This window comes from Colletes gigas, unplaced genomic scaffold (genome assembly GCF_013123115.1).
Source record: "Colletes gigas isolate AHSC1104 unplaced genomic scaffold, ASM1312311v1 Colletes_gigas_Sc00022, whole genome shotgun sequence".
NCBI classification, from domain to species: Eukaryota; Metazoa; Arthropoda; class Insecta; order Hymenoptera; family Colletidae; genus Colletes; species Colletes gigas.
The window spans coordinates 37060-109148 of NW_025106651.1; the positions used below are offsets into that span (position 1 = coordinate 37060).

At 35.5% G+C, this 72089-nt stretch overlaps 2 protein-coding genes and 1 non-coding gene across 3 annotated transcripts; 2 read left to right on the forward strand and 1 right to left on the reverse strand.

The window, feature by feature from the left end:
* Positions 1-4218: 4218 nt before the first annotated feature.
* Positions 4219-4411, forward strand: LOC122401213. The gene has a single exon (XR_006259428.1). It is a non-coding gene; the product is annotated as a U2 spliceosomal RNA (small nuclear RNA).
* A 10836-nt stretch (positions 4412-15247) lies between these two features.
* Positions 15248-55882, reverse strand: LOC122401173 (muscarinic acetylcholine receptor gar-2). Its single transcript, XM_043403137.1, has 5 exons — positions 55784-55882; positions 39935-40115; positions 19861-20063; positions 19143-19337; positions 15248-17490 (listed from the first exon to the last, which is right to left on the reverse strand). The coding sequence occupies exons 2-5, from the start codon at positions 40030-40032 to the stop codon at positions 15248-15250; spliced, it is 2739 nt and encodes a 912-aa protein (XP_043259072.1). The 5' UTR covers positions 40033-40115; positions 55784-55882.
* Positions 55883-61002: 5120 nt separating this feature from the next.
* Positions 61003-66191, forward strand: LOC122401135 (glycerate kinase-like). Its single transcript, XM_043403091.1, has 4 exons — positions 61003-61263; positions 62048-62609; positions 64755-65626; positions 65835-66191. Exons 1-4 carry the CDS (start codon positions 61003-61005, stop codon positions 66189-66191), a joined length of 2052 nt encoding a protein of 683 aa, XP_043259026.1.
* The last annotated feature ends 5898 nt before the right edge of the window (positions 66192-72089 follow it).

A 72089-nucleotide genomic window follows, 5' to 3' on the forward strand; every position in this document is an offset into this window, starting at 1 on the left:
TAGTTAGTTTATTTCATACATGTATGTTTGTAGCTACAACTGAAGACGCCAGCATCTGATCCAGCATTTTTTAGCAACGCGATTTGCATTAGCGTTGCGAGATATAAATATAATGTTTTCATTAAAGATAGAGTTGCGAAAAATATACAATAATCGCGTTTCTTCTAGAGTTGCGAATTGCTATTTTTCGCGTTTTCTTTCCAGAGTAATGTTGCGAATTTCATACACGATTGCTTTTACTGTTATTTAGAATAGCGTTGCGAATGCACCGATCGGTTTGCTCTTAGCGTTGCGAATGACTATTTTTCGAGTTTGCTTTTCAGGGTAGTGTTGCGAATAATCACTATTCGCGGTTGCTTTCATTGTTATAAATCGTGTTTGGAATTTTTCTATTATAAATTAGCGTTGCGATCTTGATTTATCGCGCTTTTTATTAACTAGTGTTGCGATTCAATGCCCAAAATTTGACGCTGGCATCTGCTCCAAGATCATCACGATGAAGCTAGGGATTCTACAACGCCTCGAATGGCTCAACTTTATTATTAAAATTAGTGTTGCGTATTATTTAATATTGGTGCATGCGATTTAATTAATAAAACAACCCCGTGTGGTTCATTTTACAAATAATAAGCACCCCACGCGACTTTTGTATTTTATAAATTGGCGTTGCGAAAGAAACAATGGTCCACTCACGGGTTGTTTGAATTTATGAGTGGACGTTTATCCTAACCATGTGAAATATATCTTTTCTTTTATATATTTGTCAATCGAAATACTGTTTGGAAGAACTGCTGTATATAAACGAAGTGTTTCATTTTTCGTAACGTGTACAAATTATGAATACATTTTTATCACAGATTTGTTATGCATTTCAAAATGCTATATTATGATTAAATTGATTGTAGATCGAATTCAGGATTCCAATATATAAATATATATCAGTAATTATTCATTGTTAAAGTTGTTAATTTTTATGGGATGTATTGGCGTTTCATCACAATATTCATTTATAAATAGCGGATTTTTTTTATAAATATTCGGAATTGTTTGCATAGATCAAAGTTTCTTCGCGATGATTGTTTCAATACATAGTAAATTAAATAGTTGCATCAAACGGGTATGGCAAAAAGGCAATTTGATATTTCATATTGAGAGTTAATTTCCACGTAGAACCGATATCTGTGTTTATTATTGCTTTTTTGTATAACATAGTTTTCAATGCGGTAAAATATAATTATTTCAACATATACATCTCAATTCACGTATTTAGTATAAAGAAAATTCTTTGATTGTTAGATTTCTTTTATAATATACCCGGCCGCACGCGAAATCTGCTGTAAGAGCGATTAGCGACGCGGCGCCGCCTCGTGGTCATCGTCGAAGTTGCCCGCGTGCGGTCGGTCACGGAGTCGGTAGAGGGCGGGTTGCCGGGGTCGCGGCGCCGATAAGTGACTTTCGTCACACGGTATTTATCTTAACACTGTCTAATTTTGACGGTACATAATTATTTTTTTCTGTGTCCACTAATACATTTTCATTTCAGCTACTAATCCTTTGAACAAGTTCTTTTTACAGAATATAGTATAAGCACAGCAGAATGGAATTGGAAATAGTCTATGGATTCGAACTTGATCATTCTTAGGAAAATATCTATTTCATACAATTCTATTTATTGTCTGATTTTATGTTTCAGGAAAACATCGTGGGATTAACAAAGACAAGAAACCGAAAATATCTTTTCATATTTCTTTGTTTTATGTGAGTTATATTTATTGTATATGAGTGTTTGTTTCAGGGAAACATCGTGGGACTAATGAAGATACCAAGAAGAAAATATCTTCTCATATTTCTTCATATTTCCACAGATTGCGTTAGAATATAAGTATAAATAAAGTTAAGTTAAATTGTTATATTATTAGTAGCCACTACAAGCACCTAAACTATAAAATAAAAAAGCGAAAATTACTGCACCTTAGTATATACTACCGAAACAAACGTACGTTTAAGTGGGACCAATTAATATTAAGTTGATTCATGCAGTCGCACGTTTCTACGTCGTTTTTCAGTGGTTTATTAGGCACTATCATACATACAATACACAAATACATATTGATATTTATGTATCATTTATGTATCTATTTCGTTCATACAAAACATGTGTCTTATTAGAAACTATCATACATACAATACACAAATACATATTGATATTTATGTATCATTTATGTATCCATTTTGTTCATGAAAAACATGTGGTGGCTCATCTCACATGTATCAACATTTTGTTTGGTTTTTTGCCTCTTTATTAGGCAATTCTTTTAATTTGTTGTTAGTTTCTGTCACATATTTATTTCGTTCCTAGGAAACATGTGGTGGATAATCTCACATGCATCAACATTTTGTTAGATTTTTTGCCTCATTATTAGGCACTTCGTTTAAAAACCATTAGTTTGTTGTTAGTTTCTATCAACGATCGACTTTCGATCGCTTCTCTCTTAGCAGAAAGTATCCGTAGATGTTAGGTTTCCTCACCAAAGGAGGGTGGTTGGGGTGAGGCTGGGGCGGGTCTCCATTCGCAGCAACCTCCACGCGGTGAGACCTGGAGATTATTATTTAGTATGTAATTAATTTCATCGCTTGTTACTGTATAATATAGTTATTTAATAATTAATTGCATAGTAAATAATATGAGCTAATGGCTGCGATCTTCCTCGTGTAGTTTGGTATAAACATAGTTTCTTCATCAGAACCAAAACAAAGAATCAATACTTCGATCGTTTATCAAATCGTAACTCTTGTCACATTTAGTTTGAATTCTTCTAGTTGAATATAAAGTTCGGTGAGAAATTTTTTTCTCAAAACTGAGGAGTATTTCGGGGGTATGTCTGTTCACCAAAAATAATTGTAATTGACCCTTGCAACTGGAAATAATTTTTCCGCACATGCGTATCTATAAAACATCATAACTTTTAAACGGATTGGGCGAATTTAATGTCTCAAACGGCAAACAAAGCGTGTTTTGGTCAAGAATATGTATACATTCCAAAAATACTCGAAAAGTTGTTTCTTAACCCCGTAAAGTGAGTAAGACCCCATAAAAATGGTCCAATTTTCAAACAGCCATAACTTCTACAATAATGAATATATTTCACTGAAAGTTTTTCCTGAAGTAGAGCTCATGGGTACCTATAAAAAAGTTGTCTAATACAAACAATAATATCTGCGAGAAAGAAGTTACTGAATATATCACCTAGCAGAACCAAATTACTATTCTTCCATATATGGAGGTTTAAAAGATGTCGATTGTAATACATATGTAGGATTTAACGAAGAGGATTTATTTGAGGAACAAATGTACAAATCATATAATTATAGTAAACAAATTTGGAATACATAAATTAATAATTGGCAACACAAATTAAAATCACGTCCGTCTTTCACAATCACTCGTTTCTCATTCCCTGTTGTCTCGCTGTCCCTGGTAACCCCTTCTTTCTTCAACAAAACACTTTCAACCCTTTTGCACATAAATTAACATTGAACAAAATTACAGCGTGGCACAAATATTCAATAAAAATCTCCTACACAATTGTTGAATTGATATTATTTTGTATTATAATATAATAAATAAAAACGAATTTTTAAGAAAAATCGACAGAGAGTAAGTGTCTAAACTTTTCGGTGAAAAAAAATTTCTTCAAATCGTTCTGGAAAAATTGTCTTCAGTTGCAGGGGTCAATTATAATCATTTTTTGTCAATAGATGTACCCCTGAAATCCTAACCACTTTCGAGAAAAAAATTCATTACCGATAATATCATTTCGCGAGAAATGGTATTTTCGGTAATGAATTTTTTTCTCGAAAGTGGTTAGGATTTCAGGGGTACATCTATTGACAAAAAATGATTATAATTGACCCCTGCAACTGAAGACAATTTTTCCAGAACGATTTGAAGAAATTTTTTTTCACCGAAAAGTTTAGACACTTACTCTCTGTCGATTTTTCTTAAAAATTCGTTTTTATTTATTATATTATAATACAAAATAATATCAATTCAACATATGTATTATAATCGATATCTTTTACAGTGTAACCTCCATATATGGAAGAGTAGTAGTTTGGTTCTACCGCGCACCGCTAGGTGATGTCTTCGGTAACTTTTTTCTCACAGCTATTATTGCTTCTGTACAATATAAGAGGGCTGTAGAAACTTCAATAGGCATCGCTTCTCGGCCTTATGGCTAAGATCAAAGTGTAGTATCTGTTCTTATCAGCTTAATATCTGATACACTCCCCATCGGGGAGTCAGAATATTAATCTGATTTTTGGAAATCGACGGAGCAGTTGGGGCTTGCTCCACCTCTGTCACGAGTCAGCCTGGCATTGCAGTGCCGCCAGGATTGGCTCATTTATATAATACAAACATAAAATTTACAGGAGGGGGACAAATAAAAATAAAAATAAAAATAAAAATAAAATTAAAGAAATAAAAATAAAATTTAAAAAATCAAAAATTTTTGTAGTGTACGCTCTATATCCGTTGGGGACAACTTCGCTTACGAGTTTGACTACAAGGGCAAGGGTTAGGTTTTCAAGAATTACTAACTTAATTAAAGTAATACAAAATATATTATATTATGTTCGACCAGAGGTGGACTTTCGTGGGATTTTCCTGATCATGCGTACTGAAGCAAGCGCTACAGTCTTCACTACCCGTATACACTTAACTAGAATTTAGGGTACCGTTGAATCCCAGTAAGGAACAAAATTTAAGGAAGTTACAGGGAAAGAGAAAAGTTTTTATGACGGAAAATAGCTTGTGGCTAGGGTAAGGAAAACTGCAGAAAAACTAATTTCATATATCGACTAAAAACTAAATCACCGTAGTCCGATCACAGAAATAAATACAAGCATTTCCAGAAAGTTGTTGTAACAAAAAAATTACTGATTTACAACATATATTCTTTTATTTAACATTATTCTTTCATTTCCTAGTCTTGAGACATACTCCTTTAAAGTAGAAAAATATTAAAAAGATTGCGCATCAAATTGTAAGAGGATGCTTGTAAGAAGGCTTTAATCTTCAACTTCGTGATGGTTTTAATGAGTCATTAGTTATTCGATGGTCAACAATGATGGAATTATGATCATAGATTGTCAATAATGAGGTTGACATCAAGGTCAGAAATCCAGTGAAGACCAAGGAAGTGCTTAGAGGTAGAACCAACGAAATACTTTCACTATTGTAGAAGTTATGGTCGTTTGAAAACTGCGTTTTTTAATCCTTCCATAGTCAATTCACATATATGTATTTACGCACACACTACAGCTATCTACCCATCAATACCAATTCAGTGAATAGTTTCTCAAGTACTTCCATCCATGAGAAGAGGATGCTAAAATCACCTCCGAATGTGAGGTCGGTATGGCTGTCAGATTGGGTCGCGAAAATCCATAAGGTATAGGGTCGACTCATATAGCTAGTCTGTGCTAGAGCCTTTGAGAAATGTACTGAAAAAATACATTGGATGTAATGTCTACTTCTGTACCTCGTGTTTGTTGTATCATAAACTAACTTCCTATCGATCTCCCGAAAGAACGGGTTATGTTTGTTCTGAGTGTTGCTGCTAGAGAGCGCAACAAGTACAATATTGTACTTGATTGTGGCCGCAACAGGATCTTCTGCTGAAATTATGAACAACAATTATGTAGGGCGTTAGGAAAACTTGTTTGCATAATTGCCACAATTGGAATTCATCTATTCATTCTAGACATATAAATACGCTTTATTTAAACTTCGTTGTGCCTTTAAATTCCGATATAATATTTAAGGGGCCATTCTACTTTGTAGGCAAGAAAAATACGTTTTTTGATCATTTTTTCTTGCGGGCTATTAAAGAGCGATTAATTCCGGGTTTTGTGGATATATTTATTATATATTTCACTATATTTATGAATTTTTGCAACGCATAATATCTATTGATTATGCTGTTTTTGTTGATCAACAAACAACAGTTTTTACGAACAGTACCCGACTGCGTATGTGATATCTTGCGAACAAGTTATCCGAAATCCAAAAACCAACGATATTTTTAATATAGATGAGTGTGGTTATAGCATGAACCAGGATCTTTTCAAAAAAACAAGAAATGTCAAAATGGCAGGTATTTTACGAAAAAATACTGAATATTTTCATATATTCGGTTGATTTTTTGTTAATAAAAGAAAAAGTATTGCATATATCGCTATTATTTTAGTTCATGCTATAGGGAGACCAGTTCTAAAGATACTGTATAAATTTCATGTTGATATCTTAAATAGTTTTTTTGTTATCACATACGCAGTGCCGAAAAATATAATTTCAAGAAAAACAGCTTAAAAGTTTCACGTCCAGTTGTTATACCTGCGCGTGGTACATTTCGGCAGGCTATAACTTCGTTAGCTTTCCGAATTTTAATTTAATATGTGGTAGATATATTGTCGAAACTACATACTACAAGAAAACGCTAAAAAAAGGAAATACGATTTTTATAAATCCCGCAAAGTAGAAAGGCCCCTTAAGCAATACATTCTCAAAAAGTTAAACTTTAAGAAAATGTCATTAATAAAATGGACTATCCTCATTTATCGAATGTGAATATTCCTTTAAAAATGAATAAAAATATGGATATTGCGTTTTCTATAAAAACTGCTGCGGTCTATTCAACTATAGCCTGAGGCGAACTGACCTATTATTTGAAAGTCGGACCTCTGCTATTCAAAACCAGCTTCCTCTATTCAAAGGAAGAATTCATTTTACAAATAAATAAATATTCTTTAATAGTTAGAAACTTTTAATTATCTCAAATTCTTACTATTATTTTGCTTTATTGAAATGAAAGTAATTTCACGTTAGCTATATTTTGTGGCTCAGTGATTTCAAAATCGATCCATCTTTTTGTACAGTTTTTGCAAGTAAAGAGCAGAGTATAAACTAATATGTTCTCAGTCCAATTTAGTGACAGGAACAGTATCAAATCGATGATCGCGAGTTTTCCTTCGGATATTGTTCGTGTTTACAAAAATTAGAATTTGTTATACGTATTTGAAAGTAGCATTTTCACAGTTTCTAAAAGACTACAGACACAGGGCATCATCTTGAAGTAGAGCGTAAATATCGATGGCGAAATTGTGGCGTGTCGACCCATTTCACTTGACTTGTCAAAACTCTAACATTTAATATCTTGAAAACTGTTTAGGCTAGTTAACTGAGACTTAATGTGTATCAGTTTATCGATATTATCAAATGCTGTGAATCTAAACAATATCTGTCACCGTGTAAAATACCAAACAAAATTTTACTCGATCAGAAATTAATATAGAAGAATAAAACAATTTTTAGTTTCTAAACAGTGAAAGGATAATTAGTTATTCTTTGTCGGAAAATTGTTCGTTTTATAATATACGAGTATAAAAATATAAAATTAAAGCATAAAAGTAAAGTAATTACTACAACATTTAAAATGATTAACAGTGTCGAGGGTCATAAATATTTATACAACTGTGTTTTACAATTATATCACATTAGTTCTCTTTATTGTAGCCATTTTTGCATGTATTTAAATATGCATTTATAACTAAATACAGTATCGTTTATGTATATTTCCAACGCATCGTAACAGCTACCTGTAAAATGGATTATAAAGAAAAACTGAATGCTAATTATGATAATAATATCTATGTTGTTGTGCCTAATTCTACTCCATTTGCATTACTATAATTCGAGCTGTAGGTATCGAGTTAAATGCTTTCCATTATGTCAGAAAACAACCGCATAAGTTGAAAATTATACACAAAGAAGGTAGAAAAAATTAATATAACATGACGTCCCCTAGTGTACAAGAAAGTTGAAAATATAGAATTATTTTTGTACAAAGCTAGGTTTAAAAAAAATGATGTTGAATCACCTGAGAGTATGTGTATCTTATTATTATATATTTAACGCGCATATACAAGCATTTGTGGTTGTTTAATTAAGGTTAGGTTCAAAACCAGCACTTTAGCTGCATCTCGCCTTCTGTACAGACTATGCTACTCATATTTTCGGTTTTCATATGTTTATTTCATATATGTATTATTTGAAAGGATGTGCAGTTCAGGTATTAATAAATGAACGAATAAATAAATAAATGTACAGAATTTTTGACGTCGATTCGTTCGAAGGCGAAGTAATTCCTTTTATTTTGGCTTACACTATCACTTCTGTAACATTGTTATAGGAATGTAACATTTTGATGTTAGGAATCATCTGTTGCAAGATACAGCTATGCGATGGCAACAATTTTTCAACACTATTATAATTTATTATAGATGCGTCAATGTTTTATTTTATTACAGAACATATATGCACACACTTTGTTACATTGTTGGCTTGAACAAGTAGAACATTTCTTTATGACGAAATTATACAATGTTTCTTTTTTTCCATAAAATTTTCTCACACACTTGGCGCTTAAACATTTCTATTATATGCATATAATGACGATCATATATTTATTGAATTTTTTAGAGCGATACAGCAGCGAAATCTTGAACGTAGTGTGTTCAACATTTTACAGATACATTTACATTTTACATAAAATTTGCAATATACGTAACATGTTCCAAACTTATTTCGCGTATTACTTAACTACAAAATAATATCCTTGCATATTTTTATTAAAATTGAAATCTTCATTATCATACCGACACATGAATTTCACTTTCCATCTTATTTTGTGTAAGAGCGTGTTGTACTTGTCGAGTTCTCATGTAATTATTTGAAATTTTACGATACGAAGTATACATGCCGATAGATTATTGTTTCTAACCGAGATTCGAAGTATTATTAAAGAAAATTAGGCCATTGAAATTTGAATGTAACATATTAGAATAAATCTTGCGCCTTGTATTGCTCGTCGTACCCTGAGGCGAACAAATTTATTTTAATACTTTTGTTTCGCGTGTAATTTACACTTCTAGTTTATAATTTTACAAACAATAGCACTAGGATAGAACTCGGGTCACCAGTTACCTATACTGTGATATGAGAAGACTTAGACACTTTGTTTTATTATTTAAGAGAATGAAACTGTCAATATTTTTGTTTGCATACTTCTGCAAAATTCATTTTTTATTTATCGTTTCAAATCTCTCCGTGTGGTATTATTTCTCGTTATCTTGTGTCGAATGCAAATATACACCGATTCACACTGTTTATACAGTGATTCGCGGAATACAGGTATTGTTTAATATTCTCAGCTCTAATTTTATATATGTATAATTCTAGTAATGTAGTCTATATGTAATTTTATTGCATCCGTGATAAAATTATATTATTTGGTTATTTTATATGTTATTGGAGGGTTGTCGGAGATTAGATTGTCGAGTGAGAGCACGCAGAGTATTGACTAGAGTTTAATTACAACGAAATGTATTTTTCATTGATCCCACGGTAATGAAGTAAGTTCACGAAAGTACAGTGTATCCCTCTTTGCCTCGTAGTACATTAACTTTAAAGAAAAATACTTTTGTAATTTAAATACATCGTTAACGGTGCGCATTTTTAATTGGCAGGGAAAAGAAATATTTGTCTTATTTTTATAAATTGGCCTGCAACGAAGAACGTTCAATTTGATCGAGAAACGAATAAAGTGTCGGGCATTCTTTTAAATATCAAAATAGTAAAATCGAATGTTGACGTTAGGCAGAATTGTCGTACGTAGAACAGTATGAATTCTACGTGGATACAATATGTATATTTCACAAACGAGCAATATCTTTCATAGCGAATCAAAAACGGATTCGCTGCATAACTCACGTATTTCCTTTCGCGTACAGGGTGAGTCACGCAACTGGGGCAGGTTATATCTCTTTTTTGGTTAGAAATAGGAGAACTGGTAGAGAAAAAAGTTGAATGCCGTCGGGTTGAAACTTTCTGTGACCTTATTTCGTTTAAATATGTCGCGATGCATCAGCAAAATGCATCAACACTTTCTACGTAAACGGGACTAGAAATTGTTACGTATAGTGCATTCAGTATTTTAGACTTATCATAATCACCCACCTTCGATTAGCATGTGGGATAATAGTTGTAGGCGAATTTGTAAAAAAAAAAACATTCACCTTCTCTATTTGGCAATCCCATAGGATGAATTTTAATAAACTCGTGGATTTCAATAAGCTGAAAGGTTTAATGTCATATAATCAATAGATCTTTAATTTTCTTTCGTTTCGATTATCCATATGTTTCGTCTACCATTTTTGTCCTCTCTTCGATCATAAAGAAACGTAAACCTGTCCCAGTTTACGTAATTTACCTCGTATGTCGGTTTGAGGTAGAAAGAGTGATTGGAATCCAATGGGAAGCATTAAGCCATCCTAACAATTAGACAAGCGGTGAGAATTGCAATATTTTTGCACGGAGAAGCGTAGATTTTAATTGCTCCTCGATCCTTGCTGATTGAGGCGAAATCTCAACCTAACAGCTCATTACGGTTCCGCTTTTTTCCCGCCTTTAATGACTTTGCTTCATTGGTAGACGTTAATGATGAACGTTACAACGAAAGCTTCAACACGTAGAAAGAAATACGGCGCACAAATACTTACCTTCAGCGCGATCAATCGTCTATTTGTCATCTAGGTTTCATACGTATTTGTTTGTTTTTTCTTTTTTATTTGTTCGACTTTAATACTACATTCCTCTAACATTGTCGTGGTTAACCTCTATGTACTTCGCTGTCTAACACATGTATATTCGCTACGTACTACACCCACAAACAATTGCATGTAACGTTACAGAACCAGAAGAGTGGACCATCGAATCGTCTTTTACATCGCACTTTTAGGTAATTGTATCGTAAAAAGTCATAGACCATTTACAGAAGAACGATCTTATTATTTTCATATATTTCTTGTTTTGTAGTTTCGAAAACTTTGATCCTGGAATTATAACTTAGGACGTGCTCAAGTTGAATTCTGCAACTATCTAGGTGTTTGTGAAGTTAGACTAGAATAGATAATAATTAAAGAAAAGGTGGTTACATTTATGGAAGACCTGGTTTAAAATCATAAATCAAAATACTGAACAAATTACATTTATATTATGAATATTGGTAATCAATGCAGCAAATATCACATTTATTCTGATGTGATACGTAACAAAAGATCAGTGAATACTCAACTCTTTTTAGTTTAGAAATTGGACTAAATTCTGACGCGAGGCAAAGAATTGATTTATTATTTAGTCGTAATGATTTTCATGGACGTCTGTTTCTCGAAAATAAATTTCATTTAGGATAAGTTGATTCCCCCGAAATGATCTAAGACTTTGAAATGATATTCACTTATTCTGGAGAGTTTGAACTTGAAAAAGAAGATAATATTAGAGATATAGTAGTATGCAGAAGATAATATTATATAAATATTTAATTTGAACATTTTGTCACGATGTTCCATGTCTTCTGTCGTTCTGCTTACTTTTTTTTTGTACATAGTACCCTTAAACTGAGTAACACGTATCTTAATCGCATATAGATGATGCTTGCATAGTAAAGATTCGCGCATAGAATAGGAAGAATAATTGGGAATTCATTAAGATTCACGGCGGCCTTATTGCAGATAAATAAATATTTACCCACGCGAAACGAATTAGGTTGACGATTACCGTTGGCAGTGAATTTTGAATAATACACGAAACTTGAAAATAATTTAAAATTGAATTGGAATTTAATTTTAGTAACTTCTAGGTTTTATATAAGTGTATGATATATTTAATCGAGAACCGCGTTCTCATTGATTATACGATATCGATCGCGTATCAAGTATCTTAACAATTAATAAGTACAGTAGCCGCTGTGAAACGTTTGAATTGGTACACGTTTAATTGCAGTTTATGATTGTATTTTAAGTAATTAACATCTGCAATATGAAAATTATACTTTTCGCGAGGATATTGATTGCCAGTAATTTACATAAATAGTTCACGGTGCAAGGTAATTGCTTACTTATTTTTCTGTAAAAAACGTATAAACGTTTGAAAATTATAGAATGGGAAATATAAATATGTATGATCATCTTCTTTCAATTAATACAATGTTACGTAAAAGCGGTCATTAAAGTAAGCTTAAAGCATATCTTTGCGAATGAGCGACAAAGAGCTTTTGAAATATCCATTCTTAGATTTATCCTGTTATATTTTGCATTTTCTTCCTATTTTATTCTTTTTAACGACGTAATTCCGTTTTGTGACTGTAAATTTGTGTACAATTCTTTTTGTAGAGCGCTTTATTGAAAAATACATTCCTCGCGGATATCGTCCTCGAAAAAATTTTGGATTCGTTTCGTTTATCGATTAATGATTGTATCAGAAAGCTCGATTAAAAGTATCAAAGCTATACACTGTCATTACAACTAGTTTTACGACACCGATTCCCGTCTCTCGATGGTGTCTTTAAAAATGTGTTGTTAAAAAGCATGATCAGTCGAAAAGGTAACAGTTTACCTTATAAAATTCTTTAAAACGTACAAAAATGTAGCGTTTCAATACTTTCTCACAAAAGAAATATCAATAAAATGATTAAGGGGCCTTTCTACTTTGTGGGATTTAAAAAATCGAATGTTTTTTTTGCGCTTTCTTTTAGTATGTAGCATCAAAAATATATCTACCAAATATTAAATTGAAGTACCACGCGCAGGTATAACAACGGTTGTTCGTTGATCAACAAAAACAGCGTAATCAATAGATATTATGTGTTGCAAAAATTCGTAAATATAGTTAAATATATAATAAATATATCCACAAAACCCGGAATTAATCGCTCTTTAAAAAAAAAATCATAAAGGAACATGTATTTTTCTTGCCTACAAAATAGAATGCCCCCTTAATATGCACACGCAAGGAAGATTCATAATAATGCGAGAAACATGTATTATAAGTAAAATATGTCCGTGATATTCTTTTATACGCTATGATAATTGACTTATACAGGATGCCACGCTAATTCTATCATGAGAAAGTTTTTGCAAACGTAGTAACGATATCAATACAACTGGTTTTAAAGTTTACTGTGATAAGGGGCCTTATACTATATGCAGAAGATTTTATAAACTTTCTGAAAGAAATAACGGAGAATTTTTAATCATCTTCGATCTTCTTTTTTTTTTATTTTCCTTGGCACAAGAAATTTGTATATTTCCACTTCCATCGTTTTGGGGTAATGAATCGTGTTTTATAATTACAGTTTTTAATCTTCTATATTAACACATTGTTCATTATAGAATTTACGATACACTGTGTAAACTCAGTTCAAGCTACATATCTTCCTTCTCATAAATATTGTATATTTGATAGATATAATACAATATAATTATTATACTGTTAAATAACAAGGCTCTGTCATAGTTTGTAATAAATTATTAGTCTCAGCAGTAAACTGTTATCTATCAAATATATTCCATCGTGTTTATAGAATTAATTTCGATGTATGTAACCTACATTAAATATGACGAGCTCCGCGAATCGCTATAAAATAATAGTAATCTCTTGACAACTCCATGATACGTAACATTTGAAATAGGTTATTAATCCAAGGACATTATTATTTATTACATACGTATTATTGTATTTTGAGAATCAATTCCAATACACGCAACCTAGATACGAGTGTAGCGTCAATAGATCCGCGTCGTTTATAATTTCACATAAGTTGCGAATTAAAAAATTGTTTGAACTCACTTTAATAATAAATGTTTTTACCTTGTTGACACTAAAATTTCTTCCTAGAAAAAAACTACATATTTTCATAAGTATTACTTGTAAGACACATAACTGTTTTTCGCAAAAATAAAAGATATATACATATCAAATGCATCCAAATATGGAAAATATATTAGAACAAATGGAACGAAATCGAAATTCTCAGAATCTGCAGTATATTTAAGATCGTATGTATTATGCATATTCCGATGACATTTTGCAGAGTTTATGCAACCCAGCGTACATAGGTTACATACATAGACGTTTCAGTACGTTAGAGATGTTTTATTATGTGATATACTGCTCGCGTACATCGCGCAATCGTCAAGCGCCTTGGGAAGAAGAGGCGTAGCGTGAACTGAGACACGTGTCTCTCAAACGGAATAAATTAATGCTGCCTGGATTATTTAGGAGGCTGTTGCGGGCAAAAGTTACTCGGATTATTCGCAAATTTACGTTTAAATTCGTCAGAAATACAATTTAGGATTCACGAGTTACACGACCGTTTATTTTCCTAGCTGGAAACTTGTTTTTTTACGCACGTTACCAAAGAATTCTCGTTAGAATGAAGTTAAATCATATTAAAGCTCTTTGCGTAGGGGTCGATACAGCATCCTGTATAGCATTTGGAAAATAACATTGTCGATTGGCAATCCGTGGGAGTTTGTTGGCCAGGGCTGCGCCAAATGTAACAGAATTCGGAGAAAGAAGGCCTGCATATAAGTAGGCCACCCCAAGGCAGTGCGTGTACGGATAATGGAATCCTTGAATATTTGGTACTTCTTCGAGGCAAGCGATCTCTATCTGGTTCGTTGCTCGTAAAAAATATGTTCCTGTTGTTGAACATAAAGACAATTCGTACTGAAGCCTCGCGCGGAAGTATGCCTATGCTGTTCGAACTAATTATAAGAGCTTTTATCCTTCGAAACGGCGATGGTTATTGCGATGAAATGATTTTTATCGATGTCTTGAAACGCATCAATGTTTTTTTGTCTTTGAAGCCGAACGATTCGATCGTTCGTTAAACTAGAAAATTTATGTGTGCACGTTTTAAAATGTACTTAAAGTTTAATACGTTTTCTCGCCGCGTGAAATGTCATATCTTGTAAGCGCTTACCGTAGCAGTTGTTACTACAGTACGCACAGTCACCTAATGCTAGTCATACGTACGTGTTTCTATGTGTTGCGTGCATCCCTGCACAGAAATTAATATATATATATTCATACATATACATTATATACATCCGAGAATGCAGTCTAAAACTATATCAATGCATTCTACTCCTATATACATAAAGCGCACAATACTCAGATTCTCTGCGTTTGTATCGCAACTGTTTACTACGTTATTGTCCAATTTCACCATTAACATGGCGCTATGAGTATAATTCGGTATCAACTATGGAAGGCCTTCTTCTTCTTCTTCATAACATTCATCTCCGAACATCTACTTCGTCAAACTCTTCTCTTTCTTGTTCACGTCATGTGCAAGTCGCCCTTCAATATTCTCGTGAAGGTTTTCTTGAACTGTTGGTTGGCCAGAGCGTAGCAGAACGGGTTCATGGGACTGTTAGCGTAGCACAAAAAATACGAAAACATAAAAAGATGCTCGTTCGTGCACGGTGGCTTCGTACAGAATCCCTCCACCAACGCCAGAATGTGGTAAGGTGTCCAGCAAGCGACAAACGCTCCCAAGATGAAGGATATCGTTCTGAACGCCTTCCTCGCTCTGTTTTCCGTCCGTGATTTCTGTCGACCCACCATAGGGTTTCTTCTTTGCGTTTTGCTCTTCAAACGTTTCCCGATCGATTTCACGAAGTCCCTTCTGGAACCGCCTTCCTTGTTGTCTCGAGCGTCCTTCTTCTTCGTGTCGTGTTCGTTCACGGTTGTCCCGGAAGCGGTGGGCACCACGCTGCCGCTGGAGGACGAATTCTGTGGCGGATTAGTGACCTTTGTGACCTGGTCCGCGAACGATTCCGCCCTTACGTTGACCGATTCCACGGCTGGCTTGCTGACCACCGTCGTCACCGGCTGATGTTTCGAATCTTGAGCCTTCACGGTGACCTCCGTGTGCACTTTGCTGACGGTGGGCGACGTCTGAGACGCGGCGTTTGTCTTCTGAGTGATGAATACGCGAGGAGGATGCGTTTGGCTCGAGGCGTTGGACATCGCTGGCAACGGTTGGCTCTGTTTGTTTATACTTATTTGCTGGTTGCCCGCTTGTTGCGCCGTGGCTCTGATCAGAGCAGCTTGCAGCAAATTGATGTTCGACGAGGAAGCTGTGTTACCTAAAATCGGCGACGAAGGTGTGGTTGAGAGGGGATTGGCTAGGCTACACGAGAAGGAAGACGGTGGACTTTCGCACGAGGGGCTGGGTAATATCACCGAGCTCTCGTCCATGTATCTCAGATCACCGCTGTCCAAGCCGGTTAAGATATCGAAGGTGCCTGGACCTTGGGGAGGCACCACCAACGATTTTGGCCTGTCCGTGGACGACGAAGTTAGCGGGCTATCGGTCACGGGAGGGCTACTTTGGAATTGCGTGGGCGGCGGTATGATATTTTGTTGGCTGCTGTTGATCGAATGGTTGGGATGAGTGGGCGGCGAAGTCTCCGCAGAGGTTACAGGCTGTTGACTACTGCCGTTCCCGTTCGACTTTAGAGACTGTTCGGGCGTTAACGTCCGACTGGACTTGTCGGGTTCCGCTAGATTGTCGGTGTCCAGAAGGCTGAGCTCTTGTATCTTCGGCAGTGTTTGAGCCTTCTGCGTCGTCGTGCCTATATCGCACGTCAGGCTCGCCGACAGAATTTTTCTCGACGCAGGCAAGCTCGAAGGATCACCCTTCGCGGGAACGACCCCGTTCAAGCGACCATTAGTGACGAAAACCTGGAGAGCACCGGATTGAGCAACCATATCGGCCAAAGAAGGTCGTTTCCTAACGTTAGAGACATGTTGACCTGGTCCGAATGTGCTTTCCTCGTCCGAGTCGAACACCGGGCTACTCGAACGTTCAGACTTTTCAGTTTCCGGGGGCAAAGTGCTCGCACAGGTTTGCTTTCCCGCGGAATCGGTCATCCCGGTCGCGGACGTCTTCGATGAGGTCTTCTGGCCCGATCCCTCGCCTTCCGCGGCATCCTCCTCCGATGTGCCTACTTTCTGTTTATCTTGACTCAAAAGGGTGCTTTGCGTCTTAGACATTCCTATACCGGCCGCCATTCCAGACATCGCGCCAGCACTGAGGGCGACCATCGATTGCATTTTACGCTGTTTAGCCTCGCTTTTCTTCTGCATGTCGTACGCCGTTTTATATATACAACCGTAGAGGATAAATAAAACCACGAGCGTCGTCCAATAATAGCCAATTATCAGAGCGGTATTGAATACCGGATCCTTGAGGAATTGCACGGCGCATTGGCCAGGACTCAAGTCTCTGTAACCAATGAAGTATTGCCAGCCAAATATACTGGGAAAGAACAGTAGGGCAGGGATGATCCAAGTGATCGTGACCATCCAGATCACGCGATTCTTAGTTCGCCAGCTACGGTATTGCGCCGCTATCTTTACGGAGCAAAATCGATCGATGGTGATCAATAATACGGTGTATTGAGACACTAGACATACCGTATAGTCTACCGACAACCATAAATCGCAGAGCAATGGTCCGAGGTTCCAGTATCCCATCAGTACGTATACTGTGTAGAATGGCATGGACACGGTACCTGTTCAACAATTGTATCACGCTTAAATTCCATTCAACCTGAAAACTGTTAATGTACTTTGTGTGAATCATCAGGGAATATACGCGTATACAGACATTAACGTGAACTAAAATAGGCTCAGAACAGAATCAGGATTAGAACAAACTGCCGCTTGAATGCATTACGTTTGATAACTATGGCTTCGAGACTGTTACAAAATATAGTAGGATACATTAGTTGCTTGTTTTTGTGGATTATGTTTTTGTGAACTTTGTTCTGACTTAAATTAAAGATTAATCTACTTGCTTTGAAATTTCAACAAATAAATATTTTTTTTATTAAAATTAACGATTCTAAACGACTTAAACAAAAGATTCATTTGAATCTTCGTTGCTGTCAATTGGGGTTATTATGGTCGTAAGGCGTCATTATGATCAAAATATACAGGGTGTTCGGCTACCCCTGGGGAAATTTTAATGAGAAATTCTAGAGGCTAAAATAAGGCGAAAATGAAGGATACTAATTTGATGATTGAGGCATCGTTAAAAAGTTATAGAAACATTTCCGGCCTCACAGAATATTTTCGATATAGAATTTTTTTCTCGGAAGTACGTAGGAATTCGGAGGTATGTGAATTCATCAATAATGATTGTAATTGATCCCCGCAACTAAAAATAATTTTCCCAGAACAATTTAAAAATTTTTAATTTTGTCGAAAAATTTGTCCACCTTCCTGAATTTTTTCTCGGAAATGCGAAGGATTTCTGGGGTATATGTATTCACCACAAATGATTGTAATTAACCCCCGCAACCGAAAATAATTTTTCCGTGAACGATTTGAAATTTTTTAATAACTTTTTAACGATACCATAATCAACAAATTGATATTCTTGATTTTCGTCTTATTTTGGCCTCTAAAATCTCCCATTAAAATTTTTTCCCAGGGATGGCCGAACACCCTGTATAAGAAAGTAGGTAGACACACGTTAACGAACACCCAATTTTAATATTTTCTTCCAATTATTATTTTGTTCGTGATGTTTTTCATACATGAAAAATCATTTCAATATATGCCTTTGTGAAAAATAATATATTGGAATAACTGTTCAATATTTCTGATTGAAATCGAATTTAGAACCATTACATACGTATTATGGCAATTTAATTTTATATTTATTTTATATGACGTTTTAATTAAAGAAGAATCCCTATGAGCAAATCAAGGAGAAAAGGAAAAAACGTATTAGAGAAGATTCATCTGACATACGAGCTAAAAGTAATGAAAAAACCTTGGAAGAACTTCAAACATAAAAAGAAATAGTAAAGAAAGATGACGACGAACTTAAGAATGGACCAAAGAGAAAGGCTATGTTTTGGTTGTGCTTTTATAAAAGAAAAATGAAAGGGCATTAAATTCGAAAAGTATTATCGTATTTTTAAAACTAAGTTAATATATTTTGCCATGGTAACCTCACTTGGTGGTAATAGCTTTTGATTTATGAGAATGGTATTTCCATTTAGTTTCGGTGGATAGGATTTGTCATTACATCGATGAAATATCGCGATTCCAGTACTTTTACAAATAAAAATTAGAAAAGTTTATTTTGTACGTTTGTTTTCGTATATTTTTACTCTTATTCAGACATCAAGCACAAAAGATTGGACAAACTTACCAATAAGCATATCAGTGGCTGCTAATGAAGCAATGAAATAGTTGCTCGGTTGCCTGATAGCTCTATCTACGATAAATGCCAGAAGAACGAGAATGTTACCTCCGACAGTTAACAGTATGCATAATGCGATGGAGAGAGCAATCAGTATCGACTGCCAGAGTTCGAAGGGTGGTAGAACGGGTGTGAAAGTTTCCTCTGTTGAACATATAGATATCGCATCAGTAAATGTTACAACATGCTATTTTATTTTCGTATTTCATTGGAAATTTTATAATTCGTTGATATTAATATCGTGATGCGTGAACAATCTTTTCACATCAGTGTTTGTACTTTCTGTCCGACGTTATATCGTTATTATTTTCTTCTATTATTCGTAATTAAAATTATTAATAGTCTACTCGTGGTATTCTATTAATGATGTTATGAAATCGATTTTATGCCGTGGAACGTGAAAAATAATAAACTAGATAGCAATCCGTAGTAATCAGAATTAATTCATGATAATCGAAATTTCTTGAAAAATTAATTAGTTCCGGCATTTTATTAAAGAACGTGCTTTTCTTTAGTTATCCTCGGTATAAACAATTTTATTAGTCACGATGTATCGCACAATTTATAAATTATTTATTGTTACGTTTTAGGACAATTCCTCGACGACAGAATGTGCGTAATTCTTTAATCGCTAATCATACTGTCGCGAAAAATTCAATAGTATTACCAGTTGATAAAGCCGTTGTATTTCCCGTTATCGAGCAACAGTTGGTGTTATTTGTCGGAAACAGGTCTGGCAGAAGTTCTACATATTCTCCGCTATTCCAGCGTGGATCATCCGGGTCAGGCCATGTTCCATTAAACTGGGTGCACTCCGTTAAAATCTGGTTGTACATGCGACAAAATCGCTCCCGATGCCTCTCCCGTCTCCTATAAACGAAATTTTATTTCATTCTTCATTCATAGTTTCTTACTCTACCAAGTATCATTAACTTATCGATTTCTTTTCATTGTCGTACAATATTTTTATTTGTCGTCCCCGATTCGTACCAAAGAAATATAAAAATTGTCCATGGAATAAGAGCAGAGAGAAATCTGTCGATTATAAAGAGACACTGCTAGAATGTTTAATGTGGGCCACCGATAAAACACGCGACACAGGTAGAAAATCCTACAATGTCTTCGTATTATTGCTACAATAATTTTGTTCCGAAGACTTACGATAATTCGTCTCATAAAAACAATTTCTACTAGGCGCAGAAAATAAATCAGAGACTTCTTTTACGTTTCGACCCTAGGATCCAACGCTGAAACATTAAACCAGAGTAGAGACGCAAGAGAATCACCATTTCGGATTTCTTTTCTGTATCTGAAATTTTTATACAGTTAAGTTCACATGGTAGGTGGTGCAATAAAAACGTCCTAACGTACCGTGGTGTATGACAGTGAATGATAGGAAAAATAACTAATGATAAGGACGCTGCTTCGTCAGTAATGTTCGTTAGTATCAAAGAAAATGTGACACTAGTATTTCCTGATTTTAGCTAGTGACATGCACGTCTCTTGCTCTCCATGAAACATTGCTGCAGTGGCAACACGAGAAGCAAGTCAAAGGCTGAATGCACCCGACGCACAATGAGCTTGAAATAAGCATGAATGGAACCACATCCATTTCCCGCTTGCACGTCCCCGTCGCCGGCAGGGAAGAAACGACGGCCCGTACCTTAAAGAGGGTGAGTCGTTTTTAAATAATTTAGTCAGTCGATCGCGACTGCCTGGGTTAAACGTGCCTTCCAGTTTCACATTTTCGTTTCACTATGCTCGTCGAGCATGTGTTCAACATTATTCATTTACGAATTAAACAAAGGTGACTTCCACCGCTCCTTTTCGCGGACTTTCATGAATTTAAGTTAAACAAAAAATTTCTTCTCACCAGAGATACCGTCCGTAGAAAAAATACAATGGCATTCGTAAACAAATTTCTTCTAAATTAACGAATATCGACGATATAATATTTTTCACTTTGCTTCCTAATTCGGTGCACATAAAACGCTTTTTTTTTAATTAAGCTTAAAAAGTACACTTTGTAAAGCTTCATGCGTTTGACTAAATTACTGAAATAGTTTGTACGTGACTTTTTATATTTTTCTCGTATATTAATTAGCCTCGTTATTCCAGTCTCATCCAAGTCAAAAACTGGAAATTTTCGCGAAACTTTTGTTTCGCAATAGTTAATTAATTACGGAAAGTACGCGTACGAAATGCATGTTAAACACAAGTTTAGTAAACATATTTAACAATCCAAGTTGGAAATTCTTAATACCAAGATTGGTAAACTTTGCTCTGACACGGTGGAAACTGAATTCTGCGAGATAGTTCCGAAAGTTGTGTAACTTGGAATGCGTGTGAACGTTCACAGATATTTTTGTTGATGCCTTAATTTGTGCAACAAACTCTTCTAAGAGTATAAACGTTCTGCGTTTGGCTAGGCGAGACAGCTATTTTGAAGTCTGCATATCGGTGACTAAACTTTGCAACAATACTGAACTCCATGGAAACTTCAAACAGCTTAGTTGACTCATTTTACTTGGAAAATATATACCATCATTACGACAGTTTGATTCCCAACAAAGCTGGCCCCTACTTTTACGATCAATCATTTTGTTTAAATTCAGTTCTTATTTTTATATTTCATCGTATTGATTTCTATTTTCCGAACAAGGTTCTGTAACGTCATAAAAATATTGCAGAAATAATAGTCACGTTTTATTAATACAGTTGGCTATTGATGCTCGACAGATTCTCATCAATGAAGTTAGCGATGTCACGACTTCGATGTCAATGATTTGTAAGTCAATGAGAATCGCTCTAAGATTATTAGAACGGCTCGCAACAAGCGCAGACATTGAAGCCATGCGAATAAAAGATAGAGAGATGAGATCCATTGTTTCAATGTTCTCGAGGGTAAATACTTGTCCTCGTTATAGCGAGCGTTCTCTTCAAGCTGTGTCGCCGTGAAATGATTCGTAAATACTTGACCTCGTTATGGCGGCATTTCGTTTTTACGGCTCTACATTACAAGTGAAATGATACGTACTGGAGAGCTAACTAGCCGTAATTAGCTGAAACTTAGCGATAAGCTGAACTCTGCTTAAAATACGAATAGAAAAGTTCCATGGAAATGAAAATGAGGACGAAAATTGATTGAAAATTATTTTAACTTTGAATTTATTCGAAGAGTAGTCGAAAGAAATTAAAAGTAGTACGATTTATAATATACTGAACGTTCGGAATTTAGCACTCAGTACTTCTTCAAGGGGTTAGTCGTTTTTTTCCAATCAAAGAATTGAAAAATTTTGTTCCATAAATCGATTTGTGGAGTCTATATGACACGGCAATATTTGATTTTTGGCAGACTCGAAAAATTGTGAAAGTTATGAAGGTTTGAAGTGCACGGTGTATAAAGCGTGCAGATATAGGTTCGAGCAGATACCAGTCGAACTCTAAACGCGTTTTTCTTGGAAATGCATTTTTCAGGATGGCGAGAGAGATATCTCGGTTATCAATAGTCCAAGTGATTTTCTTTTCAAAGAAACTTTTTATAGTGTGTTTATTAAGAGTCCACGATGATAAAATGCCCAAATCCAAACTATAATTCACTGCCCTATGTCAGGTTTAGAATCGATAACTACCATTTTCTCATTTTGTGCGTCTCCGTTGATCCATTTTTCCAAAATTCATTTCTCTAAAAATTGACACACATATAATGTTGTCGCCAACTAGATTACAAACCAGTTCACGAACCTACGTGACGAAAATTGTCGACGGTATTCAAGATAAATGACCGTAGACACTCGTCTGAATGCTTAAACGGGTTCGAGGGGTGTGCGACTATTACTTAGAACCGAATGTCGAAGAAGAGGAAGACGAATGAGGAGGTTTTAGATTCTAAAGCGTTTTGGACGTGGAGAGAGTGCTCGATGGGTCGCCACAACTCGTGCATCGAAACGAAGGTAAAGTATCCGTTTTGTTTAATGAGCTGTGATGCCTTCTCGTCAAGGCCATTCAACCGTGACTCGAACTGCCAGAGACACCCTTGCGAGGGAGGACTCGCAACTTTCCATTCCTGTGCGTCCCAATATCCTTCCAGCCCTGAAAAACTGTTTGAAAACCCTACAATGTCCCGAAGAAAAAATTTAAACACTGAAGATCGACTGTAGCGAAGCCTAAACCTTTTGAATCATGTCACATGTATTGACAGTGTCTCACGACTTACCTAAACAAAAATCATTTTTTTGTTTAGGTAAGTCGAAACATGAAAGAAGAAGTTAAAATTATTTAAGGAAAGAAAAATTTAGTGAGGTATTAGAATATAAAATATGTTAAAATGGCAGTGCATATGTACGCTATTAATTAATAGTATATATAAACTTAACTTCAAGAATATTCGTTGAATGAATGAAAATATGAGCTAGGAAGTAAATAGATTGTAAAAAATGAGTTTAACGCGAGCTCTGAGATAGAGAAGCGTGGAAAACTGATATGAACGCACCATATAAATGAAAAGAAATTTGATATAGAGCGGGGTAGAATGGCTAAAAAATATGGCGGGGCTCGTCCCTCAATGGCTTTAAGCGGTCGGTTGAATTTGCGTTGGTAACATTGCTGTTCACTTTATCATGCTCGAAGTGGACGTCGACCATTTTTTCACGTGTAAATATGAACCATTATTTGCAGACGCGAAGAAAAGTTTAGAACCAAATCTACCTGTACACGGTTTATATAACATTATAGGGATAAAATTCGTTCCTCTATGACAATTGAATGATCCATCAATTTAAATTAAAAGTTTTCTTCATCACCATCGTTTTTTAGATATAACTTTCAATATATTCGATAGTTTCTCGCTGCATCCATTAGACTTATTAAATGTCAATAAATTGACGTTCATTTCACACTGACTGTTCTCATATTTTTTTAACGTTATTTGAAGAGACTAGCACGTGTGTGTACATTTAATTACTAACTTATTTTTAATGTTGTAACACAAACGTGACGACTAAAACTTTAAATAAATAACGATATATCTAGTCAATATTTATTTTAGATAAAATAATTTGTCCCTGAATAGTTTAATCTTCTCGATTACCTTTTCTCTTTGAAATCTCACTCCTACAGTTTAAAAACATTTTGTTATTTTATTATTTTAGTGTGTATTTATGGCCGAGACTTTCGATTCGTCTTAATAGTCTTATATAGAGTTGTAAAATGAGCGTTGTTTGACACGTAGTGATATCTTACTCGAAGACATATCCAGTAGTTCAATTCAACAGTACAAAGTGTACATTTCTGCACTGAGGATTTACGCAAGAGTCTCTCTTTCGAATGAATGGCACTCACGTGGCAGATATTCAGTTCCTCTTGAATACCTCGCGATGAAAAGAGAATTCAACGAGAAAAGGTTTGAGTGAAACGAAATAGAGGGAAGGATGTAAGAAGTGACTGTTGAGAATATGAAAAATATTGCTTGATTATAGAGGAATACGTAGCCTCTGTTGTACACGAGTGTGTTACAATGAGTTTAAAATAAAAACCAAGTTGTGCTTTCATTTCTAAAGATGCCCTAATTAATATTAGACAGATGTGTTTTGTTCGTTCAGTAATGGAATTCATTTACTACGTTGAATATTTCTTAAAATCGAATTTTTTAAAGAATTATAATTTTACACGTCATTTAATGAAGTACATACTTTCGTTATTAGTCTGAATACGTTCGTCGAGGCTTCGTGTTTCCTATTTATTTTTATTGTACTTTGCACATAATTAGCCCTCGAACTAGGCGGTCTTGCTTATGTTTCTACCTAGACACGAATCAGCGTCTACATACTGCCTTTATTTTTGTCTTGTGCATATTTTATACGGAAGTGTTCGTACATGAAATGAAGTTTTCTCTTTGATTTTTGTTCTATAAAATATTTTATTACTTGCAAGTTTTATAATCGTTCGTTTAGTTTGAAAAATCACAGAAAAATCGTGTTCGTTACTATTCTTTGATGCTATGAAATATTTTCGTACGGGTTTGCATTAAATTAAAAAAGGATCTGCTTGTGAATTAACTTCGTGGAAAGCCTTGTTCGTATAAAGACGAGATACGAGTACAGCGTCGGTGGCCAACGGTTCTTTGTCCGGATGTAACATCCGTCCTTCGATACATGCATGCATGACACCCTCATCTATGTGTGCCAAGAGGATGGCGAAGGGTGACTGCTGCATAAGCCCTGTTGAGCCGAGGATCATCGCCGTGGAATGGCATGATCATACGGCCAGATGGAGGGGGAAGGATGAACGAACGAGGTGAACCGATACGAAGACAGGGGTGAGAGGAAAGAGTTGAAACGGACGACGAGAGAAAAATTGCGAGGAATGGAAGCCAAGGGTGGAATTCGAGATGTGGAGAACAGTGGCAACAAGTACTCGGCATCGTTCCAACATTCCGTGAATACCGGTCCGTAGTTCCAGAGCTCGTTCAGAGGATGAACCAAAACAGCGGTTCCCTCTGTCGTTGTATCGAGTCACAGTGAATGACGTCACGAACGTTCAGGCGAAATCGTCATTTTACCTTAAGGCGACCATTTTGCACCGACAGTATTAGATTTAGTCGAGTACTCGTATGGAAACTTGAGAATTATCCGCGTTTCTCAAAAGTATTCTACATTTCGAAGCTACGGATGTCAATTAATTCTTGAATCTTGACGTTTTTAAGCTTTCACGATTCTTATTATAAGTATTCGTTATCAAGAACTGTGGAAAATTTTTTAAGAAAATCTAAAAGGTTTCTTTCTTAGTTTAATGATATTAGGTATTTTCTAAACAGTATCGTGAGCTTAAAAGAAATTCAGTACTGATTCGTGTTTCCGATTTCTTTCATACTAAAAGTTCTGCATATCCACGTTTAATGTCGCCATCACCATTTTCAACTTAAAAACCGCATTATTGCTCGGAAGAGTTCAGAGTCGGATCGAACAAGATCTAGACTACGCGCTGAGTGAATCGTCGTTTTTGTTGTACAATTATAGTTTCGTTTAGAGTAATAACGCAGAAATACATGAATTTCGATTTTTTCGCTCGAAATATTTTTAATAGCTTCGCATAATTAGAAGTAAATTTACTGCATAAATGCATCGTTATTTTTAAAAATATTCACTTGTTTCGTAGCACGAGTTTCACCCCGTTTAAGTATGCATTGTGGTCCCACTCGTATCACCCACTCATTTATTTGAGTTCACTTCTTGCATCCCGCCATCGTTATCCTGTGTATACATATTTACGAACGTTGTTTCCACATTTATGTGTACCCGGTAGAAATATTATCAAAATACTAAATCTCCGTTGAGAGTAGGCTGAAGTAGGTGGTAATGACTTAGAATGAAACTGAGGACAATGTCGGCCAGATTAGAATGAAGACAAGGAGCTCCCTCGGGCTTGATATTCTTTTTTTTCGCAGGCACCACGTTTCCTTCCGTCTGTATTGCCCATTTAGGCTCTACTTGCTGTCTATGAATTAGAAACCCGACTTCTTAACGCCACGTAATGTTATTTGTGTACTCGAACAAGGAGACAAGAAACTTTTGTGAAAACGACGATAATTCATCTAATTTTTCTTTCTGTTTTCTACTCGCTGTGTTAGTTTAATTTTCAAATGAAAAATAGTGAAACTTATAACTACAACAGTCACAATAAATATAATATTATTTTCTTTTTCATTGCTTCTCCTTATTTCGAAACGTTAAATCTGTTAATATTGCAAGTAATCATAATAATTTCTAAAACACATGTTCAATAAATTTATTATCCTTCTAGTTATTACTGATAATTTGTTATTAGATTATGTATTTATTGGACCATACAGAACAATTTGATAAGCTGCTTATTATTATATTCTGTATCGTCCAATGAATATTCATCTAATCATAATAATATTTAAACGCTAATTTTGGACACGCACAAAGAATTAGAAATTCACGTTCATTAGAAAATACCTAAGTCATAACCTTTCAAACTGCTATAATAACAATGGAACTTCCACTTAAGACAGGAAAATGCACGCATAATTGCTGGAAATTGATACGCATACTTTTGTTAGTGACGTATGGAGATGAAACGTATACGCATACATATGTTTATGGATGAAATGTTTCATCTAAGCGATGACAACGTAATGTTCCCTGTCAGAAGCGTTTCTGCGCATCACTTAATTATCGGTCTCTGCCTCGGCATGAAGCAGAGAGACAAATAGCAATACACAGAAACGGAACAACAGAATAGAGACGTAGCGTTGTATTACGCATGCTTGATTGCCGTGTGTCAACAGATGGCAGAAATCACTGATTGGTACGTATACATCGTGAAATCACGCGAACACACAGATGGGGGGAATGTAGAGTGTGTATTGGAAATCGCTATAATATCGTAAAAGTAAGACGAACCTCGTGTAAAAGTAAGTCGAAAATGTAAAATAAAATTTTTACGTACCAGGCTTTGTTTTCGAGAAAATCAGTTTTGAAAATTCTTCTCGAGCGTCTGACCATATCTCGACATTTCTACTTGACTAGCGCGCCTGACCACTTCTCGATATTTTTACTTATTTCTACTCGCCGTTGGCGCTTGTAAATAAAATGCGTCCCTATTAATTTGAACAGCTTTGTTATTTCAAATAATACGTGAAATATTATTTACAAAGGCTGAAAAGTTTAAATAAATACATAATCTAGCGTGAATAACTGTTTATTACAGTATCTCGTAATTAGTTAAAATCAATTGATGTCAAAAATCTAAAAAGAACAAATAACTTTTATTTTGGATAATTTGGTTATTTATTTAGTTATTAATAGGTTTATATTGTTTGTTTAAAATAACCTATGGGGATCGAAATTCACGGTATAGTCGGAAAGTGGACGATTCTTATGGAAAAAAAGAAAAAAAATGTTAAACGACATTTTTCCATGGGAGCCTTCGAAGAATTCTTTTTGTGTAAATTTATTGTAATTAAAATAGCCAGGCTACGTCACTGTTGCAATCGCTGGCTATTCATAAACCTAAGTCAGTATCAGGAGTTACACGTTTCATCGTCGGCTATATAAATAAAGGATGCTGTTACCGGAGTAATAGGCCACTGATAAGAACTTTAATACCCTGATATTACAAGTCTCGGAGGCTTTTAAAAGCTGAATAATGGAGGAAACGAGTGTCTTGAAAGTGTATGTAAAGTATTTGGATGGGCAAGAAATGCCACGTGCTTAAACGTACGTTCCATCTTGGACCAGTTTTCAATGCCTAACTGTATTTTTACCAGTATGGAAGGTAACTTAAAACACGTCAAAATATTACAGCGTGCAAAGCTGTTTAAAAAACTAGCACAAAATTGCTATTAATTCTTTCGAATTATTTATTTAACAACGCTGAAAATATTTCAAGAAGCATTTTAAAAGAAATAAAGTCTATAAATTTGATAAAACTTTACTCTTTAAATATTTTTTGAATATGCTTTTAACAGTCCATTCGGTTTAACAATACAACACAAATTTTCTCAAGAAACGATAAATGAGAATTATAGACAAATAATAATCTTTTCTCGTGAAAATGTCAAGAAAGAGCCAGGAATTCAGGATAGGATGGCAATTGAAATTTCTCTCGGGTAGAGAAAATGCGCTTCGGGCACTTATACTCAGCTACCAGTTGCACGTAAGGGGCGCAGGATTGGCGTATCCTGAAATATCGTTGAACAGTGATTGCGCGGTTTGAATAATGCACCATAGGTTGGCTACCGATTACAACATTGGCGGGAATTTCCCCTCGACTTTCCGAGAGGATCTCGACTCGCCTGTTGGATGGTTTCAGTGTCACGCCGTAGGCGATCGTATGCCAGCAGAGTTATTAAACGCGTTCGTTCAATTCCCTCGAGCGATTGAGCTTCCCTTCCGTGGAGTCTGCTACATCACCACCATCAGCGTACCACCGTAACGCTGATATTTATGGAACACGCCCGTCCTCCGTCCAAGTGTAAACCTAAATTGATCTCTACCTATATTAAGCTTCCAACAACCCTTGAATCGCGATACAGCGATGCCAGGCTACGAAATCTGACTGAAGACCTCGCGCGGATTTCTACCTCTGACAGTTTCACAGAGACCACCATATCATTTCCTTATCACTTGCTAAATCTAGTTTTCCCAATGTTGAAAACTGCAGATTTAGTACCAGACTGGAAGAATTATTATTACAAAAGAGACAAGTCTTTACGATCTGAGTTTTTAAACAATGAAAATGACACTAATGAACGCGACAAAGTATCCACACATTTGGTACTGTACAGTAAAAGTAAAAAAGTTGGAAGCATCGTTTCTGAAAATCCTCAAGAGTGTCGTGTGAAATTTGTAATATACCGAAAAACTGTGACTCGTAAAAGCTGGAAGTTTTCTACTAAACTCGGAGAATCTTTAAAGAAGAATTCTCGTCCGTTTTTAAAGTTACCAAATTCTCAGCAACTGGTGACCACGTCGTAATACCGATCCCTCTGACCACGGGCGCCGCGCAATCTCAGGAAAATTTTTGCCAACTTCTACTTTCATCTCCGGACTTCTGCGCCGAATTTCATCCTCTGAGAGAACAGATGAAAGATCAACACGAAACAAGGGCAACACGAAGAAGAAACGAATGGAAGAATACAACTTCATAAACTGCTAAAGGCTTGATCCATTATACGCTTCAAATGAGCAAAGTTTCTTTTATCAAGCGTTGAAAGCGAAGCTCTCTGTACTCGTTCTCCATATTCGATAAAATGGCTGCGACGTAATGTGTAATTCACCGTCGAGTACGTGGTAACGATAAATACGTGGTAATTAAAACCAAAATATATACAAAATTGTGATGGAGATCAGAAATTGCTTTTGATATCATTCTAATTAAAATAAAATGGACATGATTGGAAAGTTTCAAAAAGTAGGAAAAACAGGTCCATTACGATGATTTTGTTTAAAAATAAATTTAATTAACATTGGGAGCAATTTAGAAAAAAGTGCAAGCTTTTAATAAACTATTTGAAACTCTAAAAAATGTTCCCCAAAGAAAAAGCATTAAAATCTGTGTGGTTAGCGAAAGAAATTAACGTAGTATGTTAAAATAAACGCGATATAAGTTGTGAAGCGTGAGTTGTAAATTAACAAACCACATTGTTACATCATTTTTGTACCGTAGTACATATTTATTGGCGCGAGATCCCTTGACACAGCCGACTGTCCAGTGAACAAAGTGAGCAGGCGTCTTCATTCACGCACGGCCGAACTTTCTACGCCTATGGGTTCGAACTTCCTGAAGAAGCTCTTTTTGCGCCGTCGGTCTATTTTCCTCGAGAGGTGAGAATTTAAGGAAATGATGTCACGGGAAGCTGTGGCGACGAAGAAGAAAGCAGCTGATATCAGCCCAAAGCTATGGGTTACGTATTTCGTGCATAGCGGGGCGGGAAGAAGAAACCTTTTCAAAAGCTCTATCCAGTGACGAAGGAAGAATATAAGAATAAGATTTCCCTTGAGGGGATTGCGAGAAAACATGCAAGTATGTATCGCCTGATATAAGAATTTGTCGGGAATTTTCCAACCCTTCTAATAAATCATTTGCATTTCACTTGGAAATTACACTGACGTCTATGAAATGAAAATAAATTCTTAATTATTTTCGTTTTTATGAATGTATCGTCTATTCATCGCTTGTTGGACTGTAATAAACAACCGATAGTCAGCAGATTGACTATGTTCTATCAAAAACTAGAGTTCAAACCGACGAAGCGCAATACCTGTCGCAAGCAACTACGTCGCGAGGCTGGAGTGATTCAAAATTGCATTATCCTATACGTACCTTACATTATAAATTGCTCAATCTGCACGTCGATTAATCATAGACACTGTAGCAAGTTCGTGAGGCGCGAATTTACGGGAAACTATCGGAAACCTGAATTAAGAAAGTGCGCGGGGCAGGAATAATTGAGTTTGTGAAAAATGAGATCTGCTTGCTGCGTTTTCCGTGTACACGTTTTATCAAGGAATGGAATTAACGGGGGAAACAAAGTGCTTTACTGTATTACAATAGTTTCTTCTCGAAAAGTATTCTACACGTTTATTGCGGAATTAATTTAACTTTTAAGCATTCTGTGGGAGAGATTTTTAATAACTCGAACGAAATAGAATGTTTTTCATCGTTTTTTAGTAGTCAGATGCGTGCAAGATCTGGTTTTAGAGTATCCGTCAAGTAACTAATCGGCCGACCGTCCATATAAACATTCTTCAAAGGGAGCGCCAGACAGAACGGTGACGGAGAATGTGAATACCTTCGTGAAAAACTCATTGAACAATGTTTCGATGGACGATCGGCCGACGGTTGACAAGCGGATATTATTAATCAACCTTACTGTCACACTAAATTGGTTCTGATTCATAAAAAAACTAATGTGCAACAATGTAGCACACATAATCATTGTTAACATAAATTTTAGAAGAACACGTTAATAAAATAACGACAAACGCCCGAAGTAGGCTTGTCGAGTGTCACATAACCGAAGCATAACGTTTGTATGCGAAAGAATTTTCCAATAGACGTCTCTTAAATAAGAGCACATTTCAGAGTATACATGAACGCCTTCGAGATGTTGTTTCCTTCCGAAAACAAGTTTCGAATGCTGGAAAATCCACCAGCAGACCTGTTGATTTACAGGAGTGGATTCGGTAGCATATCGAAGAGAATGATGGCGACAGTTCGAGAAGTATAGCATCAGCAGAAAACGTGTCCCACATACAACCCTAGAGAATTTTGTGAGAGAAACTATCTACTAAACTATATCCATCGAGTACAGAGATTTCATGAAGTTTACTTTTACCCTAGATTATTCTGTTGTACATAGTTTCTGCAATCAACAACTTTTATCGGTGGTATTAGGGTAAAAGCACGTAAATTTCGTCCCCTTGTCGAATTCCCCGATGACAGTCGTGAATTTTTAGAAGTCATGGCTTGATCGATCAAAGTATAATTAACAGTTAGTATGCAATAGTTTAACCTGACCCACTTTTTCCAATAGCAGATTAATACTGACCATAAAGAAAATTTTAACTAATAGATGGAACCGTTTTCAATTTTAATAATTATGTAATTTTCTGCCACTATACATGGGATTATTGTTCACTTCATTTGACGACTTAATTTTCCCCAACGGAAACTCCGGAAAAAATAAATGCATAAAAGGTGCAAACAAAAAGAGTAATGCAGAAGTACATAGAGCGGCGTTAAAAGGTCAGAGTTGAGTAAATTGGTTTTTTTAACCTAACCTTATCTAACCCAACCCTGATTCAGCGAATCAGATTTCAGATTTCGCGTGCATCTATAAAAATTGCTTAGCTTTTCCAGATGCTGCGGCCAAACTAAATATTTCGTAAAATTCGCGATGCATATCCTGAATGTATAGCGCAGTATATATTTCTGACAAGGAGATTTGAAAGCAATGCAGCTCAACGTAGAGAATGCACTTTTATCTCGGTACTCTCTACGGAGCAATGAAAATTCGAAAATCAATATGTTTCCTATCGTCACAATTTACGTACAGCGGTTTCCAGTGCTCTGTTTATTTTTCTTTACTCTGTCTACGTTACATCCATATATTCCCTGTAAATTCGTATCACATACATCTGGAAGTAAAACAAATTTTGATGTTGAACTTCAGAGACAAAATAAAAGTAGATTTTTTCAACACTTTGTCACTGATTTAGATTTTTGAATCCTTTTAATAACCCGATGTATGACATAAATAACTTTTCTATGCACCTGGTATACAATTTTGCTCGTTTATCAGAGGATATAAACAATATAGCTATGAAAAGAACATTCTCGTCCTTGTTTTATTCTTTTCGTTGTCCTTTTTCAAATCGATCGACATCTATTAGCGTCAGTTCAGAAGCAAAACGAACAATGCGATTCAAACGTGTGGCAATAATTAAACTATAATAGTCCCCGATCGATGATATGACAGGATTACATCTGATTAACACCCCGTAATAGTTCAGAGTGCTTTGCTATCGTGTAAACCATTCCTCAATGCTAGTCTTGGGATTATACATTGGTTATGAATGCAAAGCACGATTCACACAAACAAATACGACTCAAACAATGATGGATGTTTCTCGATAGACAGCTGTACACAATTCATTTAGGCACTGCAGGTTCCATTTTAATTTTTTAATATATACACGTATTTATCTCATAAAAAATTCAAAAACTATATCATTTTCATAATTCATTCTATAGTAGCTATTTCTGAATTTATTAAACTTAATTTGGAAACACGTATTTGTCTATAGTACAAAATACAGAAATGTAGTTGTTGTACTTTGCTGCATAATGTTGAACGCAATTTAATTACATACGAATTAAAACAAGTTTCTCGAGAAACACACACTCAATCATTGGAAAGGAACACTGTACTTTTCACGTCGCAAGTGATATGCAGATGGTATGCATGCCATTGGAATTGCAAAGACTTTTTCAGATTCGTGCCAATTTGTATGTCGATTTTATGAGAGATAAATTAAGTACAATGAGTTTTACCATGTTTCAACCTTGTATTTCTTCGATATGTTGCTCTTGCAATTTTCAGAGTTTTATATTCACGTGCGACGAAGGTCTCGTTTTTTATATGGAGGAAGATCAACAGAAATTTGACCTACAATTGAAACTGGTACTAGTGTCGATACAGTGACTGAAAAATATACAGTGGTTGAATGTTAGGTTAGAAATGAGCTGATACTGATACGGCGGTTCATTATCGATATAGAAATGAGCTAGTGTTGCCTAGTTGTGTTGAATATCGATGTAGAAATGAATAGATACTAGTTGAACTGCGGAAACGCAATGGATTTTAAAGATGGCAGGTTAGGTCAAGGTTCAGGAAGTTTTGATTAAAGACACGGATGACAGCTAGGATGACGTAGGATTCGTAGGGTAATGCTGACACTGTGTTTACGGGTGACATATTGTTTGCGGGTGAGAAGTCAAGCGTACATTAAAGAGGGTAGATCACAAATTAGTAGAAAATAGATAACTAACAAGAAACATCGCTCGATTAACAATTTAAAACTTTTACGAAACTTGGCACACAGAATATAAATATGAAGTCTATACATTCTTCGTTGGCTGATTACTTATGTTCAAAATATTCATATGCAATCATCCTAAAAAGAAACCATGAAATACGCATCTATCCTCTTTATGCCAGAAGTTTAATGCAACAGTACTCGTTCGTGTTGCACTAGTTCGTGTTTGCAAATTCTGTTCACACTAACGAAGCGGCGAGGATCAAAATTTAGAAATAGTCGTGGGTGTTTGTATCAAGATAGAAAATTATTCGCATCAAAGGTTATCGTCGGTTTCATTCTATCGAATTTCAATAAGCCATGAAAGAAATGACGCAGCGATACCAGACGATGCTATGTATAAAATGGTAATGCTCAAATACCCGTATACAATTGCGTCACTTGTATATGATAAGAACTAAAGGACTTCGTCCATCCTATCAGTTGACCTGAATTTTATCGAGAAAAGATTTTAGCAAAGGAGGTAATCTTTATATTCAGTAGGGGTTTATTATCTCCTGCTCGACTTGAATTTGACAGAAGTGAATGTAAAATAATTTAATAGTAATACGATGAAAGTTTAGGTACGTTTTCCTAAAGAGACGCGACTTATCGTCGAGAATTTCACGCAGTATGAACTGTAATAGAATCTCGATAACTGCAGAGAAATGGGACTGAAAATTCAGACAACTATGGAGATCATACAACGATCGGGGTAACTAATTTAATAGGATGGAGTTCCATTTATCTGGTTCATCTCCAGTACGAATGGTCACTACTATCTCCAACTTTGCTTGTTGCTATATAATTTTCCCTTCCACTTGACAACACAACACAACACAACAGATTAGGTTTTCAGGCAATTATCAAGGTTGCATTTACCGAGTACCTATTGTATCTTTAATTGTACTTGCTGAACGAACGGTTCTCTTAATAGGTTTCTTTGTTTAACAATAATTCCAGTTTTAATCGAGACTAACAATTCATATAAAATTAGAGAACTGGTTTTCAAACGTGACAAATAGCTCAAATATACTACGCGAAAAATAATTGAAAACATTCGAACGATTATCTAGATTAAGATTTATTCAAAGTTATTCGAATAATTCACAACCTAGATCGTGAAGAAGCTACATCGTTATCTTGTTGAGGTTTCAATGATACTTGGATTTGAATTTTATCGATAGCATAAGAAATGTCAACAAGTACATTTTATCAATACCAATGGTAACTATTTCTATACTTGTTTGAGTCATTTATACAGGGTGAGGTACTTAAGACAGGCCACTTGAATAACTCAATTAATTTCGATGATAGACAATAGTGCTTGAAACGAATCTTGGTTTATTTCAAAATAATTTACTTGCATCTCACGCGAAATAAAGTTTTCTTACGTTATTTGTAGAATAAAAATTGAAGTGAATGCATCATTTCAAATTGTTGTTTATTATTTTATTCCAAATAACATGTACCCAAGCTTGATATAATTTCGCGTTAAAAAAGAGGATTGTATAGAGTTGCACGTTGTATTAGTACTGCAATTTATGGTCCGTGAAATGATAACAAACTGCGTAAGCAATATCGAAAATACGGAAAAACGAGGTTAGGGGTCTCACATGCAATTGTGCAACGTCCATACTGCACGAGCGTCGTGATCGAGGAAGGGGATCGATTAATACGCCAATCGAAACGGAAATGTTTACGTGTCACGAGCATTGCATATCGTATGCAATCAGAAACGGAATGTATCACCCATACTAAAAGATTTTTATCTATGCGCTAAAAGGATTTTATGTGAATGTTATTATATTGTTCTTAGTATTGTTCATTGATAAATATTAATTTATATTTTTATAGTACATTTGGAATAACAATCGTGTTAGGAATTATTTTAAGATATGGTTTCTCAAATTTGTAGTCTGGATACGTTTTCTTATTAATTTATATCAAGCCGTAAGAAATTTAGTATTTAATAAGAATTCACTCTCACGTGTATTGAAAATTACAAAATTCAAATTAGTGGTTATTTGCTTACATACCATTAAGTTCCCTCAGAAACCCAGAGAAATCATTCGAATGCAAAATCGTCTGTTGAAAATTGCAAACGTATGCGGGCTGCTAAAGCCCCGTTTTAATTAACAAATTTGTAGAGTGAAATCGAATGCCTCAAACGTTTTGTTTACACTCCGTTCCCAATACGATCACTGTGTTTTACATGTAGTAAATGATCGTTTTAATTAATCGAATTCTATGATGATATATCGCAATTCTGTAACCCAGTTTAACAGATAAATTGTTTTAAAAGTGTCTATAAAGTATATTCTTTTGTTAAATATTGTACGATGATTTAATTAATTAAAGTGAATCGATACAAGAAATAATCAACTAATCTAGTAACTTGTCATAGTTCTCGTTGAAGAGAATTATTTTTCATTTCAAACATAATTATTTAATTGTATAATTACCAAATGAATATGTATGAGATCAAATCGTTTTCGTGTCGCTAAAGATAACCAGATGCCATGATCGAAAACATTTAGATGTATTTTTATTTCGTTAAAGCAGGAAATGCAATGTCCGAACAATAAAACGTTCTGATAATGGAGGTTCTGCTGTATTTTATCGATAGTCACACGCAAAATTTCACAATTTTTCGCCAGCATTGCGTGCCCGAGCAGTCGATCAACAGCATAACGTAGCTTGCATGTTGCAATCCTGTTGCACGACATCGGTTCTCCTTTTTATGAAATAATGAAACCAGCACGAGCATGTATTCGCTCATTCGAGCAACTCGCCCCATCAACCGAAACTCACCTACTCGTCTATATGCCTCGACTCAATGGGATACGCGAATTAACATGGCTAGGTCAAGGGTGCAATTTTCCCCAGATTGGTTTTGCTGGATGCCAGCTCGCCGTTCCGCGTACTTCCTCTATTCTCCCAGGACAGCCCTGGGAGTTGAAAAGACGAGTCTCGATTCACCAACAATCAAGTAGCACGCGTAAAGAAAATGTGGACAGCGTGAATTAAATTTTGCTTACAAGAAAAGGTCTCCAAGTGTCTCCATGGTCTCCAATTCACTTTTCGATGAGCTTTTGTGCAGCGATAGGACTCAAAGAACTGAAAGTTTTTCGCATTAGATGACCAAAATTTATTTTATCGAGGTCTTATTGAATTGCACGTGGAGAATTTATCAAAATCGTATCTCTTGATCAAAGTTCCGCAAGTTTAATTAAAAATAGTTTTGGGTCTCTTCTGTGAAAGGGTAGACGTAAATCTGGAATTTTCCCTGCTAAAATTACGGTCTGAGGGTATTTTAACGAAAAGTGAAACAGAGTCATTATTAAAGTAGCACATATAAATTTTTCTTTATGGATATCGATTATTTATTAGAAAAAGGAGACAATATTCTGGTTAGGTAGCTCGGTTGAAAGAAATTGTTCTCGATATTAATTGCCTTTCACAGGTACACCGCCTGCATTATCGGAAAACACAGAGGCCGCCCTTTGAAGCCAACATTGGTAGTAATTCAGCTGTGCATGTATCTTGTCAACAATGAATTAATACAGCGAATTTTTCGTACATAAATTTCCACTTGCTTATTCTGTTAACATGAGAAATTCAAAATTATAGTATTAATAGCACGGGGAAAAATTCGATTTAATTTATTCAGGAATGCGAGCGTTATGTTATTGTATTCGATTCCAAACAAATATTTTTATTGGATGATGTTAGAGTAATGTCACATAAACAGAAATAAGAAAGACAAAATGAGAAAAAAATGAGAAAAGGAAAGTTACTTTATAGGGTGAAAAGTAAGAATTACTTTATTTTAACAAAGTTTACTGCTTTCCGTTTGTTCATTTTTTGAACAAAATTGTACACTGTGCAGCGTCGAAAATTTCTCTGCGTGTTACTAAATCTTCTATATTTCTGTTTGTTTTATCAACAATTCGTTTGTTTTGTTACGTAACATATGCTTCGTACACATAGTATTTCCAGAGAGACATTATTTTAGGATGAGAAAGTATGCTAACATCATCTTGGAGATCTTTTAACAGCTATGAAACGCAACGAACATCTATTTACCCCGTGTATAGCGGTACTCATTAAGCGCGACTAGAAGGACAATGCTGTCTCCAGGAGAAACCAGACGACTCCCAAGCAATTTTTGTCTTCGTTTTGGTCCTCGTGAAAGTTCATTTCCTTCAGCCTTGGTGTTTCCGGAGCGTACCCGTAGACAATTAACATAGGTCGCGTAAGAGAAACCTACGTGATGTTATTACTCCTCCAATAATGAGTATTTATGGAATCGACAATCGCTTCAAGAAGCCACTTAAATTTAGGAAGTATCACTTAGATGAACAACAAACCACTTATCTTAACACACAATCTTATAAAGGTCACTTACATTCTGTCTCTCCAATTTTAAAAGTGAAATTTAAAACGTCCAACATATTAGGAATATCACTTTACCTTGCCTTGTAATAATTTAGTAAGAAATTACCTCTCAAAGTATTTTTAAAAACAGAAACATTTTATCGAAGAATGATTTCTAATTTTATATAAAAGTTAAAATCAAGATAAATATGAAAAAAGCTGCTTAAAATATACTGTGTTAATTTCAGAGTATTCGAAATAAATGTGATAGCTTATTGTAAATTTAATTAAAAATCTTGTTCAAATTGAGATGGCAATAATTAATATTTATTAGCAGCAAGGTTCATTTAATTAGAAAATTTATTTCATTTAATAATTTTTAATGCCGTATTTACAGTGCAACGACTTAATCCCAAGAAAAATGTAGGTCAACGTTTCTTTGAGAACTATTGCGAAACGTAATTTCGATTTATAAACGCCTCGTACAATTTGCTAAATTGCTTCGTAACGTCATATCCTTACACGAAACAGTTCGAAAATTTCGCGTGTACCAAGTACTACCTGCGTACTTGCTAGTAAGCCAAGTAGTTCACCGAAGCTGATTATTCCATAAATACACACACCACTTCTACTTGATGTGAGAAGTTTTATTCTGCATTTAATTATAATTACTACAAATTCCATTCCTTTGAAACTGGAGTCAGAAATAATGTGGGATTCTGAATTTCGACATCCCTTTGAGTCTATCAATCATTTTACTGTTTAATTGATTATTTAATTAACTATTATTACATCTAACCTTCGATTTACACGGTATATTGGTTCCATAAAAGTTTCGTATATGTCGTGAGTGACATTTATACGGAAAATGGGGAGACGGGTTGTTTGTTTCCCAATATAAATTGAACGATCTATTTTTATATTTGTTTCACATAACTTTCATACACGAAACACTCTTTTAACATTTAAAAACAAGTTCCATCTTTTCTTTTCATCAGTTGGGTATAAGTTGTTTATCAAAGTTTGTTCTTTATTTCTATTTTGTCACTTAAATAGTGTGTCAATGAACATACGTATTAATATGCTTGGTTGAATTGAAACTCAATTCCTTAACACGAAGTCGTTCTGTGTTATTTCCACTTTAACGCGTCGTTAAGTAGCATGTAAATCGAGGGCTGAATATGTTTGAATATATTAAGGGTTAATTGGAATACTAGAGGTATTACTATGTATAGTGTAAATCTACACACTCACCATTCAGTCATGTAATGTCTACTGATGATGAAGACTGGCGAAGCAGTACGATTGCTTTCGGTGCCGTTCAGGCTATTGTCTGTCCCGTTCAAATCCATCCCACCAGGTAAAAATCACGGTGGCAGTAACCTTCAGAGTCACTGACACCTTCACCTCAATACCCAGTCATCTTTCGAGCATTCTGAAATTAGTATAACGAATCATAATTGTAGCAGAATTAATACGTGGAGTTTGTTTTGATCAATCTCACAAAATTTAGCCGCGAAACTTGAAAATTGTTAAAGTAGAAACGAAATATTGTTAAATACAAAACTCTTGATATTTATAGAACGTTTCTCATGCAAAAAGTACTATTATATAATTCGAATTCATTTACATAGTGTGTGCTGTACAGAGCTAGTAAATTTGCGAAACACAGGAATGCGGGGTTCGATTGTTTAACATCGTGACTTTAAAGTCACCGTCACCGTATTTTCCGCGTATCACCGAGACCCTAAACGTAGAAACGTGATCAATGGTGAGGATAGAGCAAATGGAAAACCTCTCGTTCGTCCCGTTCGCAAACTTACCAGCTCCCTACAATAGGGAAACGTAAATATTTTTTTGCGTTCATGGCACGGTACGATGATTTCTGCGGAAACCAGCGAGAGTTTAAATTAGGATTATTACAAAATAAAATCCCTTCGAGCATTTCATTTTGTATCCAAATGGAAATAAATTTGCCACGTGAACAAATTTTGGAAATGCGTGGTATAATATTTAAACGTTTAACTAGAATTTATTGTAAAGTTGTTACAATTTTCGTACATTGTAATCAGTTATCTAAAATTCTTCGAAAATTGAAGTTTATTTTTCAATAAACGTTCTACTGTGTAATAAAGACTCTTTGTAATATGTTCTTCCGCTTGAAAGGTCGATTTAGTTATGACAGCAAATCGATATACCGATGTTCATCGTTCAAAACCGATCGTCTTTTTACGTGTTACAACAATATGTTCATACAGAACCATCAAAACTTAGTTTTGAGAATATTGTATACATTCTTAAATAGTTGTTCAAATTATTTTCTTTTGAATTTCTTTAATATTAACACATAAATTGTGATATGTGAAGTTAAAACACTCATGTACTATTATTTTTATTAGGAATTTAAGATTTGTGTTTTAAAAGTTATATTGTCAGCATTAGATAATTTTGTTGGAAGAAAACATTAAGATATTGAGAAAATTTTCGCGAATACGAGAAATGAATGGGTACTCTAACGAACGTTGAATACCAATTAAGTAAGTTTCATAAACTGATCGTGAAGTTGCACCGAATACAAATAATCATATTTAATCAAAATATCACCTAAAGCAGACTGCATGATATCGAATAGCAGAAAAGCATACATGATTGCTTTTCATTTAAACATTAAATTTAATTAAAATTGCGCAATTTCGAGATTGTAAATCACAAAACAAACAACTTCAATATATAGATTATCGGTTAGTTGTCCAGGTATAATAAAGCTAATGTAATTAATTTAAAATTGAGACGATTTTAGGAAGCGCTAATAATTTCCTGCTTAGGTACGTTCAGCATAATTCAATGTATAAGTATCCGTGCTCGACGGTAAATTCTTTTTTGCAGCAATAAAATTATGAAGGTCAAAAGAATGAATTGCAAAACGTGTCTCGCATGTCGCACGATTAAATTGCTATGATTTCACTTGTGTTTGAAACTAGTATTTGCATGATGAAAAACGAAAAAAATATATATTTCTCTTTTAGTAACATGGTATGTACTAGATTTATTTTTTTCGTTATTGCTATTTCATAGTACTTGAACATTCGTTTAAATTCAGAGATAGATTTCCTTACAAGACTGTCTTCTAAAAAGTTTAGAAACCACTGATCTAAACAGAACAACACATTTAAAAGTTTCTTCCTTGTTAACGAGTCCAAGCTTTCCAAAGTCTTATAGTAGAATTAGACCAACCAACGAGGAGTTTCGTGACAGTAAATTTCTTAGTTCGACTGTTTAAAGAAGCAGTAATAAGAAAAGAGTAAAATCAAAAAATCATCTCAAAATCTTCGACGAAATTGTACAATTTAAAAAAAAATGTCAAATATTATGGTTAGTAAATGTCATTTAACAGATCAGCTTAAGCATTACAATATTTCGTTATAATTGTATTTGCTGCATAACGTAGTTGCATTGTTCGTACAAATTAACCCAGGCAAGTAACAAGAAACCCTAATTTTGTTTATTGTGTCTGTGTATTCTGTGTATAAAGAGGATTCAGCGTCAGTACTCGTGATAACCGTAAAAGCTGTAGGAGAGTGATGTTCCATTTCGACGACAAAACAATAGTATGATTTTCGTGAGCATCGTTATAATAGGTCATGCTAATTGGGGCCTCCTACGGTACTAGAAAGAAATCCCTTTCTTTGTTACATTATACATACTTTCAACATTGGTTCCTCTTTAGAGACTAGCGCATACATCAAGTAAAGATTCTAAAACGTAATGAATTTATTCGTAAACGCTGCTGGGATTGATGCTTTTGTTAGACAGGGACACCTGAAGATGAAAGGTCTAATATAATGACGAAGAAAACGGTACCAAGTAAAAGAATAAAAACGTTTTACAAATACAAAGACAAAGCTGACTGATTATAGTTCTCCTAATTAAAGTGGAATCTTTGTTATTCGAGTTATTCGAATAAGATGAAGATACATCATTTATTATGAAATAAAAATTATAAAAATAATTTGAAAATCTTCTTCGTTATTCGCTCTATTTTCCCCAGTTCGTTCGACTTGATATTTCACATATTTTTCATAACGGAGGTATTTCAATAGAGCTACATCCGTGCTTCGTATAATCCGAGGCCTCATTTCTGAATCACAGAACGACAGGGTATATTATTTTCGGAAGTATATTCCTCTTACTTAATTTCTCGTTAACGTAGATAATTAAATTCACAAGTGTTGCTTGCAGTAAATCCAAGTTTCAAAGTGCTTAACAAACATCAAACGAGTAAATGCGAAGTACATCCAGGAGATATTTCGTGAACTTTGAATAAGGTCCTTGTATCATTTTCTACGGAAGATAGAAGCTATCGCGCACGTAGTTTCCGACTCGAAAATAATATCTTAAAATCTTTTCTCCTCGAACGAAAAACGTAGCTCGAGATACTTGCTTATCCTTTCCTCGACACTCTACACCTTTCAGTATTCTTTGCCTCATTTCGCGCTATCCGAACGCGAGGAAATATCGCGGAAGTCGATCTGCCCGTGTCTTATCGTCTTCGTACGTCATGTTCGTCAGGATGCGAGCGGGCGATACATTTTTCCCATCCTTGCAGATCATAGCGGTCGCGTTTGGTGGTAGGGTTAAACGAGCTATCGTGGCACATGTCGTGCCTCTGTGTGCAGACGATATGAAACGACCAAGAGATAATGAAAATGGAACGTGGATAGGACCGACGCTACACAATTCTGCGACGGCGTAAAGTAAGAAGAGTCTGACGTGTCGGAAATTTCAGGAAACGAGTGCTTTAATGATCGTAAGACTGCAGAAGATTAGAACGCTCGCGCAATCAACGAACCGATTTGCAACAAGCCGAATATGAAACACGATATAAACAACATTTATTCGACCTAATTTTTACACGGATGTTTTTGAATAATTGGAGATTACTCGGAGAGGAACAATTATTTGGTTTGAGGAGGAACGAGGGAAGAAGTATTATTTGTGGAATTGTGTTACGGAAAACATGTTTTTCATTCCACGCGTTATAATTGCGACGGAAAATTCAAACTGCGCCAGCGAGATACAAGAGGAGATAGAATGAAACTAATTATCGTAATTGTTTGAGAAACAGCGTGGGTAACTGGATAGATTATGTGTGAATGTGATAAATCACTGATTATTTAATATTTTATAGTATCGTTTAGAAATACAAGTTGATTTCATTTTGGTTAGAAGGTCGTTATTTGTAACAGAAAAAAAAGGAAATTTGACGTATAGTTTATTTTATTATAAGCCCGTTTCAGAATGTAGAAACTTATTAAATTGAGAAGGCAGCAAAGAATGTATTTTTTTTATTTGATTTATGTTCAACTATATTAGTTTGCAGGTTCAAACAAGTCAAATATTTCCAGTACTGGCAAAGAGTGTAGTCTAAATAACTGTTTTTAAGTGACTCGAGAAATAAAAATCTAGCGAATTTAAATCTGGGCGATGCGAAGTCGGCGAAGACCAGACAATTGGTCCTGCAGGACCTATCCATCAGTTAGAAACTCGTTCGTTCAAAAATTGCTTGGCTACTCGGCTGAAACAGGGCGATGCACCACCATGCATCAATCTCATGCCATGTGCAATCTAATGGTTATTCTTCCAATAAATCATGCAAATAATTACTGCAGAAATTGACACAAGATTTACTTGTCAATCTTTCATTAATCAAAGCAGAATTATCGAATTATTATTAATCAAAAATTGTTATAAATATGTGAAATATGAAATATTCAACATACAGGGTGTTCGGCCACCTCTAGCAAAAATTTTAATGAGCGATAGTAGAGGCCAAAATAAGACAAAAATCAAGAATACCAATTTGTTGATGGAAGCTTCGTTAAAAAGTTATTAACGTTTAAAGTGCCGCCCTTACTGAATTTTTTTCTCGAAAATACGCAAGATTTCGGGGGTATGTCTATTCACCAAAAATGACTGTAATTGAACCCTACAACCGAAAATAATTTTTCCACAACGATTTGCAATTTTTCAATTTTCTCGAATAATTTCACAACTTCTCTATTTTTTTTCTCGAAAGTGGGCAGGATTTCGTGGGTATGTCTAATGACAAAAACTGATTGTAATTGACCCCCGCAACCGAAAATAATTTTTCCACAACGATTTGCAATTTTTTTTCTCCGTTGAAAAATTTAGGCACCTAATTGGATTTTCAGTAAGGAATTTTTTTCTCGAAAGTGCGTACGATTTTGAAGGTATGTGTAATGATAAAAAATGATTGTAATTGATCCTCGCAACCGAAAATAATTTTTTTAGAACGATTTGAAAAATTTTTTTTCGCCGAAAAATTTCAACACCTACTCGATTTTTTTTCTCGAAAGTAGATAGGATTTCGGAGGTATGTGTACTCATCAAAAATGATTGTAGTTGACCCCCGCAACCGAAAATAATTTTTCCAGAACGATTTGAAATTTTTGAATTTATTGTTAATAACTTTTTAACGAAGCTTCCATCAACAAATTAGTATTCTTGATTTTCGTCTTATTTTGGCCTCTACTATCTCTCATTAAAATTTTTGCTAGAGGTGGCCGAACACCCTGTATAGATAGAGTGCATTCTATATGAACAAAGTCAAGTTTCCTCGAAACTATTTTGAAATCTGCTCCAAGATATATGAATATTCCCGTATGAATAAATTTATACGTTTCGTAATTCGTTCCATCGAATATTTGGATTAAATCAGAATCGTGGTCACGTAAAATGCAAATGAATTGGATTTTGAAAGCTGCGCACGGGCGACAAATCCTCCTAAATGGATGTATCAATTGTAAACAAAACGACGGAACAGCCAACGATTACGTTTTTGGCGCTTTTTTTCGAACGGCATCGACTACGGAGTATTCTCCGAATAAGGTTGGAAATCGCTGTACAATAGCTGTTTCCCGTCCATTCTTTTTTTTGCGCGTTGTTTACGAAATCCAAGCGATCTGCAACTGAAATGTTTGTTTCCCGGCAGCCGTTGTGATCCTGGCTGCTTTGCATCTATTTGTGGATACGTGTATACTGCCTGGTGGAACACATCGATTACCGATGTGCAGTTTTTCAATGTAATGTAACGATACGGACCTACGTGAAAAAGCGGTTTTCCACTTTCTAAACAAAGGGACTCGCTAGAAGTTTGACAGTGGAAGAACACGTTCGAATCGATACGGTTGGGTTTGAATTGTATTAACTGTGTTTGTATCGCTTAAATGATAATAAAATACGCGAGTTCGTCGATTCAGGAAATATATTTCTTCATAGAGAACAGCTCTACGTACCAGTAGCAATTATACAGCTCGATAAAGCAATTATCTTGTGGCATGTAATCTGCTAATGGTATAATCGATGTTGAGTCTTGAGTTGAATAGGTAGATTATCTTTAAATGATGGATATTTAAGTACGAATTGTTATCTATAATAAGAAACGAAACATAGGAAATTCGAAATTTAAAAAATAGGAAAAGAGAAATCCATAAACTAAAAGAAGACATCAAATTCAAGAGTTTTATTGCATTATTTGAGAACCAATAACGTTCATTAAATCTTTCTAAATATAGCCAAATTCGTAAGACATCGGTAAATTCGTTTTTAATAATTACGGTAACTGGATTATCGTGGTTCGAGTGGTTTATGTTAATACGTGAATTAACCAATGTGGACCGTCGCTTTCTTATCGTTCCTCGTGAAGAGCTTTCAAACGCCACTCGAGTACCACGTAATTTCGTTTGCACGACCAAGAAAAAGTGGTTATCACTTAGTTTGAGCGAAGGAAGTTGCCTCCCAGTCAACTGATTTAATATCCTCCAATAGCGGAGATGGAAGTCGCCACGGTTTGGAATTAGATCGATATATAACTACACAATTATATTTTCTTGAGGAGAAAAAAAAAACCGTCGTCAAACCTAGTTTAACGTCTTTTCCCTTCCTGTCGACTTTAATCAGATTCCCCGCGATTAACCAGAATCGGACGTTTTGTTCTTTTTTCCTTTCTTCGACGGCATATTTATTCGATGACAAAGCAGATATCATCGACAAATGCGCAGCATCTCGTTCCACTATTTCCATCAATCAACAGAGTGTTCGTTCCAATAATTAACGCATCCCATTAATTGCCCATCTAAGCGTACAAATTTATGATCAACGATTGTGTTTGCTTTTCAGAAAATATGTAATCGTTCATCAATTTTGGGAACAATACGTTACGAATATTCGTTTGAAACCTTTCTTCTGCAATTTAAAAAATTTTCTTTCAGAGATAAATGAAGAACATTTTAATTTCTATAACCCATTCAATTGTTGATGTTGAATTTCCCCAGAAAGTATCAGAGAATGTGTCAGAGTTGAAATATTCACCAAAACTGAACTACACTGTCCGACACTTCCACGTCTCTAAACCACTTACCCTATAGTGAGTGTTAGAGATATAATGAACTCTTCAGGCGTACTCAAGTAGCGTGTTAAGTGACACCTTTGCAGAAGAAAGCCGCCAACTCTATTCGTTGACACTTGTTACAGGGCCGCGGCTGCTAGATAGGTACAGGCCCTTAATGGGCCATTGTATGTGCTCGATACTTAAAAAAGATCACCGAGGAAGGAGAACACTAGTCCAGTCCCTGGTAGACTCAATTCCTCGACTGTGTCATTTCTACGCCATTCCAGTTTAAATTCCATAAATTTTGTCTCTTCCATTTCCTGACAATGGCATTTTCACGCCATTACAATTTCAGACCTACAAGCTCATATTCTCTTTCCTCAGTTTATGGCTATTGCGTGCGGGATCCAAGAACAAAGAATTAAACTTAATTTTAAATCTACCGCTCGCCTCGTGCACAGAATTTCTTTTTTATTTTTAGAGAGTTTTATACTTCTTACAAATTTGGATACCAAAAGTGTATAATTTATTAATGAATGCTAGGTAGCTTGACTAACGAGTCCACTAAAACTTCCTTTGACATCTCTCTTTCAGTTTCTTATTTTTCAACCTCATAATCTTAACGAGTGCAAGGAGAATTGTGTTCCGTTACTATTAAATTCGAGTTTGCACTGTGTAAATGTAAGCTGGGGTCGAGTGAGGCCCTTACTGACAACGTCTGGGAAACGTGCTTGACGTTTATGGCTCGGTAAAAACACTGGAACGTATTCTCTGGAGACAGTCATGGCATTTATAGCGTTAAGGAGTCGACGTTTGGGAGATGTTTATGGCTGGAGAAAAATTGGACGTCTGAGACATCTAATTCCAACACAAAAGGTGTAATAGTTGAGACAGGGTCGTGACATGACCCGTACGAAAATTTTAGTTCAACGTTTTGAGCCATGAATTTTCTTTTACAAATATTTAGTGTTCGCGCATTTTACACTTTACATAGTTCCGAAATTATTGAAACCCGTTAAAATGTACAATATTTTATAACAAAGCGCAGTGTCAATTATTACATCGGGCAAATTGTTCTGCAGTTTTCTCGTGGATGCTTTTTTTATTTCAAAGCAATTAGGCTGTTGGTTTCGCTTGTTACCACTGCCCATGCTTCCTGTGATGTATTTCGTGCCTTTTCAGTCTGCACCTAATTGTTTTGTATTGGAATATCAACGCTACTTCACTGCAACTCGCATGAACGCCATAGCCAGAAGAATCAAATTTTCTGGGAAATATTTTTGTCAGAGACATCCACATTTTTTTAAACAAAAAGATATATTGCCATTCAGACACAAATATAAATTTTTATTATTTCTCTGTTTTATATTATTTTTAAAGAACCGAACTACCATTTTCTAAGAAACAGTTTTACGTTCTTCTTTCTTTGGCCATAGAGGCGACAGGAGGAGATATTTTGCAACGATGTAACCATAACCAGAGCAAGCAAATTTCTTATTTCTCAGGGTATCGGAAAGTTATTTACCATTTTAGACCCGGAGGCTTCGATATCGAAATATAACAACTTTAATTTCATGAATTCGACTTTCGAGGCGAGTTGTTTAAGCTCGAAGCAGCGCAGAGAGCAGTGATATACGTACATACTACTCACACGCTCGAAAAACATGTGTAGATCCTATGAAATAATATTGCTTTGAATGCACCTCTGTGTGCTTTAATGCATTTTTGCAATGGATGAAACTATTCTCCATGCACCGAAATTGTATATCACACGTGCCTTCTGCTTTGTGATATTCAACACGTTTATCACGCAGCCGCATAAAAACTATAAATTTCATCCACGGTGGAAATTAATTGGAAGTAGAAAAGTCTTTCCTGTCCTGTAGTTTTGTATTAAAACATAAACTGTCGCAAGTATACCAGTTGATTGGTATATTTGCACGCAATACATATGGATGTTTATCTTCGTCCTTGAAGAATTAAATCTAGGCAGTGAGATAATGTATGCAGCTGGTTTCTCGTGTTCCGTTCATATAAAAAAATATTTTCATGTATAACAAAATTTTATTTCACTAATACTTTACACGAAGAATCAGGATGTGATATTTGATATTATAACGTCAAAACTAAATCTTCTGTTTGATACAAGTTAGCTTATAAATGTTTTCTTACAAAGTTGCAGAACAGACACAAAATAATAACAAATTAATTTTCCGTTTAATACAACATGGGAATCGATTGGTATTTATCTAACGTGTTTACACGAACCTCGTTTACTAATTGGGGATATTGTAGGTAGATGCTGTGGCTTGTGTTAATAGCAAGTTAGTAAGTTGTACGATTTAGTATCAATATACAGCTTGTGTTTTCGGATCGAGAACATGCCAATAGATATTCGAGTCACAGTTTCGCTAATGGAAATTTCGTAGCTGCTCTAAGGGAATATGAACGAGGATTCTCTCAGAAGAGTATCGTACATTAGATCATCTAGTATATAGACACAAGATAATAATTAAATTTCTAAAAAGTTCCCTAAATTTTATATTTACTATCTCAGGAAATTTGAAAGTGTTATTAACTGTCTGAAAAAGTGTTCCACTTTCGATCCGTGTATAAATGATCACAAGAGCAGACCACTGTTCGTCACAATCGTTTCGTGATTCTCGATTCATGACATTTGTGACGCGTGACAAGTGTCACGAAAGACATTTTGCACCTTTCGGTTCGACCAGGAACGAAATGAACATTTATAGATGTCGTATATTTTAATCGGTGGGAGAGGGGCGGTCTAATTAAAAGTAAAAGCAATTAAACTTACCGCGATTTCGGAAAGAATAGCAATTTCATAGAATTATGCCATACTAACAAGGTAGAACAAAGCAGCATCGCCAGGCAGCTTCGACAAACAAGGTTCTCTGCCCTATGAAATAGAATTGAGTCTGTTACTTTATGCAATATTGAGCGCTCAAGGAAACTGGCTTTTTTAGCATCACTTCGTTATCGTGCAATGAAGAGTTAAAATTTTTTTTCAGTGATTCAATCGCTGCGTATTGAATTATTGGATGGTCGTAAAACGTTTTTTTAAAATTTAACTGAGACTATTACGGCCAGTGATGTATTCGCTATACTTCAGCAAATGTAGGTATATTGCAACTTGATGCAATTTTAAGTTTTAGCTATAAATCAAAGTGGCATAACGTTGCAGAAAAGTAATAAAATTTTCAGAGTTATTTAATCTGGAAATAATTCTGTGAAGAATCTAGTACTTTTGATACAGGGATAAACGAATTCAGCATTTCATTTATCGATCAGATACTTGACCGTGCACTTCAGTATTCAATTGGTATAAAACTCAGAGTAAGACAACTTGACATATCGTGTTCTTTGGAATTTATTTTCGGTTGTAAAGTACTCACCTTTGAGGGGCCTAGATAATTCATTTGAAAGATGAACATGATTGATGCGAATTAAATTTCTTACAATAGCAAGTTACAATGTCGTGCTCGTGTAAATGCGATGCAAGGCTAGAAAACCAACAACAGATGTAATTAGCTTTTAAATCAAACATTACAACACAAACTTTCTCGTTCAATGATTGAATTATTACTGCACAAATTTGTTTATCCCGGACTGATCTTTATAGTAGGTTTGAACCTCTGTTATGCAACTTTTAACCACTTGTATATGCAAATAATGCCAGTGGTTGGAGAGTAATTGGAGGTATCAAATGGTATAACTGTTAGCGTCTGACGCTGCCAGATTTCACGATACCGGCCCCAGACTTCGTGGAACTTTTAAGTCGAAGAGATTTTCTGTTCATTTAACATTTTGTTAGCAGAAGCAAAGAATATCCTGATGGGATTAACCAAGATTAATTTCTTAAATAGAACACGATATCGCAGTCAGCGTATGTTTAAAAATATAAACAAAGCAAAGTAATTGTCCAGTCGGTAGTAATTTTAATTAGTGCAAGACTCGCTAGTGCTCAGTGTTCTGTGTAAAGAAAAACGCCACTACCGAGTCTTATATTAATTAAAAACAACGTTGGCTGAGCTATTTTACATTCCTTTATGTTTCGAAACGTAGGGTGGCTAAAAAATTATTTTTCTATTTGTCACTGCGTGGGTTTTAAACACTCATATTGATCAAATAGAAGATTATCTTATTTTATTCTTGTATCATAAATAAAATAAACAATTGTGCAGTCTAATAACAAACACATTTTAACTGGAGAAAATTACTGAATTTTCTTTTTCGCGTTAAGCTAAAATGAAATTTAAGAGTGTGGTCGTTAAAAGGGTTGAGAGTCTCTGGTTTAAAGCGTAGCGATTCTGTTTCTTTCACTTCTAGTAATAAGCGAACGTGCCACGAATTTAGAAGTGTGAAAAAAAAAATTTTTTAAAAAGTTACTTCTTAACAGATCGTTGTTAATGGGCTTTTAAAACGGACGATCCGGTGCCTGGGGGTAATTCCGCATCGTTGCCAAATTTTCGTGTACCACTTTACACAGAAGTCCGTTATCATTCAGTCGTCAATCAGAACACTCAGAAGCAATTAAGCCTCGAGTCAGCTATCAGTCTACAGTTAGCGTAGAAGTAATAAAGCTTCTATTATTGCAAGCGCAAATTCAACTGGCCGTTCAAGGCCATTTCGTCGACTGTGAATGACGTCACAAACTAACTTCTGTCTTACGATAAGCTACTGGTCTTCATATTTGAGAGACGATCCGTGTATATTTGATGGGAGAAATTATAGCAACGAACTCGAGACACATTCCAAATCGTTCAGATACCATAATACGTGCTTGCAACATATAAAGCTCGCAGATTAGACAAGAAGATATTATTTGAAAATGATTAATTGATTATATTCAACTTCATAAATGTACAAAATAACATCTTTCAGACTGATACATTATTTTTTTCTTTTTCATCCAATACTTTTTTCTTATTGTACATAAAAAATTCTGTTTCGATAATTTCTGACATAATCGTAACGCAACTGACTACTTGTTATTCTGTGCATTCTGTAATACTCAGATTTTCACAATAAAACGCGCTCTTTTGAAATAATGCTCCGGCTTACGGTGAAAGCTTTAGGCAACATCGATAATCGCTCGTTTGGTTCTCTTTTTCTTATTCCAATTTCCAATTCAGAAATAATCGCGCGGGAATGGCAAAAAATTCAATTCTACGTCTGGAGAAATTCGTTTTAACGTGGAAAATGTTGAGTAGTGATTTTTCAAATTTCAACACAGTTATATGAGGCATAGCCTAACGAATGGTCATTAGTCGTAAGATTAATAATTATTTCTTAGTATTTTTCTAATCTTTTCTAAAAATTTGTAAAACAACTGGAGAGAGGATAATTCTTCGTCCAAAAGAAAATAAAAATTATTTCTTTGTTCTTGATTGATTAGCTTCCCGTTCAATCGAACACAACTTTGCTAACGTGTCTGACCATTATTTGCTATTTCTACTTGTATTGGTGCTCGTAAACCTTGAAGGTGGCATGGTATTAACTGTTTTCTGTCGATCTTACTATCTTCTAACTAGTTAGGGACAGATAAAACAGACAACACCGCGGCACCGTGTCAATGTTTACAAACACTAGTAGAAATAATGAGTAATGGCCAGACACATTAGCCAAGCCGCACTCGATCGCACGCGTACCCGACGAATGTTCGATATTGATTTCCTCAAACGCAAAACTTTTTATGTAAAAATATTACAGACTTTTACATACATTTGTTTTCACATAAGGAATTACCCCATTATCGGTTTTACCACGACTTTAACTCCACACTCTCCAAATCTAGTCTTTAAACGAACTGTTTTAGCAACACAAACGAAACTTTAGATAAATGCGTGGAAACATTATTCGAAAGATTGGAAGAAATAGAATTGTTCGAAGGGGGTTGAAAACATTTCAAGAGCGAAACATGCGCTTGATACTTATTACTCAAGATGTTCGTGACGGTTTTCCCATATTAGGTTAAACGCAATTCACGAAGGGTGGCGTGTGCTTGCAGGGTCTCGTGCTCTTTATCAACTCTTTTGCGAAATGTGCTTCGTCGTGCTTCGTGATATATTATAGTAGTCATAACTATTTATCTAGAGTTTTTTTTAATGATTGCCATGTGCGTTAAGTAGATTCGACTGGAAATCTTGATAAACAACAAATCACAGTGGTACGTTCTGTACAAGTACGTCCTTATAGAATCTTTGCTGGTATCGGGCGTATTTTGTGTAAACATTCTTGTAAAATATTTAAGATATCCAAATTCTTCGGTTTTGTGCGTTAGATTAATTTATTTCATTTAAATAAAACCGCCTCTAATATCAAGACCTTTAAAAATGAATATAAAATTTGAAACACACTTTTGTTAATAGCAACGCTTCTTGATCGAGCACTGTATGCAATTCATTAAAATAATACATTGATTGCAATAAAGCTGAAATATACAAAAACAGTTATACGAATATCGTGACATAACAGCATTTTATTCTGCCATATTTCTATCCGGTTATTAATGATTTTATAAGGAACAGCAGTTCAGATGTATGAACATGCAATTAAATTGCGATCGACTGTGTGCTCAGATAATTGATTAAATGCGTCTCAGTGCGACGTTATTATCGAATTTCTCTATTTTTCAAATTTCATTTATTTCTCCGAGAATATAAAAGCTTTGCGTTGCTTGCATTAATTATTGATCTTTAAAAGAATCTATGGCATAATTTGAATCGTTAATCAGGACTGAAATTAATTTTGTTTTCGTTTTTATGTATTCAAAATTATTACGAAACTTGGAAAATGTAGGGCAATATCTGTCACTATTGAATGTTTAAATGAACACTATAGCATGTGTAATTGCAGGAATATAATATTGTCATGAAGAATTTCTGATTACATTTATATGAATGCAATATTAGAAGTTAATGATATCTACACACATTTTATCGATTGCAACATGGCATCGTGAATCTACTTGTTACTTCACAAGTTGCATAGTTGAATAATTCATAATATTTTCTGTAAATGAGACAACTGAAATGTTTAATATTTTCTAATAATAAATGAATTTATTAAAATGTCTTCCGTAGAATTCTACTGCTCGAAGTAATGAACGTTTTGAACTATATCACCCATCGAGTGAAGTGCCATGACAGGATAATACAACTACAGGTTTCTTCATACACGAAGAACAGACTAATCGATATTTATCGATTGTCCTTTGGAAACCTAGCACAGAACGCACGAACCAGAATCCTTCTGCGTTCCGTGTCAACTAATCCTGGAATTCTCACGCAATAATTAAATTTTTTCAACAAAACAAGCTTTCGTTTTCGTCTTTCGGTTGACAAAATCTACAAACATACGAATGCGTGTACACAAACGTTTTACAAATTGTAGAAAAAAAAAATTGAAAACATTACTGGTCTTTCATGTTATAAAAATGAAATCATATTTTGGCTTTCGGAATTATGACTATATTTTAGACTTAAAAAAATATTTACTAATTAAACTATATAATAACAAGTTTCCTATTAAACAGAGCAAATCATTTTTCCATATAAAAGAAATATCAGAATTGACCAATATGTATATAAGTTAATTTGTATATTTAGATTTTAATCAAAGTTTAGACAGTCTCAAATAATTGTTCAAAATGTTTTATCTTAAAACAAGTGACCTTAATATTATATATAATTTTCTATGCAACGTTTATCATGCTCTCTAAAGAAATCTGTAGTTCAAGGTGGCCACAGTCATTCTTTCGACTATAATTTGGTATAGTTTTCAACGTTCGGAATCAACCAAATCCATGCATATATGTATAACAGTCATATGCTGCAACAGTGTTCTTTTTCCCGGCAACGTTCTTCCTACCTAACCCAGACCTGTCAGTCATGGCCTCAGTATAGCCTGGTTGAGCGGAATAAATGGCTCTGGAGTCCGTTTACGTCGGGGTTGGCACCACTGGCATTCGGAATTTTCACCTAGTCCCATAGCGTGCAGTCAACGGTTTTTGAATCTGAATAATTCTTCATATTTTCGTCCAGAAAAAGATCTGCTGTGCACGCGTTTCTCTTTCCACGGGAATTGCGGTCAGCTTTACATTTTGTTTAACAAGGCGTGATCGTTGGAATGTATGTGTAATTTTTTCGATAATCGATCGACGATATCACGCACGCATAGCATTAAAGCGAAGCTGAATGTTCCATTTGCATTTGGTGTTTGAGAAAAAGGTGATTGCTTTAAAAATTCTGTTGATAGCAGTAGTAAAAGGTTTAAAAAAAATCCTTATGACCATTGGTTCGCTACATTTGACGTCATTTCTGACGTAATTCATTTAACATCCGCTATAAATATTCACTAATGAGGAAACGAAATAAATTCTAATCACATTTGAAATCCTATCAGACTAGCTTCAGAAGTTACAGAAATATTGTAAACTATAAATATCTATATTTTGAAAACATTTAAATTATATGTGACTTATGGATTCGAAGTGTGTACCCTGTTTCTGTTTCTTCCAAAATCATTTCGCGAAAACATTTACGTGCGATGAAAGAGGTTCTCCAAAACACTCAAAGCTGAAATGGAACGGAGTTTGTGCGGGAAATAATTAACGTCAAGATTCCCAGAAAATAAAACTGTAAAAATGGAATGAGTGATCGGCAACTGACCTTGCGTGCCCTTCTAGAGGACTACGATGAATTAGGCACGAAAATTCGCGGAACTTCAATTCTCGCTATCGCACTTGGTCATGCTTCTCCGAGTTCTTGGTTTCATCTTCCGGTTCTTCGATATTCTGTGATCGGTATAGAACTTTCACGAAATTCAACGATCCACGAGTAACATTACAAGAAACTCGTTCGAAAGACAGTTTTACATGGTTCTCTAACAAATTGAGAATGCCACTTAGATCGAGTACCATTCAACCGATCGAATGTACTCCATTTCTAATAAGTCCATCCTCCTTTTCCTCGTACTTCGTACTCTGACACTATTCTTCGACAAAGAATTCTGGATCGACAAAGTTGTTAATCGATGGTAACTTTCACGAATATCGCCTGGATCTTCTTCTTGTTCGTAGCAGCCATATCTTCCCAATAACTCTCGTTGTTCTACTTTGTAATTTCCGGTTGATGTTCGTAGAATCCACGGATTGGGGAGCTCAGTAGGGACATTGGCCAAATAACTGTTCGTGAAGCGAGTGTAGCGTCCTTGGTGGCTTCGTACGAGGCATCCACATGATCGAGAAGTGTTTCCACTGTCTTTTCTTTTCACTCGCGCACCACATAACTCGAGCAAGTGTCAGACTGAGGGGGGAATACCAGAATACGAGAGCCAACAGCGGGAGGAAAACAAAAAGGTAGTCGAGGGGTGGATGGAGATTCTTATCCTCCGGTATCTAAAAAGACATATCGATCTTGTTCGAGGGAAGGACACGGGCAGAAGCGCGCGACTTCCGGCTCCGTCGCGTTCAAAAATCTGTCCCGGATGCGGTTCGACGGCGAGTCGGCCGACGGACACGCGGCGAGAATTCAAGTGAGCGCCGTGAGCGACGCGACGCTGTGCAGCGTCGCCAACCTCGTTTCAGGAGACGCTTGCGCACCGACGCTCGGCGCCTTTCGACGTCCGCGTAGGGGGATGAATCGTTTCACCGTGGCGTTGTTATCAATTCACCTAGTTTTCTCCATAATCGGCCGGGAACCTGCGGCGTCGGTTAGGTGTGTGAATTAACAATGAGTCACTCGATTGTGACAACGATACGTGAACGTTGCAGAGTGATTCTGACGACGGTAATCTCACTGTTTAAGGGATGATGTTGGTTGCCGAAGAATTCTAGTACGTCTTATTCTTTGGTGATTCTTCTCATAATATAAAAGCTCGACAGACAGTTTTCAATCGAACGAATTTACACGGTTGAAACGAAAATTGTTTACGTGACTGGTAAATGAAATTACTGTACGTTATATTTACGCGTAATATTACCGAGTATATTTGTTAATTACTGTTAATACTGTATTGGATAGTTTTGGTAAATATTGGGTAGCACATAGATGCTTTAGAGATGTCTTCTGTGTTTATAACTTTTCTAAGTGTTTACTTTAACTAATTAAAATTAAAATATCGTTAAATTCAAAGCGCGAAGTTAGAAAGTTAGACCGATGTTATCGAGTAATATATTGTTCTATGGCTGGTCCATAGTTTCCAGTGGGATTAACGACAACATTTATATATCTAGACAGGAGATCTATCCGTAATCACCTTTATGAAATAAAGTAGAGCAGCTTGTGAAATTGTACCTCTTATAATCCTCAATATATAGTATAACGGTAAATCATGTGATTCAGCATTATTTTGCGTACACAAAATGTACAAATCGTAATTCAAAGAATGAAATTGAACAAATAAACAGTGACAATAATGGAAGGTTAAGTTGAGATCATTAATAATTAAAGGAAAAAACTTAAGACTAAAATAATAAAATAAGTACAGAAAAAATGCTCAGAGACTAAATAGCATTACATAATAAAATATCACACGAAACACAATAAAAATTATTAACTTCAATTAAGTTACAACTGCAACAAAATAATAAAAGAACGCTCGAAGAAACAGTATCGAAACCACAATCAATTAACCGACAGGGCATACGAACATCGACGAAAACTCGGATACCGTAACAAAAATAGATGGTAAATGAAAAAAATACTCTGTGGTTGGCGTATTGAACTTTTTCTTGTTTCGCCAATAGACGAAACGCGAAAAAATATGCGGACTAAAAAATCGTTAGCTCGTTTATACGTTGTAAAGAGAATATTAATTTATATTTGGATACATATTTATTTACTCATCAGTTACGTGTTACAATTAATCTGTGTCTATAAAAAATTGTTTGTTTACGATACTGACAGAGCTTTGATCGATATAGACGTACACAAGCTTACCACTTTAATTGGTGGATTGACTAGTGAGCAGTGAAAATTAAGTCAGGAAAAAATAAATACTTAAATCTGTTACTTTCATCTTTGGCCTCCCCTATAATATTTCCTGTTTCGGAGCGTGGGTTGGTAGCACGGCGGTGTATGAACTAAATATAATATTGGGCTAAGAAAACTACCTTTTGATACTCCAGATTCGATTGACTAGGTTGACGTGACCGTATCCTGAAATCTTGCTCGAAATTTTCTGTTTGAAAGATACGAGTGCAGAATATTATAGTGTACGCGAGAAGTTTGTTTTCCTTTCAGAAAAGCGTAAAACTAATACTTCTTTTTTTCTATATTTTGGTAAATAATATTTACTATTTTGTCTGCTCGTTCCATCGTCGAATATTATTTTCTAAATTCGAACAGGTGGTCGGATATTACATTAAAATTACCTATTACAGATTCTAAACAACTGTAAACTAGTCCTCGAATATTTTAGATAATATGAGGAAGGAATCTCTAAGAGATAGAAAATTCATTTTGTTATTTTTTATTTCTAGTTACAAATTTTATTTTTCCTATTTAATAAAGTATTCATAAATACAATGTATAGAAGATAACCATCAATTTTGAAATGCAAGATTTGTTATTGGTAAGCCCAGCAATTATCCCAAATTAAAAACGAATGTTTGATTGATGTATACAAAGGCACCCGCATAATTAAATCTTCGCTATCTACTCATCGATGTTTTGAAAGTGTTCAGAATAGTTCAACTACAGTTTGCACGAATTCGCGTTTCGACTTATAATGGAGTCCAACTAATTGTACGAGTTTACATCATCGTGCGGCGTGATCGTGTCGATCAGCGAACAGCTTTCGGAGATACACGACATGCTGCAAACTGTGCAACAGCAGTAGGTCAGCGCATGCAAAGCTCTATCGGTGATCCCAATCTTCTGCTTTGACGAGGATGTATGATCAAGTACAGTCCAAAATTAACACCGTACCGCAGGATCTACCAGTGAGTCAACGTAACGTCACGAACAACACACAAACCAGTTGATTTGCCCCTTTGCTACGTGTGCTTTCGTCGATCTGTCTTTTAAACGATACTACAATAAAATTATATTCACAATAGATAATTCAATACTGTCTAACGAGTCAACCTAACATTCAAACGCCTTGAACTCTCCCATTTTAAGTCCTATCGAAGAAAATCTGAAATATTCGAATTAAAAAAGAATTTAAAATAACCAAAACTAACCACAAACCTTAAGAAGGACGATAAATATATATTTTTTTTAACTAATATGCAAGGAAAGCCTATGTGTATATCTTCTTTAAATCTATCCTTTAAGGAAGTAGCAGACAAAGGATTTTAAACAGATAATAATCGCTTAATTGAAGGTTTGCAACCGCGTAGCAATTACCATGCTTTACCACTAATCAGTTTGCAACCACAAAATCGCAACACTGCTTGACTCGATCTGGAACCAGCGCAGAACGCCTCGAGCGATTTGGTTAAAGAACGATCCACTTCCCAAGCGCGGTGAAAACTTCTAGCCCTCCAGTGAGGAGGGACATAGTCGCGTTTGAATAAAGGTAATATCAGCGAGCAGTCTTCGGTAATGTTTGAAAGTGGCAGGAGCGCAGGTAAAAAGCAGGTTTTCAGAGTGACGTCGCGACGGCGACCGGGATCTATAGGCAGGCTGGCGTGTAGAGGACGGTCAATGGCAGAACAGTGACGTGAAAAAAAAAAGAAAAAGAATGAAAGAGGAAATGTTGGAAGGCCCTCATCATCCTCCGCTAATATTTACACGCGCGTGTACAAAGACAACCCTGGTCACCAAAAGAACGATCTCGTTTGTACTCTCTGATAAAGATGTAGGAAACTACGAAAGTCGCTTCAACGACCGCGGTTTACCCTGCTTAATGCGACACTGGGCTTCCATTTGCTATCGCGATACATCTTCGTGTGCAGGAAAGAGGATCAATTAATAATTGCAGATAACTATGCAGTCGGATGCGATGCATCGCTGGGAATAATATCGTTATCACGGGTAGATTATCATCAAAGTACGAAAACTACCTTCAACACCTTTTGATAATAATTCACTATAGCAGGAAATGCTTCTTAATATACATAATTTAGTATATCATCCTCGCGTGTACTTATTTTTCGAAATCTATGAGGAAACTTTGGTAAGAGGAACATTTAACATCATCTAAACTTCACTGGTTACTTTCTCGCATGTAAGGAAGAATTATAATCCAGAAAAAGTTTGAAAATGCTTTTTGTACAAGAAACACGTTTTAAAAACTGTTTATCACGTTTTGGTTGTAAAAAGCATTTCAATAAAACTTTAGTTCCAGTCTGAACGAATAACGTTGGTAGTGATAGGGGAATGATAAGAGGTCTCATAACAGGTAAAATCATTTGGTCGTAACGTATATAATCTGTTCTATACTTCGGGTGTGATAATATATCTAAAGTAAACTGCCAATATTGATATAAACAAATTTGTTTCGCCATCTAGTCGCAAAGATGGGAACTATTTCTCTACGAACTTGAACGGTTTATGTGCTTCTACAGAATTAGTTCTGTCGATTCAACTTTAGATAACTATACAATTCCATTGTCCATTTTCTTTGCAAATTGATTTATCTATCTCAGGAAGAAACGATTCGTTATTAAATATGTATCTTTGAATATTGAGAATAAACCTTTATCTTTATATACCAGATTTGCCAAAACTGTAGCTATTGATGGTAACTTTAATATAGGCACAGATATCGTGTCTGTGATGTAGGCGCTAATTTCAAGATTAACATCTGCAGCTAATTTCAATGGATAAATAGTATCCGTTTCCGATAACCTGGTCACACCATCCAAATTTTCCGAAAATGTAACATCTTACGAGTACAAAGGAAATAAAGGCAAAATTAATACGCGGGCCATTTAATTATGGGGAAACCACAAAAGAAAAGGCCAAAGAAACGCAAGGCAAGGACTAAAGATCCCGAGGCAGAGGAACAAACCAGAAAAAGGGTACAAGCTATCGAGGAGAAAAGACAGAAGGTTATTGAGCAAGTTCACCATTCGTTGCACCAGAGAAGAATGGAAAAGCGAGCTTTGCAAAATGCAACTTTTGAAAAAGAAGAAAGAGCTCGCCAGAAGCACTTCAGAGACATTAAGAAGAAAGGGAGCGAAAAGATGATGTTAGAGGTTTTCGAAAACGACCACACATACTGCCAATTATACTTCACTATGTAGAATTTTTCCATTTTAATACATCTTAAATTTCTGTGCTGTAATATTTAATTGTTTGCGCCCAAATTTGATAGAACACTAATTTCAAAGCAATAAATTTAAATAGAAAGCAACAGACTATCAAAGTAAACGAAATTTCATGAAACGGCCATTGTCAGTAACTTCAAAAACATTTAATAGAATTGCTTCGATTGAAATTATTCAAATAAATTAAATATTGGCTGTAATATTTTAATATACAGTCCAGTAACACGTATTGAAATTACTCAAACTTTATAAGCGTGCAATTCCTCTTCCTCTTCCTCTTTGAAATGAATTTTGGGTTTTGTCGATCCGAATTTCCGTATTGGAAATATCGTAGTTTTAATAAAGGGGTAATTTTTTAATTTCCACTATCTCTGTCTTCGTCTAACGCGTTGGACGTGACTCTTTTGCACGTGAGTGACGTAGTATTTACTATTTACTACGAGCACATGCGGTCAACAACCTTGCCAAGGCCATAGTAAGAAAGTTCATTGACCTCGCGACGTAAACAATGAAATGTAAACAAACGCTTCAAACCCTTATATCTCCCGAACTAATTACACTATCGACTTGAATGAACATTCGTTTTAAAGGGTATTTAATCCCCAATCTGACGAATATATTAACTGTTATTATTTATGCTATCTCCTATGTTTATTTTGAAATAAACTTTGACATATAATAATTCCCTAATATTTTTCGACCTGCATCGTAGATTCGCGACAAGTTGAGCAACGTCGTTGAAACGGGCATAAAGTGCGTGTACACTTCCGTGATCATACCGGAGAAAATCAAGTACGATGGTCGCTCGATACTATCGATTAAAGGTGTCAGATACAGATTGAAGAATAACTTGCACATGGTGGGATGGGGAAAAGAGGCGGTTACGATGAGTGCTGCGTTCGAACGAATTGTCGGCAAGCAATTGAAAAAAGGATGGATGGTGGTGCCTAGAAAATCGATTTTCATGATGTGGAGTTTCCCGGAAGCGTTTCCCAAGTTGGACAGTCATATCTCTTACGTCGAGGGAGGAGTCGATGGGCAACCGGACGAGAAATCCGTGGAGGCGACCAGGAGAATTGTGAACTACTGTAAAAAATTGAAGAGGAAAGATCTGTTGATAGTCATGCTCTCGCAAGGAATCGACGACCTTCTGTGCTGCCCGCGAGAAGAAATTACACTGAGAGACAAGCTCAGAGTACTGAATAGATTGAAGACAGCTGGAGCAACTCCGGAGGAAATAAATACCGTAAGAAACAAGTTGTCAGCAGTTAGAGGTAGAGAACCAAAGCTTATAATTTATTTTGTGTTTACGATTAATTGATTTTGGGCGATCGAAGATAGTAATCGATCCAATTTGAACGGTGTATGGCATACCTAACGCATCCTTTAGTCGTTGCGTGGGTGAAACGCTGGATGGCGTTACTGCAATAGTGCAATGTATCGTAGTGGCCTGAGATATTTACCCTTGGATGTGACATCACAGACTAGCTATACGAGTAGACTTTATACCTTATGGACTTTCGTGGTCCAATTTGACTGCCATACCGACCTGAAAATTCGGCGGTGGTTTTAGCGTCCTCTTCTCATGGATGGCGGTCAGTTCAGAAGCTATTCACTGAATTGGTATTGATGGGCAGAAAACTGTGGTGTGTGAGTGTAAATACATGTGAGTTGACTATGCAAGGGATTAAAAAATGCAATTTTCAAACAACCATAACTCCTACAATAGTGAATGTATTTCATTGAACTTTAATTCTGAAGTAGAGCTCATGGATACCTACAAAAAAGTATTAGATAACATTTCCCTACAGCGTGATACAAGCTTATTAAAAATCAAAAGTGAATTTTTAAGAAAAATCGACAGAGGGTAGGTGTCTAAATTTTTCGGCGAAAAAAAAATTTCAAATCGTTCTGGAAAAATTATTTTCGGTTGCGGGGGTCAATTACAATCATTTATGGTGAATAGACATACCCCCGAAATCCTAATCATTTTCGAGAAAAAAATTCGTTACTGAAAATATAATGACTGACCATACATTGATATGTTTCCCTGAAATTTCATGCGAATCTTTAAAACATCATAACTTCTGAACGGATTGAAGGATTTTAATGTTTCAAAAAGCATACAACGCGTATTTTAATGGAGAATATGTAGAAATTCTAACAATATTGAAAAAGTTGTACTTTGACCCCGTAAAGTGAGAAAAACCACATAAAAATGGTCCAATTATCAAATAGCCATAACTTCTGATATAGTGAATATATTTCTATGAAACTTTTTTCCAAAGTAGGGTTCATGGATACCTACAAAAAAGTATTAGACAACCTTCCTATAGGGCGTCAAACAAAATTATTAAAAATCAAAAACGAATGTTTAAGAAAAAGGGGTAGCTGCCTAAATTTTTCGGCGAAAAAAAAATTTCAAATCGTTCTTGACAAATTATTTCCGGTTGTGGGGGTCAATGGCAATCGTTTTTGGTGAATACACATAGTTCCGAAATCCTACGTACTTTCGAGAAAAAAATTGTTTACCGAAAATATAATGTGTGGCCTGGAATATTTCTGTAATTCCATTTTGTGTTTCACTTCCTCCTGTATTCATTTATGTAACCTGTTGGTAATGTTGCAGGTGACACTAAAATGGGGCTCTAGAATCTCAGAAAAATTGGTCGAAAAAATACATTGGATGTAAGGTCTACTTGTATGCCTCGTCTGTGGTGACACGTGGAAAATGATTTTATTAACTGTGGATTTTCCCCCAATAATTCTAGATCGACGTTCTTTTGACAAAGGGCGACGTATTCCATTACTGCATATATATTGATTTCACATAGAAAATGCAACGATTCGCTATTATTCGTACGCATAATATATTTAAAAATTAAAATGTTCGTGCAACTTAGTCATGTTTAGAAATGATGTTTCGAAATGTTTCTACGATAATACCATCTAGTGTTTCACACGTGTAATATCATTCAATTTGTTATAGGAATACTATTTAATATGTAATGCCTTATAGGAACTTTCGTTTTTTTTTCTGGCGAAAAAGATTTATTCTCTTTAGTTTTCGTAAGTATATGTGATTATAATAAATACAAAGCATGCTGAATTGCATTATTCAGAGGCAGAGATAGGTAACACTTTATAAAAATAACAGATGACGAATAAAATTAAACTTACAACGATTCGTTCATGACGTTTATTTGAATTAATCATTGTTTACATGAGTTTTCGTTCGTTTAACATGAGCAATAATATCATTCTACGCTTCAACCATTATCGAAAATTTATTTACCTTTTATTCGTTATTCTAGCTTTTCATTTAGATAGAAATTTTATCCATCTCTGCTCGGGGATTACACGGCGTGGCGTTGCCATATGCTCGATCCGCGCCTAGCCTAAAACGTATTTTAACGCAGGAGGCGATCTAGCACGGTTTGCTTATCCAGCGAGAGTCGTCACGCTGATCACATCGGACGTTTCCGACGAGCCAATGACCCAACTATCAGGTGGACCGTGCGTATACGATCCGAAAGATGACTCAGCCTTGCAAATTTTAGCGAAGTACAGGGTTATCGATAGATTGCCACAGAGCGTAAGGGAATTGGTAGAAGAGACCATTCCGTGGGCCATGGCCGCGGACAAACAAGTGACCGAAAATAATAAGTTCAGATTTGTCCACGAATACGTGATAGCTTGTAACGCGGACGCCATGGAATGCATGTCCGTGGAGGTTTTTAAATTGGGCTTGTTTCCTTTGAAATTGAATTCCACCTGCTTTGGGGAAGTCCAAGAATTCGCCCGGGAATACGTTAAGCTGACTTCTCTGATGATATTGGCGGTAGAAGGGAAAATCACGAGACTGGACTTCTATCAGGAGATGAAAGAGAGTCCAATTTGTTCTCTGACCGACAAGAAGGTGCAAGAAATATTCCCGGCGAAAGACAAATGGGGTTTGGGTCTGTGCCTCTTGTTAGGGGGTCGACAAACTGTCAATCTCTGCCCCGAGCCAGGAAAGGGCGGACCCAATCAGGAACTCGCTCTTTACTTTTCATTATATTGGTATATGCGTACACGACAGTTTCCAATTTTGAAAGAGTACACCGTCTGGTTCCTGGGTGGCAGCTCCTACGGTAAAGACGGCAATACCAGCGCAGCTGGCGCTTTCAGCTATAAGAGTTTGGGCACAGACGTTTATCCGGAATTCCAAAAAGCTCTGAGTGCATATCAGACTGCTAATGCAAAATGGTGGAAGCTTATCGAAGATAACCGCAGGGAGTATGAAATACAGGTAAAGTTTCATGTCGATGCGTTATATGCTTCAGAAATTGATGATCTTAGGTTTACAAGCTCACTTTATGGAAAGCTGTAAAGACAAACAATTTTCCTTTCGCGTCTTCTTACGCTTTGCGAAAACCACTCTTAAAGCTGCAAACTCTTCTTTGTACTTTACATTAGCTACACGATATACGTACTAATCATAATTATTTTCACTGTAGCGAGCACGCGAAGAAATGGTGGAGCTTGAAATTATAAAAAACAGATACGCCTCGATTATTCCCAGCACAGTATTAAAAAAAAATAATACAAACCTGATGTTTCGAAGCATTAACGACGAAGATGAATTGTTAGAATTGAAAACTGGAAATTATTATACTTTCACGAACGTTGGAGATCTTCATGTCATAAAAATTGTTCGTTTTCAATGCATTTGCGATAGCATCTGTCACGGGCATAAAGATACTATATGCTATGATAAAGAATGTCCTGTCAATCTAACGTCAGATGTTGAAAAACGCTCGAAATTACAATATTGTTGCCACATGGGTGCATTGAAAGAAGGGGTTGAGAACTAATAGACGTTTGATTCCGAATCTCGAAACAATTTCAAAGAATCGAAATTTCTAAGCCCTTCAATTCTAGTTTTAGCTGTAATACTGCACATCGATTCCATACTGAATATAACTACGAAGTATATCTATGTTACACATCTATATAAAAGATCTATTGAAACAGTTAACAAAAACATGTTTTACAAACAAAACAATTCTCGTATTTCTCAGCTTCTAACGGTGTACACAGTAGAACAGTTTTTAACATAAACTACTGTAACGCTTTTTGTTTCAAACGATTTTATAGTGTAGATATTGATATATTCCTCAATGCCACTGTACTGCTTTCTGATTTAAACTCCGTTTAAAGTTACATATAAATAAAATACAAAGGAAAATTAATGTGAATAATTTATGTACCTATTTTTAAAGTGGTATTCATTTACAAATGTTATCATCTACAATTTCTTACTAGTGTGTGGAAATATTCATGTAAATCTTAGCTCCTGCAAATTCGTACTTGAGGATGATGAGGTCACGAGAATCATATAGAACTTTTGATGCGTGAAACTTCAATCAAGGCGATCCGTAGAATAGAAGCTTTCCACTTCACCGTTTAAACTCCTTGGTACGCCTGAGGCGAAATGATGTCTATTGAACGATCGGTTTTTCGAGCAAGAATGAATGGTACGAAAATCCCAAGAAGCTCATTTTGCCCTTTCTTGACATAATAGAGATCCTCTGGGCCGGCATGTCCCATGGGTTCGGTACCAATATTGTCCAACAAAGCCACGGGAATGGACTCTGCTAGCTCAATGACGCCTTCCTAGTATAGCGCACTTGTCAGTACGTTCTTTTTAGCACTTCTCTCTGTTCAAATTGAAAATATCCCGCGAGAATATCCACTTGTATATGTCTAACATGGTGAAATTCAATTTGATCCAAACGTATCTCGCTTTGTATAGCATTAATATACCAGAGTTTCAGTCTTTTTACGTCGCAATAAATATATAAATTCGTCGCTGCATGCATGGGTTTCCGAACGGGAAATGTCAGTCATGGAAATATTAATTATTTTATTTCGAGAAAGAAATTTAATTATGCAGTTTCATCAAATGCTTCAAGCAATAAATAAATAATTTCGTAAACTAATAATAGATTGTAAGGGGATCCTTGTAAGAAGGCTTCAATCTTTGATTTCGTGATAGTTTTAATGGGTCGTTGGTCATTCTATGGTCAACAATGGTTAGCTTATGGTCACCGATGGTCAACAAAGGTCCAGTCTGCGATCCAGTGAAGATCCAGAAATGACGAAGAGTTCTTCTGAAGGCCAAACAGTCTTAGCGATTAACTTTGACTTTGTGTGTCCTCACTCATTATCCCCACTCCTATTATTTTGTAAAGAGGGAAGGTAAGGACACTGCAGTTGAATTCTTCAATACCCCTGGGTCTCCTTGTTGACTGCTGTGACCACTACTGACCAAGACTGACTACTGCTAACCAAGACTAACTACTGTTGACCAAAGCTGACCACTACTGACCAGGAGTGATTACTACTGACCACTACTAACCATTGCTTCCTGACCACTTGTAACTATTTGTCGACCAGTAGTAAGTCCATTCCATTCATTTATATTATTAGCACTTTACGTGCCCATTTTGTTTGATTCATTGGTGTTAATTGAACTTTAACACGTAAAGGAAGAAAATCTTCTACTTTTGTTAACTTTACCGATTTCATTCGTTCCATTGGCTATAGTTCCCTAAATCATCGTTCTTTAGACGAAGAGGTCGCTCAAAAACCACTGGTCTTTTACCAGGTCGGTATTTCAGCTCGTGCGACATCAATTTCCATAAGATGCATAGTCTATCCTATACCTCGTCTGTGATAGTGACACATCCAACGATATTGATCCAGAATGGAACAAGATTACAGCGCTGTTACTGGTGGGAATTGAAGCCAGAAGCTTTAGAAAATATTCGACGTTGTCACTGTAATACCAGTCTCAGAAAATATTTAAAGTATTGGTTCTATCGAATTTGGTACCCGGGTGTTATAATTGATCGAACTTAAAAAACAATTCAGAAATGTCAGAACAGATGGAACTTGGAATATTCATACACCACGATTAAAATTCTATCTTCTTCGTTTCATTATATAGGATCGAGTAAAAGTAAAGAACCGAAAGAGGTATATACTTGCAATAATAAATTTCTGGATGTGTCACCTAATTTTGTCACGTTAAATATTATTAGGAGCAAATAATAATTCATTTATCGTCTATCAAAGTGTATCAAGGTTGATAAGTTTTCTTTTTAAATGGTCGTTTTCTTCCCTAATCTTTCCATCGTAATTATTTTATTTATTACATCTATTGTACTATTCTTCTCTTTACTCATTCACAAAAATTGATTTCTTTTCTGTCTATAATACATCACATGTAGATGCAATTTGATTGATGCAGAAGACTTCAGAGTATAATAATATTTTCATTTTTATGTGAAGCAATACTAATATTTGCTATCTGTTATTCATTTCCACTGGATACTCAACTCACTGCCCAAAAACCAATTACTTTAGTGTTTAAAATTATAGTGAGAACTCAGCTACTCGTTTGAATGAACCACATTTCATTGCTTGAACATTCAAAAATCCTTTTAGAACAAATTACTTTGATTTGAAACGAAAACTAATACAATTCTGGTTATCAAAATTTTTCAACGATAAACAGTATGCGTAGCAACAAAAATACATTATTATAATTTAGAACAATTTTCATCAGATATTACACATGCAAATTTTGCAATGTATCAACACAGACGAGATATACGAGTAGACCTTCCACCTAATGTATTTTTTCGGCCCGTTTCTCTGGGGTCCCGGGACCCCATTAGCATTTTCGTGTCACTCGCAACGTTACCTACAAATTCAAAAATGAATTTTAAGTCAACTCACATGGATTTACACAAAACTACAGCTGTTTGCCCCTCAATACTAATCCAGTAAATAATTTCTCAGGTGAAAAATCACCTCCGAATTTTTCTCTCACGTATGGCAATTGTTCGAACTTACGTACAAAAAAACAAAAATTAACGAGATACACTCTTCCATAGTGGAACAAAATGTTAAAAAGGTCATGCATCAAATTATAAGGGGATCCTCGTAAGAAGGCTTTAATCTTCGTAATGGTTTTAATGGGTCGATGATCAACAATGACTAGCTTATGGTCACTGGTGGTCAACAGTGAGGTTGACATCAAGGTCAGCGGTCCAGTGAAGATCCAGAAATGGTCAAGAGGTGGGACCAATCGAAATAGTTTCTTTGTAGACAAGACTGTCTTAACTGTTAACTTTAACTTTGGCTGTGACTGGTTTCCCGACCCTTTCATCACCTTAGACATATAAGCAGGGTCATTGCGAAGAATTCTTCAGTCTCGTCGCGAATTCGGGAGTGTACAAACACCCAGAAGAGAGCCGGGGAACGCTGCTGACCTCTGCTGGCCGCTGCTGACCACTACTGGCCAGCTCTGACCATGACTGACCAGTACTGACCACTACTGACCACTACTGACCAGTGCTCCTACCATTACTGACCACTACTGACCAGTGCCGGACGGTGATTGCCTACGGTAAGAACTGTTTAAAAATTCTCTCCCCTCTTCTATTCTATCGTTTGATGCCAATTTTGCTTCAATGAACTGATTTTGCCTTGTTTGTCTAACTGATCTTGCTATAATATGAATATTTTCTTACTTTACAGTTGGCCCAGTGGTAACTACCCTATGTACTGACAACAAGTAGTAAGTCTACTCCACTTATTTATATTTTATTATTTTTATTTGTTTGTTTGATGTGAATTCAAGCTTTGATATGTATAATATTGCAGGATATAATAATGTAATATTGTTTTCTTGCTCGAATTCTCGTAATATTCTAGGGAGGTACTTTGCTGATTCTTCCATTTCGTTTGATTGTTTGGTGTTGATTCAACTTGGTGTCTCGATCCAAGTTTCTTTCATTACAATTACGAACTTGATATGTATAACATTGTGTCGATGCATATATAATATTTGTTTCGATGACACTGATGAATATAAGAATGTTCCTTTTGATATGTATAACATGGTGTCGATGCATGTACCATATTTGTTTCGATGACATTGATTAATATAAGATTTTAAGATCTTGTAACATTTTGCTAATACCTATCTACCGGGCCAAACATAAATAAGGCGTCCCAGAAACGTGATAAGTCTACTGGGCCAAACCTTGGTGACGCTTTTGGCACGCACAGTTGGAAATTAAATCGTAAGGCAAGGTGTTAAGTTTCGACTGATTGTATACGTGCTTTCTTTGGCAAGTGTAGCTAGTACCTTTTGCTTAAAATTGTAATCTTCTTGCACACCGCGATTTTTAATATGACAAATGTCATAGTAGATTCAATTATTATTAATTTGACACTCATTTTAAAATGAATATATAATGAGTACATGTATACATATATATGAGTAGTATAACTTTCTCTCGTTCGCTTGTTCTCTGGTTCTCACTTTCCGAGATTATGTCTCGACTAAAAGGACCAGAGAGTTTTGCTCGATCACCTCTGCTTGATAGAATGAAACATGTGATCACCTGTGTAGTAGGTGTGATAGCTCTAACCGCTTCAACCCTGGTGCAGCTTGGTTCAGCTTAAGTGGGGCCTCGCCGGAACGTATATTCTCCTCTTTATACGGAAAAGAGCGTAACTTCCGGCGAGAGTTCTTGATTCAGGTCCTTTCTCGAGTACTAAGTCGGGTCCTGTTGTGATCGTGTATCCTCTAGGACTCGGCGGTGTACGTAGAGAAGCAGAGTGACGTGGGTCAGGGGCGTGACTTGCTTTTCTGATAATCAAGGCCGGGGGGGATCAATTTGATACCCACACTCACTGCACGCTATGAGCACGTGTCGCGTCGCGTTTTATTTAAGCGTGCGATCGCAAATATCGTAATATCAATCGAAAGTAGAGTCATGATTTTAATATCTTTTATAATACTTATAATTATATTCATTTTAGAATGAGTGTCAAATTAATAGCTTCCGATTCTTCTTTACATTCTTCAATAATTAAATTCACTTTCATAATTGAGTTGACGACTTTCTTTACTTATTAAAATATATCATTAGATTGACGTGCAAGAAGATATTTCGCGACGAATATATTTTAGAGTCAAAGTAACCTCGTATATTATGTACTATTTTTACTTTCTCACTGCACTTGCCTGTAGTTGTAGTATTTGTAGTTTTACAGATTCAGTGTTGGGCATATGCTTCTTGCAGGTGTCAAATTTTTGTTTGTTCTCTTACTAATCTATTAAACAAGTTTCTGTTACAGAGCATATTCCTATGGAAGTTTTAGGTTTATAGAAGTAATAATTAAGAATTGTTACAATTTTGTTTGATATTGCTTTATTTGTGTTTCAGGAAATCATCGTGGGATAAATAGAAGATAGAAGAAAGAAGAATGTATTTCATGTATTTTGTTTCAGATTGCTTAGTTTATGTTTTAATAATTTAGATTTATAGTTAGGTAGAATGTAACAGTATGTTTCAGGAAATCTTCGTCGAAGGATCAACAAGGAAGAATATATTTTCTATGTATTTTGTTAGATGATTAGATAAGTAGGATGTAAATAAATTTAGATTTATAGTTAGGCAAGAGTTTGGTTCTCTATATTAATTATTATATCAGGCAGGCAATATTTTGGTCTATTTCTCTGTTTTGTTGATGAGAATTTAAAGGCAATTTCTTTCTCAAAAAACTCTTTCGTTGGTTGTTTCCTTCGTTGGTTGCACTTTCATTTATTGCTTTTTCGACCAACGATCACTGGTCGCAAAAGATCTTTACTAATGGAGGGTGGTTGGGATTCGGTTAGGGCGGGTCTT

What these genes read in the sequence shown, in the direction of transcription:
- LOC122401173 (XM_043403137.1), bottom strand. Translation starts at nt 40,032, where the DNA reads ATGGATTTGAACGGGACAGACAATAGCCTGAACGGCACCGAAAGCAAT. An exon ending in AGACATTACATGACTGAATG is followed by an intron (nt 20,064 to 39,934) that starts GTGAGTGTGTAG and finishes TTTCGTTTATAG; the next exon opens with GAGACGGGAGAGGCATCGGG. An exon ending in AGCCACTGATATGCTTATTG is followed by an intron (nt 17,491 to 19,142) that starts GTAAGTTTGTCC and finishes ATTGTTGAACAG; the next exon opens with GTACCGTGTCCATGCCATTC.
- LOC122401135 (XM_043403091.1), top strand. Translation starts at nt 61,003, where the DNA reads ATGGGGAAACCACAAAAGAAAAGGCCAAAGAAACGCAAGGCAAGGACT. An exon ending in CAAGTTGTCAGCAGTTAGAG is followed by an intron (nt 62,610 to 64,754) that starts GTAGAGAACCAA and finishes ATTTTAACGCAG; the next exon opens with GAGGCGATCTAGCACGGTTT. An exon ending in GCAGGGAGTATGAAATACAG is followed by an intron (nt 65,627 to 65,834) that starts GTAAAGTTTCAT and finishes TTTTCACTGTAG; the next exon opens with CGAGCACGCGAAGAAATGGT.